Raw genomic sequence first — 70,310 nt, forward strand, 5'->3', positions numbered from 1 at the left:
AGACACAAAGATACAATCCATGAACATTAATCTGTTTGTAAAAGGCCACAAGGAAAAGTCCCCCACTTCTATTGTGTACTAAGTATTTATGACTGTGTGAAAACCTGGGGGATAGTCTTTCTCTCCAAACACTCAGATTATGGGCTGAGTGGACAGGTGGTCAGATAGCATGTGCATTTTTTCACTAGTCTATATTGTTGGTCAGTGTTTGGATATAGTTGGAGTAACTACAAAACACAACTGCATCAATCCGTCAGACTTTTACCCTACTCACCTGTTAACATTTTGATTAGTAAACTACTTTTCTTGACACGTCAGGTGTTTTTTGCAGAAGGTGCTGGAATCCCAGTGGGTAGTAACATTTGAGGTGTACACAGCTGTCTTCATCCATATACCACCCATGCAGAAGCCCCTCTGCCAGGGTGACCTCCTATCAGCAACAAAACACAAGGATGTGTCACTCACAAATGACACTTTAGGGAGAGTCGAGCAGCAATAACTTCACCAACACCATCATTAGCTCTTCAAAAAGATTTACATTTATATTGCAATCAGGGGTGACTCATGATTAGTTCTTCACCTTCTCAATGGACAGTGTATTCATGCATCTATTGTAGGCATCTCCTCGCAATCTGGTGCCAATTTCTTCAATAAGCCCTGGCTTTGTGGCTCTTATCAGATCAGCGGGTTGCAAACAAGAGACTGGTTTGCGGACTGATGCGAGACCCTGCGTGAAGAACCCGGTGCGTGGCCTCTACACGCACAACTTGAGGAGTCTTGAGGAATGTGGGTTTGTCCTGCAGTCCGTTACTACCCCCTCTCTCCTACTCGCAGCCTGTCTCTCCGCGTGTCCCCTCCCCTCTCCCTCAAACAGGACAATTCCCCAACTTTTCTCTTTTTCTCGCAAGGCTATAGTTCAATATTGCACTGTGGGGCACGTATCCTGTCTTCGGTTTCTTTTGAGGGCTCCTAGACGCAGAGGGACTCCAACTGCTGCGAGGTAATGTGCACGCTCACGTCCTCATCATTGCCTTTGAGAGTGACTTTAATTTCGCGTAACATTGCTTTTTTAAGTGCATATTGTGTGTGAGTTGATGCATACAGAAAACGAACCATCGCTCCACTTGGGTTTACTGTAACTCACTCATCTTTGACTCACTTGGAGCTAGTTTTACCGTTTACATCTCGATCCATGCTGAAGTATTTTTACAGTGTAAACTTTCCCGAAATAAAACATGAAGCTGAGCAGTGAGTGTTACGGGGGCAATAGCTGATGCAGCGCTTTTCTCCATTCATAAAGTTGTGGTGACATGCAGCAATGTGCTAATTGTGGAAAAATATGCACTTGTGCTAAGTTACAAATAACGGTTTCGGGTCACGTTTCATCGTTGATTTTTTGCAGACGTAGAGGCAATGTCTTCTGGCCCCATGCCTCATACAAGCAGAAAAGCTTTTTAGTTGAATCTGATATTTCTTTGATTGAGTTTAGGAGAAAAGTGTGCAAACGACGGAATAGTGATCCAACAGGCTTTTACGCACGGGACTTTTATTTTGAAATGGTCTATTTATTCCACTTCATAGCTTTTCTTTTGTTTCATTCACCCATTTGTGAAGTTCAACATCATAAGCAATAGTTACTAACAGTTTTTAGTACCCCTTTCTTATTTTATCAGCTTCTATACAAGTTTTTTCAATGCTAATAACTATATGTGCTATAAATCCCAGTGGGTTTATCTGTGATCCTCTTTTAAACTGAATTCCAGTAAGGCGGCTCAGGGGCCATTCCTTTTTGCCTGTCTCTGCTGAGGTTATATATCACTTGAGGCTCAGAGCTCTCCTAAACCTGGGCTTTATAATGAGACGGAGCAAAGAAAATAACCCTCACGCGTATCCAGCCCACTTGGGTGTTTTTCAATATAATAGACTCTAACAGGCTTGTAAGACTAAGCTGGGCCAGGTCAGTTGAATATGTGGATATCATAATATACCTTCATGGCTTACACCTTTCTTATTTGGTTAAGTAATCCATCTTTGTTGACTATTCATTACCCTCTTGCTCCGATGGTCTCAGGCTTCACAGGTTAACTTACCTCTTGACATCATTAAATTCTAACTTGTCCTCCAACTTTTCATCATATGTTTTAGTGTCAAGTTATAACAAAGTATATGATTTATTTTATTTTATCTTCTACATATACCTTATGGCAGTGATTTTCAAACTTTTCAGACCAGCTAACTTAATATTTGGCTTTCCAAGTAGCACCAGATTTAGGATGGTTTAGGGCTGAACAAGATTTAAAATGAGACTATACCAGCTCTAAAATTATAGGAAAAGACGAAATTATAAATCTGTCAACTGGACAATTTGTTGTAGGACGTCTTAACTCCTACAACGATTTGTCCAGTTGACAGATTTATATTTTTGTCTTTTGCTATAGATCAGACCTGGATGACTGAGGGGTTACACAAACAGGCTCTAAAATTAAACAAAACAATGGCTATGGTAGTTCTAACTAAACAATCATTAACTTAAAACAGGACAAAAACGTGAATAGATTAGTCTCCAAATAAAACGGAAATTCAAACTGCAGAGGGCCCACATACCACCAGAGGCAGGCATTGTACCACTGGTACTTGTACCACAGTTTGAGAAACACCGCTTTATGGTACTGGAGGACATTTTCCATACTCAGATCCAGTCTGCCCTGAATGGTTTTACTTGTATTGATGAAATATCTTATTTATTTATTTATTTAGATCAAAGTTGCCATCTTGAGAAAATTAGAGACAGTGAAATGCCCCACAATGGTCTTGATTTGGGCGGTATTCAAATAAAATCTGAAGTTTGCTGTAATTAGTATTTGATGTGTTTTTAATCTTTCTCTGTGTTCTGTCTAGCCCTGCTGTGGAGTGCACCCAGGGACTTGGTGTGGATCCAAGTCTAAATCCCGTGTGGCTTGGGTCCATTAGTTAAACCCGGAGTCTGAGAGGGTTGGACGGTTGACTGACCAATGGCATCCATGATGCTGGCCCAGGCGCTGCTGGGATGGGTGTGTCTCTATGCTGTCCAGGTGATGGGGTCACAAACGGGGACAGGAGCATACCCAGCGAGCCGCTTCACAGGGACAACCGAGCAGAGGGAAGCGCAGAGGGTCCGCCGCAGAGGCCAGGAGACTCTCAGAGGGTAAGATTTCCTCCCTCCATTGTTTTATGGAAAAGACTATTGAGAATAGTCCATTTGAATGAAAGAACCGTTTACATTGTGTTTGGGTTTATGAGCACCACAAAACAGTTGTATCTGGAGAAGGTTCCATGTTCTGCTTTCCTGGCACCTCTCTTCACATGCCTGTGCTTCCTGAGCCCAGGCCAGAGCTCGCCTTATACCAAATTAAACTGTGAAATACTACCGCATTGTTTTCTCTAAACAACACATGTTCTGCTTTCAGCAAATAGGCTCCTTACTGTAAATCAACTTTTTCATGGGAAAGGCAGAGGAGCAGAAATGTGCTCTCCATACATACACCTCAGGACGAAGACGATGAGTGAAAAACATGACCCAAATTCCCTAGTGCACATTAGTTTAGTTGGGAGAGTTTAGGAGGTTTACTGTAGGCTCCTCTCTGGTGCTGGGGCGACAGATGGAGTATATGAACATACATGTACTGTATGTAATGTGTATTTAGGTGCTGTTTGTTTGAGTCTGCATGTGGGGAGTAAAATGAACTAGAGGCATCATCCCTCTCCAGCTGTGGCCTATCCTCCCTTCACTTTCTGTTACCCTAAAGTTAGCAGCGTGGGTGTGGAGGCGCATGTCATATGTATTACAGAGTATATTTTTCCACTTCTTCCAAAAACAATGGATGTTCTATGGAACCAATAATTTTGCGTCTGGATCAGTTGTTACAATCAGGCACCCATCTGTCCCAGCTTATGGCTCTGTGAGTACCAAACCACAGGAAATGAGGTATTCGTTGGACTCGAGGGGTGTATAGAAGGGGCATTTGTTTCACTGCTTTAGGCGATGAAATAACTTGGGACAGGGTGTTAATGATGAAGGACATTATGTCGAGTTTTCAATCATATGAATCTATCATTGATAATATTTCATCATTTTAATTTAACACAAAGTAACCTCTGAAATAACCTTTAATTGTCCCAGAAACAAATAGATGTGGAAAGTACTAAGTTTGAGAAGTGAGAAGATTGTGGAAATGTGTACTTTCAGATTGCCATATTATTTCTATCATACTGTTCTCATGAGCAGCTAGCAAAAGCCTGCAGACTTTTTCCATTACATTGTTAACTCCTGGAAGCATTAGTGAGTCAGAAATGAACTGGATGATGAGATTATCCAAGTAAGCATCAGTAACAAAGCCTGACTTGTTTGACAAGCTGCAATCCTTTACAGATTTTATTTGATTGTTTTATTTGAGGTATACTTTTCTCTTGAATGTGTGTGTGGGCAAGCGTAAAATGAACTGAATTTACTTTTAGTCTTTCTTTTTAAAAATAGTTTTGACATAAGAAATATACTCTTGGTTTTAGTTAAAGGTCTACTGTGGAAACCAAATGGTGATTCTGACACAGTAGTTGCTGAAATCCAACTTATGGCCCCCCACCTCTAACACATTGCTTCACATGTAAATCCAATCTAAATGTTTAGCAGTGGCAGCATGCTATCGGTAACTTGGCGTGCCTGGATTATCCGTGTGAGAGTGAGTTTAATGATGGTCATTATGTTGGCCTTGGGCTGGGGTGTTCTGTTTATTTGCTGGCTCTAGCTCCAGATCCCCTGCTCTGTCTCTGCTGCACTGCCCCTGATGCCGACTGACTCTGATTTATTGGCTCCCACAAAACACTGGCGAGAGTCCACTTTAGGGCGTAGCTGATCAGACTGAGGCGGGCTGCCTGGCTCTGTGATTGACTGTCTAGTCTGCAATGGAACAATGTGTGGGACTAGCCTTTTTACACATTTTATTATAGTATTTGTACTTTAATAAGATGATGTGTTTATGATTCCAACTTTTCTTTTCTTTATTTTACTCCTCATCAGCCACTGCTTCATGGGTAACGGGGCCAACCTCGGCACATTTTTGCTCAGACATCTAGGCTACTGGCTATCAGACTGGTCCATTACATGTTGATGGCCAAACCAGCACTCAGACTTGGACTCAAGCAAAAACATTTACATTATACAACCTGGGTAACGTAGTTATTACCCTACACCAATCCAGAGATCATGTTTTTTTCAGCATCTACTCGATATCTAACTTGCCTATCATACGTACTTTAAATGAGTCGTTTATCAGTTTTGCCCAAATTCATTGACTACTAAACTGTGCAGAAGTGACTTTACCTCAAGCCCATTTAAAGTCAATGTCACTATTGACCAAATATGACTTGGACTTCAGCAGACTGAAACTCTAAAAATGCTTTTTGCTTGGTTATTTATTTACACTGACACAAAATATGCCATGACTACAAATTACAGGGAGTCAGTTACATTTGCTGTAGCTTAGTTTATCTTTATATTTACGTAGTGGAAGCCACTATGGGTGAATGTATGGGAAGTCAACATTAAGGCCAGGTTAATGTCAGTACTATGATCATGACTTTGGGGTTCATTTTAACATATGGGATCTATGACACAAAATTTTGGGTAAGTGGCTTGCCAGATTCAACACATTTTATGCACATTTTATTCTATTTCAGGGTTTTATTTGTCTGCCTTTTACAGAGCGCTCACGTGCAGCTTGGTCTCAGCTATAATGACAGGATTATCTGTGACAGCTGATTGGCATGTGCTCCGCAAATGCCCCCTTTTCATTAGTTCTTATTACCAAGTCACACTAGTCCACATTATTTGATTTATCAGTGAAACTTCTTATTTGCACCTTTGCATAAAAAGGATTTCTGTTATTTCTCTAAAATGACTACGGTACACGCCTATAAACAAACATTACACTTAAGAAAACAATAGAAGTGAGGTGAAATTCATAGACAGTATTTGGATTAATATTTTATAGTGAATGTATTTTCCTTATGTGTGGCTTTTCAGTCACACATTTTCCATTCACAGACACCGTAGCTTGTAGCCCCTCATAAGCCTCTCATACACGCATGCACTCAGGTAAGACGTTCATGTCTCTGTAACAGTGTGTAGATTGGAGGTCAAAGGTCAGGTGACTTTTCCTGTAAAGTTCTTTGATTTACAGTCTTGGGTTGTTGTCATGGAAACACAGTGTTTGTTGTGGTTTCTCATCTGACTTGAACTCTGACCCTGGATTCCTGCATACAGGGTTGGCCCTGAGGCTGTGCTTGTTGCAGATTAAATCATGGTGCTTCATGACTCCCACAAAAACATGATTTATTTCATGCATCGTTCTACTCAAATAATTATGCTAAAAAAAATTAAAAAATCTTTATCCAACTAATTAGCCTAAACAACCCCATACTATTTTGTACATGCTACTTCTTAACACATATAACACTGGCCTCCTAATTGTAATGGGGCTTTCCTTTTGTCCCTTTGGCCCAAATAAAGGCGGTATTCTGTACATTCTTCCCTCATGCTGTGGCAGCCATGTTACTTTTATTACATTAATAGCAGTTAATGAGCCATCCACAGACTGAGGACTTCAAAGCCTCCAGCTCAGCTCTGAAAGGGTTAACCTGCTTTGGACTTTGCCTGAAACAGTAGGGCACATAATATTGAGGAAAACCCCTGGGGCTTAAATGTCTTTTTTCTGCCTGTCTTCCATTGAGCTGTCTCTTTTGGTGATTTGAACCTGAAACTGGGAGAGGAAAAATAACAGGGCAAAGTAGCTCAGGGTCAGACCTCCATAATCCTTTATATATTGAGTCTGTAACCATGAAGACTCCATATAATAACACATTAAGCATGCTGCTCATCATAAACTCAATCAGCTTGGTTTGTCTTTATACTTTTATTTTCATTGGTCACTTACAGGAGTGACATAAACCTACACACACATTCCTCACATCCAACAATTGAAATTGCAGTAGGTTCTTATTTTGTAGTTGCTGCATAGCACTTTTACTTTGAATAAGTTCAGATTGAAACTAAAGTAAACTGAAGCAAAAATTACTGCTTTAGCCTTTTTTTTTAAATTAAGTCCATAAATGCCAATTCTTTCAATGGAACTCAAACTTCCAAATTGGCACTACATAATGGAACTTAACAATTAAAATGATCTGTTCCATACAGTTTATTTCTTATGTTTAGTCATAACAATCCCTTACAATTGAATTGCACTATAGGCCTGGCAACCCTCTCAAAGTGCTACACTCAGTCATTATTCATTCACTCCTTACTCGGTGGTGGTAAGCCACTGTCTGTGTTTTCCACTCTGCTCCTGTTTCCTCCATGATAAACCTGTTTTTCCTCCCCCTCTTGGTGCTGTCTTCCTCCCTCTCCCCTCACTCTGTCCCGCTATCCTCTTGTAGGTTTAATGTGTTTATGCTACCTGAGTAAACGTCTGCGCTTCACTATCCTGTTCTGTTGTACCTCCTGTGCCATCTGTGAATGTGGTTAGGGTTTACTTTGTACTCCCTTGCCCCTAAAACTCAAAGCCCAGCTGTGGTCTCTGAAGGGTTACTATGGAGATGACCCGCTGAGAAGGACAGAGGGGTCAGAGCATTCACGCAGCAGGAAGTTCATTCACAACTTTCTCTGTGCTATGATATCACTGCAGATAAACCCACTGTGTACTCCAGCAATGGTGCTCTTGAGAGGTATTTGGTTTCAACCAATGGAGCAAATGGAGCTCCACTACATGGGAATACTCAATTTCCAAACTTAAAACTTAACCATAAACAATTTAACCATGTTGCTATTGTAAATTTATACATGGTTTCCCAGTGTTTTAATAATGATTTTGTATTTGGCACTGACTGTGACATAGAACTGCCCATTGGGGATGCTTGGAGTGGAGCTTCACTCCATGCAGCAGCTGCAGCCAGACCTCCCTGGACCTCCTGGTCTTTGTGCTTGTCACTGGATAAAAAGGCTTATAACAGAGAGGCCATTGGGCAAGAACTATGCCAAATCAGTTTGTGATCATTAAAGAGCTCAAGAGCTTATAGTATTTATCTAATGAACAGTTACAGTGTATCTAAATTGTTCTGTTTAGCCTTCCACATTTACAATCATGGTTGTACATTTTTTAAACTCTGAATTTCTATAGATATCCAGTGCTAATAATGATTTTACATTATACAACAACAGCAACTGATATGAGCTCCTGAGGTTTTCTTTCTTATGACTGACCCCTCAAAGGGTCAGCAGAGAGATGTAGTTTGTAACAATGGCAGCTGAATGAGCCACCTTATAGTGATGATGTAGTGTTTTATTCAGGAATAACATACGTCAAGAGTGATGCATGCAGGGAATTTTATAGATGACAAAGTTAGAACTGTGAGTGTAATTATCCATGAAGTGCAGTGTGTAAGGGCTGGTGTGTGTGCTGTGCCAGTCCTCTCCTGATGTGGTTTAGCTATTTCCTCTGAGGAGAGCTCTGTGGTGAACCTGTCAGCCAATCAGGCTAAGTGTGCACACTGATGACTCTTACATCTGTCACACAAGGTTAAAGAATCCCCTTTAGTGTAACAAGTAACAACATTAAAACCTCTTTCATTACCAGTTTATGATATGTTACCAGTCATATTCTATGTGTCTAGCATTATCAAATCTTTAAAAACTTTATGAATGATAACATCAAGGAAACAGCCAGACAAAAAAAAATCACTTTACATTTACATTTTTGTCTAGATTAAAATTTATTGCTTCCAAAGTAGTCACAGTTAATGATTAACCACCCTTATTAATTGACTGAATCTATATCTTCAGTATATAATTGTGATTCCTGATTCTGCCTTATAGACCCAATGTGTGTGGCTCCCGTTTCCACTCCTACTGCTGTCCTGGCTGGAAGACTCTGCCCGGAGGAAACCAGTGCATCGTCCGTAAGTACAATCCCATCAAATAACTTCTATAAATGATAGTTAATTGGCATTTGGAAAAATGTTTGTTTGTGTTATATTTGGCTCTGGATTTGATGTATGTGTATTTGTGTCATCTCTTCAGCAATCTGTAGGAATTCATGTGGCGATGGCTTCTGCTCCAGACCCAATATGTGTACCTGTTCCAATGGTCAGCTCTCCCCCAGCTGTGGAGCCGGAGCTGGAAGTGAGTAACTCTTACACCCATAAACACAGAGTAATCCGCTCAATCACATGCAAAGCACAGTGTGGAGGAAGTCTGTTTAAGGGATTTAGGTTCAAGAATTCCCTTCTCAAAGTAATCAGAACACAAATCACATTGTAAGTATAGCTTCAACCTTATTTTTAGTGTCCAGTGGGCACTGCAGTACAGAGCACGGAGAACAATCTCCAGATTTTGAGCTGGGCTTGGTCAGAACTACCTTAGATGGAGTATTTTACTTATGATGCACGTTTTGGGTTAATGGAAAGCAGTGGCCACTCAACCCTGTTCTGCAGTTCTGACAGTAGTGAATTTCAATCAACACTAAAATCAAAGCTAGTTGACCTCATATAGCATCAGTGTTTATGAGAAATGAAAATATTTTACAGTTCCCAATTCCCATTGCATGATCTGTGTGCAGTTATCATTACATACATCACTGTAGTAGTAATAGTCATTTTAATTGTCGGTGCATTACCTCGTTCAACATCCCAAACCAAACAGTCTTACACACTGCAGCAGTTTGAGACCACTCATCCATTTCCAGGCTTGTGTCCAAATGTAACGATCCTGCATTTCCTCTCCCAGAGTGAGAGCAGTTGTGGAGCCAGTGTAACAAGTACAGGGTGCAGACTTCAGGTCATAGAGTTTGTCTGGATTAAAGCAGGCCAGACACAGAGTTTATGTGAAATTAGTAGAGTAGCAAAGGTTAGTGCAATGTATGCTATAAATTATAACGTTAGTATGTTCAGGAAATATTGGGAGCATGTCCTTGAGCTAAGAAGGCAGTTTATTGTATCTCAACTGTTAAGTAGGCTAGATTTTGTGTGAGGGTCATTTTGAGCCCTTGCCTTCACACACTCATGTTTTAACAAAGCTACCTTAAATGTTAATGATCTACAGGAGCATTAAATGTTAATGCTCTACAGGGCATTAACATTTAAGGGAAATGCAATAGACTGAATATGAACTGATAAAGTAATACAAGAATCCAGTGAATTTCAACTTTTATAGACGTCTATACTACAGTTACAAGATCATTCTATAAAAACACAAGATATTTGTTTTCTATGCAGAGGAAACCATTGCATTCTTTGCAATTTATTTGCAATATAAAATTCAGAAGTCCCTTATGATGACCGAAATTTCAAGACCACTTACATTGCCCGGATTGGCGTCACTGGCCCCACCCTGGAGCCACGGCTGAGGTGGGTACTCATCAGCAAGTGTCTGGTGGCCGAGCCTTTCTGCACAGGGCTTGGAACTGGCTCAGGGAACATGGAATGTCACCTCGCTGGGGAAAGGAGTCTGAGCTTGTGCTGTATAGTTGGCCTCACCTCAGTTGGAATCCAACCTTTTGAGAGGGGCTGGACTCCCCACTTCTCTGGCATTACCCATTGGGAGAGGTGGCAAACTGGTGTGGGCTTGCTTATTGCCCCACAGCTCAGCCGCACGTGTTATTCACCAGGGTGAACAGAGGGTCGTGTCCCTGCGCCTTCAGGTTGGGGACAGGTCTCTAACTGTTGTGTTGGCCTAGGGGCTGGACATAAGTGCAGGGTACCTGGCCTTCTTGGGGTCCCTGGGAAGGGTACCAGACAATGCAGACTGGAGACTCCATTGTTCTACTGATGGACTTCAATGCTAACGTGACCAACGACAGTGACAGTGAAAGGGGTGATCAGGAAAAACGGCCTCCCTGAACCCGAGTTGTGTTATTGGACTTCTGTGCTGATCACAGTTTGTCCATAATGAACACCATTTTCAAACACAAGGGTGATCACTCGGGTGAAGAGAGGGTAGAGCTGGCAACTGATCACAACCTGGTGGTGAGATGGATCTGCTGATGGCAGAGAAAGCTGGGCAGACCTAGCAAACCAAAGCATACTGTTAGGGTCGGTTAGGAACATCTGATGGAACCCTCCACCGGCGAGGTCTTCAACTCACACCTCCGGGAGAGCTTCTTTCAGATCCCGGGGCAGGCTGGGGACATGGATTCCGAGTGGGCCATGTTCTCTGCCTCTATTGTCGATGTGGCCACTTGTAGCTGTGGTCTGTGGTGCTTGTCGCGAGGGCAAGCACCAAACCTGGTAGTGGACAACGGAAGTCTCCACCGGAAGTGTCCACCGGAAGTTTCCACCGGAAGTCTCCACCGGAAGTCTTCATCGGAAGTCTCCATCAAAAGTCTCCTTTGGATGTCTCCATCGAAAGTCTCCATCAGAAGTGTCCATTGGAAGTCTCCATCAGGTTCATGGAAGTTTGCCCCACAGTGCACATGTGCTTTGTGGATCTGGAGAAGGCATTCAACCGTGTCCCTTGTAGTGTCCTGTGGGAGGTGCTATGGGATCTGGGCCCTTTGCTAAGGACTGTCCGGTCCCTGTATGGCCGGAGCAGGAGCTGTGTTCGCATAGCCGGCAGTAAGTCAGACCTGTTCACAATGCATGTTGGACTCTGCCAGGACTGCCCTTTGTCACGAGTTCTGTTCATTGTATTTATGGTCATGGGACGGAGGGGATCCAGTTCGGGGACCACAGGATCTCAACTCTGCTGTTTGCAGATGACCTGATGGCTTCATCGAGCCAGGACCTGCAGCATGCAGCATGGGGTGGTTTGCAGCCAAGTGTGAAGCGGCTGGGATGAAAATCAGCTCCTCCAAATCCGAGGCCATGGTTCTTGACCGGAAAAAGGTGACTTGCCCTCTCCAGATGGGTGGAGAGTCCTTGCCTCAAGTGGAGGAGATCAAGTATTTCAGGGTCATTCATGAGTGAGATTAACTGGCGGATCCGTGCAGCGTCTGCAGTGATGCGGTTGCTGTATCGGACTGTTGTGGTAAAGAAGGAGCTGAGTCGAAAGGCAAAGCTCCCGATTTACCGGTCAATCTATGTTGATCAAGTGGTCAAAATGAGTTTCCTCCACGGGGTGGCTGGGTGCTGCCTTAGAAATAGGATGAGAAGCTTGGTTACATGGGAGTTGCTCGGAATAGACCCACTGCAGGTCCAGAGAGAGCAGCCAGCTGAGGTGGCACGACATCTGTTCTGGATGCCTGTTCCAGGCATGTTCCACTGGGAGTAGGCTTTGGGGAAGACCCAGGAGGGACTAGTGTGGCCTGGGTCGGCCGGTCTAGAAAAACCTTGGCATCCCACCTGAGGAGCTGGAGGAAGTGTGTGGTTTGAGGGCAGTCTGGGAATCCCTGCATAGACTGCTGCCCCCGCGACCCAGCCCCAGATAAGTAGAAGAAAATGGATGGAGAAAAAAAAAAATGGAAAATGAATGTAACCCATAGAGAAAGCCCTTGAAGGTTGGCTAGAGATGAAGCAGGATGTTCAGTGTCCAGCTCTGAGGTCCTGCTCCTCCAGGCCATGCACTGAGATAACATTTACCGATAAAGTCTTTAGCAGCTTTGTTAAAGGTCATAGGTCAAACTGCTTTGACCTGTTTCGACCTTGTCTAAATACACATCTATCTACATCAGTGACCTAAATGTTGCCCTGTTTGGTTAAAAGGAACCAGTTTGTTTGAAAAGTGACCAGCTGTTATGATAACTCTGAAACATAAACAGTTTATTTACTTTCAAACTCTGAATATGACTTTCTACAGGCCCATAAAGACAATTTATTAGAAAGTTGAAAGCCACTTCAAATCAACCTGACCATTTATAATTTCTCCTGACTTGTGCCAACTCACAAATCTGCATTTTGGACTCCACCTTGAGCAGTTCGATGGAAATATCAGGTCTCTTGACATCTTTTGGATTTTTTGCTTGTTACACCACTGTGTCCTGAGACCCTAAACAATTGATATCGTAGTGATTGTTTTTTTGTTTAAAAAAAAAAAATCAAATTATAACATTATTTTGGCACTTTAAATGTGAACTAAAATATTAGCAGACTTCTGATGTGGCTCCTATTTGACCTGGAGATATACTGGAGTTCCCAAACACAATGACAGGGGTAGAAGTTATTAGTCACCCTTCTAATAAAGCTAGGCACAGCTCATTGCAGAGCAGCTGTGCACATGAGTATATAGGGTCAACTTTATGAACCTTGTCTTGCCATAACCATAATTACAAAATCATTACCATGGACATTCAAGCCCTAATACCAAGAAACAGCTGTCTTAAAACTGACAAGCTTCTATTGGGCAGTGACTGGGGACTGGTGAGCCCTGAGAACGTAGATTGTAGTAATTATAAAGTAGAGCACTTTGACATGGTCTCACCTATTGCAAAAGATATATTTTATAGCACATTGTATTTACAACATCTTAAGTATATCTGTTGCTTACTTACTGTATGTGCAATCCCAGACAAAAGAGAGCAACAAAGACCACTTTCCATCAGACGCACATACACAATCCCTGACTTCCTGTTTCTCAGTTTCTCGTAAAAAACACCCAGATGTTAGCAACTCACCGGCGACACCAGCAAAAACAGAGGTGCATTGTGGGGCAGCAGAAAGTTCACCCTCCATGTCTGTCTGTGCATGTGCTGCTTTCCAGGCACGGGTGAAAGAATGGGACAGCATTCTCTCACCTGGTGGGATTAAAATGGCACAACAAGAACAAAGTATTAGCCAGTGAGATCATCTCCTCCTCTGTCTCCAAAATACGCACAATTGCTTCCTCTATGATCCCCCCGCTGAGAAAATATGTGGCACCAACTCAAGAGTTTAAATATGCATCTTTTGTGCTGCTGTCATTGTCTTTTCAATTCAGTTTAATTTATCTACAAGTTGCCATAGAAACCAAATTACCATATAACTCTAATGATTATTGTCAACATGTAGAATAGCAGACATTGCTAGATAATGGATTTGAGGTTAAATTAAGTTTATTGCCCTTGCCTTGCCCTACCACCTGAACACACATCTTGAACTTGAGCAATCACCAGTAAACACTAGATATAGGTTTCAAGGCAGTAAAAGTGGCAACAGAATTTCAATCCAATATGGACGACTTCCTGTTCATCATAGGGCAGTGCTCCAATGCAACTGTAGGCTTGTCTCATGGAGCTCTATCACTGTCCTGAATTTCATGAGCTTGCTCTAAAACTTGCCTGTTCCCACTACCAACCGGGTCGAATTTCTGGTCACGCCGTTGAATTGATACGTGTTGGGCATTGTCGTGATGCCCATTTTATCACATTTTTTGCTGGGCCAGTCATTTGTTTACCCCCATGTGAGGCTTTTCAATGACGTTCAGTGGGTCAGAAATGGAATTATTTAACAGATTTTTTCAAGCGTCGATACTGAAAAAAATTACTTAGGGAAAAATTTGATGTGTCCTAAGAGTTTGGTCTCAATCTACATCAGAACCAGTATAAGACCAAGACCAGTAATATTTAAGAAACTATTATTTTGTTGCACTGACAAAAAAGCTAAACAATTGTCGTAGTGGTAATGAAATTGGTATAGAGGAGTGACTTTTTTTTAGCTCTTTCCCTAAATAACAAAATCAAGTAGGACATTTTATATCGTGACAACACTAAATTTTTGTTGCAGTTGTATTTATTCTGGATCCAGTTTTCAGAAGGTATTGACTCCAAAAGAAGAATTTTTTGTCTTGGCTCCTTTAGGCATACAGAAATGTTCATCATTTACTTTTCAAGGGCCTTTCCTAATAGACTAACAAAGAAGCCAAATAACCCCACAATGATGAAAACACAATCTACCAAAGTAAACATATCTTGAAGTGATCAAAAGAAAGCTCTTAACCACTTCACAAAACACTGCTGTCTAACAAATGTTTCTTGGCCTATTTATCTATTTGCAAGCAAGTTTACCCAAGTTGCCCTCTGCCTCAAATGTCTGTCTCACATTACACTTATTTCTGTATGGCTTGTTCCTCGACAGGAAAAATGTAATCATTCAGTGCAATCATTCTTCATGTTTCACATCACCGAGTAGTTGGCATGGGGGACAGGATGAAGTATAGCAAGAGTTTGTTCCAGCTCGGTAAGGGGCTGAGAGCTGAAAGCAAGACTAGAACTGTGTCTCTTGGGAGCAAATGAGGAGACAGAGAAGAGCCAGCGTACAGTAAAAGCCAACAAGGACTGCCAAAGAATATAATTTATCACTGCATGTTGCTATGAGACTGACTTCAGCTCCTGCCAAATAGCTCATGTGAGAGAGACCATTGCAGAATCGTAGTATTTTGTGTTACAAATGGAGCAAAGGGAAAAGCCATTAACCGTAACAGCTAACAATGCCACAATCAAACTATGTCTAGTCAAGCAGGTGTTGACAAACTATATAAAATAATGTATAGTACTTTGAAAATTGTACAGAGTTTTTGTTAGTCTTATGACAATTTGAGCCCAGGAGCCCAGGATTTAACCATTTGTTTAAATGTGGTCTCAGATTAATGTTAACATCTTATGTACTAGTCACGTCATTGGATACATTGTGTTCTTGCATTTACCTCAGACTTAAAGAGTAAAAGCTATTTCGAGTCAATGACACGTGTCGTGATTTTTTGTACGACTACTTTAATGACTTTTTTTTTTTTTTGCCTTGGTAAAAACCCTACTGTACTAAAGTCTGTCATGACTAACACTACTTTTGGCAACAGTACACGCACACACTCACACTCTAAATCTCATTAGACAAAGTCCTCTACAGAGGCTCAGTCATTTCCCCTCTGCAGCTGAACCCTGCATGCCACAAATGTTGTAGGGACAAAGACACACAAACACGCACAGACACACAGGAGAATGGAGAAGATCTCAAGAGGAAATTAATGTTGAACTTGAGATTACGACAGAGCATGAAAGGCAGAGGGGAAAAGAAAACTTGGGAAAGGATACTCCTGCAAATATGGGTAATGTCGCAAGGAGATATCTCTGAAAGACCAAAGAAAGACCATTAATGCCGCAATGCTTGACTCACCTGTAGTCTGGCTCACATTAGTGTATACCATATACTTTATATATGCCTTAAACATATTCATACAATGCATATGAGACAGGCCGCTGTATTCTGTGCAGAGAAAGTCTTTTGCTTTATAGGCGTTTCCTTCCACCAATGGCTTTAATCAATCCAAAGCATTTCCTTTACCTAAGTAGTCAAGAATCTTTTGGTTTACAATTCAATCTGTGTTCCCTTCACACGATTTGTATACATATCGTTGTGTTTTGATCCGGGGTGTGATGGTTTGTGCATGTTACAGCTTTTTTCATTTTGAAGTTCAGTTCAAGTTAAAAAGAACAATTTGTCTGGCTGACCAGGGGAAATATAGCATATCACTGAATATTTATTAGAGAAAGTATGTGATGCACTTTATCAAAGTTAGATTGGCAGTAGACAGCTTTGTTGGCAGCTTAGTTAGCAAAAAAGTTAATATCCACAAGCTGAAGTCAAATACAGCCAGTAAAAGCTCATATAAATGCAGAGTTTCTCCAGACTAAAGCATACGCCAAGTCAATATAAAAATACAGATGAGTTACTGTAAGCCCAAAAAAGAAAAGCGAAAAATCGAAAAGGAGTATTCCCTATATGTCTGCTGACTCATGTGTGCCTCATATCACATGTATCTCCTTTTGTGCTGAGTGAGGATGTCACAGTTGAACACTGTCAGAAAGTCCATTTTCCATAAAAATTTTGGCTCTCTGTGCCTTCAGTATGACCCCTATACTTTGGCCCCATAGTCTGTTATCCAGGTGCTTCTGTTTCACATTCACACCACCTTTGCCCTGCTGCTTTAAGGCTACTGTCTGCCAAGTCAGCTGTCAAACCTTGGAAAGGGTGTCACACAGCACCATGCCACTTTGGACCATCTTCTGCTCATTTTCTGATTAAAATACGGTGTAAGGAAAATGTGTTTAGTGAGGTATACAATAACAGTGTTGCTTGTTAGTGTAACAAACTGTACTGTAAAAAAAATTACTTTTAACCCAAATCTGCAAAACATTTAACGCAAGCAATCTTTTTACCACTATATATATATATATATATATATATATATATATATATATATATATATATATATATATATATATATATATATATATATATATATATATAAAATCTTTAACCCAGTTAGTCTTTAACTGTTTCCTTTAACCCTATTAATTGTTTTATTTTCTCTTGTCTTGTCCTTAGTTCAGTCCTGTAACATCCGCTGTATGAATGGAGGCAGCTGTGCAGAGGACTCGTGCTCGTGTGCAAAGGGTTACACTGGGAGCCACTGTGGACAACGTATGTACATATCTTGGAAAATATCTTTATTATTTGAGTCAGAAGACTTCAAAGTTCAATTGTCATCTCTTTTAGCTGTCTGTGAGAATGGCTGCCAGAACGGTGGGCGCTGCATCGGGCCCAACAGATGTGCCTGTGTCTATGGTTTCACTGGCCCGCAGTGCGAGAGAGGTGAGAGCTTTGATTTTCTAATTTAAATGCATTGACTTCGACACCTTTATCTGTATTGTGTCTATACTCTCTGACACCCACAATAGGTTTAGTAAACGTAATCAAAATTGTTTCCATATGGTAAGATGAAATGTAAGCGATACCAGAAGTGGGAAAATACTGTATTTCCTCACCTTTGCATGACCTAAACCTCTCACCTTCTTCTGTTTTGTCTCTTAACGACCTGCTTTTAAACAGACATTCCCAGTCTGTAATTCCACTTATTTCTTCTTGCACTCTTTTTAAGTACATATCATCATTTTTCCCCAAGCCTATTTCCCACAGTGTGAAAACCCCTTATAACACTCAATTTATTGTGAGTGTGTGTCCTCCCTCCCCTTCACCATCACTCATCTTCTACTAATATTTTGGTGTTGTTTTACTTGGTTTGAGTTGTTGGAGTGAACCATAGAGGCATTTAGTTATCAAAAATACTACATCCCACAGGACTACACTGATAGAATAGAAAATGTGAAGGACATTTCCTGAAGAGGAGCAGAGCAGGGTCTGAAGAGACTGAAAATAAAAATGGAGTTGCAGCTGTGTAAATAAAATGGAAAAACATTGTAAATGTTGAATTTGCAGGTAGTTGTGAGGCAGCTCTAAAGTAGTAGTAAAGTGGTAACAGTAAGGGTTAAGTAAAAGTACTATTACTGCAAATAAATAAATCACTCAAGTAAAAGTGAACAATCCTTTCTCATTATATTGGGTCCCTACAAAAAGTCCCTTTGGGACCAGGAGTCCTCTATAAAAGAGATTATGAATCTCAGTGGGTTAAATGAAAGTCAATAAAGAGGAGAATGAGATTTAGTTGAAGCACTGTTACTGTTGATTGTAATTGTAGTATTAAGGTCTAATCCCTCCCCAGGAGTGGTCCACTGCAGAGAGGGCTTCAGCGGTAGTCATCTGGACACTGTTTCCCAAAATGGCTTCTGGATGGGAGCTGAAATGTCTTGATTACAAAAACAGTGTCCAGATGACTGCAGCTAAAACCCTCTCTACATCACTATTATTACTCTTACTACAACTACTTAGCACTACTGAAAAGACTATTTTTTCTTCTAACTATCACATATTACTAACACTAATATTATAGCTCAAACTACTTTTCACTTTATCTGCAAGAACTCCATTTGGAACTAAGTTAAATACATATTCATACTTGTTAATTAAAGGGATATATTCAAAATGTTATAAATAAACCTAAGACATAGTTGGCAAGAAAGGTTATATTTTTGTCAGATTTGATTAACTAGATCAGTATCATTTGTGCAGACCTGAATTTATATGAAGACTTGTAATTGCTTGTGGTTTGAGCATTAGTGTATGGAAAGCCATAAATGAATAGATTTACAATGTGATCTGGTGAGAGAAGTGCTGATGAAGGAGGAGCACTGCATACTTCCATAACACTGTCACCAGCTATGGTTAAACTGGGTGTGTATGAGGCCCCAGAATATACACATATTGAAGCATATTGAAACCAGTTGATGTGAGACACGACTATTTATACTTCTTATGCCCCACTGCTGTTAGACTTTTGATATGCGTCAAAAAGTCTCTGCTGCAGTGACTTTATGCATTGCAGTATTTTTCAAACTTTTTCAGACGAAGGACCACTTTGTTGTTAAAAAACAAACTGCAGAAAAACCCCATCCAAAGATTGCATGTGTTTATGCTTGATTATTAAAACCAAAAGAAAATGTACCATACAACAAAGCTGTTGAAATATGATTGTAAAAATTACAAATATTCAAAGTGGTTTATCAAACCTGCCTTAAATCTATGAATTCAGCATTTTGATCACGCTTGTCCTTCACATGTGTGAGAGGAGCTCCATGGTAATGCTTGGGCTTGAGGGGAGGAGGAGGTAGAGGGGCTTGACATTGACAAAGTCAACTCTTTCTGGCCAATTTGGCCAACAACAAACAAGCCTCCTTCTTAGAGGAAGACACCGTGACACTCACGCTCTCTTCACCGGTCTGACTTTATGAATGACCGGCTGCTGAGCGCTTTGCCCGTTAGTGTTGGACAAATTAAATAGATCAAATAAGAGCTAAACTTACTTGTTTCCATGCTCTATCTAGGTTTAATTGAAAATCTTAATCAGGTGAAAATTTGAGGAATACTGAAATAAAATGTTATTTTATAATTTTCTCCCAGCGGACCACCAGTCATCCACGGACCACAGTTTGAGTTCCACTGCTCTATTGCTAGTGTAAACGTCTCTCTATTCACTCTATTACACTTTTACATGTAGTGTAGATGAACATATGTTTTCTTTGGTCAGCCCTGTTCAAAAGTGGCTTTGGTCGTATTGCGGTCATCTGCTATTCCACTGCGGTCAGTCCCAAAGGCATGGTGTGGTTTAGTCCAGACCAAATAAACCCAGCAGAGGAACAGACTTGCCCCATGGCCAGCTGACGTCAAGGGCATTTTGATATTGTAAAAGCAAAGGAAGTGGTGCTATTTGCGGTCCATTGATTGTACAGGCAAAGGCGAACGGACATGGTTGAACAAAACAAATGTATTGTAGAGCAGAGGTGACTATGTGAACATTCATCATCATGCTAGAAAATGTCAAGAGTTGACAGAAGAGCAAATACAATGGTGAGGAAGTCAAGAGTTCAGTTTTCCTAAGTCAAAGTCAAAGTTGTCGTGGTACCAAGCCCAGATAAATATGGTAGTTCCTTTCTGGAATGGTAAAGATGCGAAAAACCTTCCTGACTATACATTTTAACAGTGTATAGTATTATGAATCTCAGTGGGTTTTGTAACTTACAAAACCAACATGTTTTTTTAAGTTACACAAAACTTGCAGTGTGACAAATATGGCCCCTGTGACTTTGCTTCAATGTGTAATCCATCTAAACCTATATTTGACATATAGAAAACCCATCAATTATGTCTTAATGTAAGTTTGGACTTTCTCAGGCTGTATTGTGTTTTCCATATGTTCTAATGGTTTGTGAGACCTACACGGAAATGTGCAAAGCCACAAATTTTAATCCTCGTGTGGAAAGGCTCTGCAATGCACTCTTTTGCTACCAGCTCCAAATGAAAATGCCATATTAAGTGTAATTATAAATGTTACAATTCACATATCAGATTTGATGTCTGCATTATTTTGTATAACTCATAACCGAATGGGGCTGCTAAGATTAGAATTTTGAGTTTACAGAAAATGTGGAGCAAATTCTGGGCTTTGAACTGCTTAAAAATGCCATGATTTGTGGCACATTTTAAACAACACTACAAAGGATGTCCCTTGAGTACAGAAGTTGTTGATGGAGCCTGGAGCCCACTTACTTATAGTGTGTGTCTGGCTTTGTGCGCATTATTGTTCTGTTGCTTAGAAGTGGAAGTTTCCCAGGACCAAAAAGCTACAAAAGTCAAGATAACCTTTCCAAAACAATGACATCGGGAAAGTAGTGACAGACAGTTTGCAGACATTGTGCTCAAGTTATTTTAAAAACGGCATGTTTTGTATGCTCACGTTTTTACCCAACTGTTAATGAGAGATTTAGTGATATTGCACAGGCCTTATCTCGCCATAGTTCCCATAGTTTTGTGTGTGTTTTAGCCACTTTACTATGGTGTAAACAAAAGGACACAAGCCCATCGAGGAAAAAGGAAAAGGGGTATTTCAAGGCTCTTGATAATGGTTGATAAGACTAACAGGGTCTGCTATGCTTGGCAGTGGTGGCGATAAACTTCCCACACATGCATTCAAACTGAGAGGGCCACACGTTTGAATTATTTATTTAGATCAACGTAAAACCAACAAAGAACTTACAAACAAGCAGAGTCAAAAATTCCACCCACTCAGCCAGCCATGTGACCAGCTCGCAGGCCATAAATACAGTTAGATGTGGCTATTGCTTCACAGGTGAGGAACAGGCAGAGGGAGTTAGAGTAGCCAAAAAATGTACTCATATAAAAGCACCATTACTTCAAAAATAATATCACTCCAGTAAAAGTAGTAAGTAGTAGTAGTAGTAATAGTAGTAGTAGTAGTAGTGGTAGTAATTATACAAGTTACTGGACGTACCATTATCATTTAGTAATGCACAAATCTATTATTTTCAAAGGATAGACCATGACAATGAGAAGAGGAGCAATACAACACACTCAAATATTCAAATCATTTAATATTAACCTTAAAGCTTTTGTCAAGAGTAACCAAAACCTTCACTCAAATATATGAAAGTATATTGCTCAAGTAGAAGTAAAAGTATGGTGCTTACTCCAAAAAAGAAGAAGAAGAAGTAGAATTTTATTTAAAAATTACTCAAATAAATGTAACCGAATACTACCCACCTACTACTAACAACAGGGAGATGCAAAATACTAACTGTTGACAAGAAGATCTACATTAAAACTAATCTACAGACACTAAGCAGTCATTTATGTTAAATCGTGAAAAGCTATATAAATGATAATGGTTTCATCTTCATGCAGTCAACTCATATTTCATGCTCCTTATCTTGCAGGCCTCCCATTCACACGTCGTAAAATACTTGTGTGGTTATTTGTGGGCTCAGATTGAAGGTTCAGACTGGTTTTATAAACCACAGTTTGTATGAGTAAGTGTGATCAAAACAATAAAACATAAATGGAATGTTGACAATTCCCCAGAATCTCTTCATTCCAAGGAGATTTAGGAATTCTCACCTTGAACTCTACTACATTCCATCCTCTTCAAAGATGGTTCATGACAGGAGAAGGCTTAACCAGCTTTGATGATGTTTAAGCAGTTTATAGGATTGGCCTGGATACAAAAACATAATATGTGAAAAGGGCTGTTCACAATAAACTGGTCTGTGTGATTAATGTAATGTGAACTGGTCTGGGGTAAAGGTCATGGGACTATTATTGGAAGATTTCATTTATTAGCCACACTGTAAAAAACAAACAAAAAAGATAAAAAAGTGTTGGTGAATAAATTGGTGTTGTCATAATTTTAAAATTTCAAATTAGATTTTGATATCAAGGAACAGATTTGATGCCTGACACATATTTTTGTACCAAATTATAAAACACCATCATGTTACGATACAGTCTAGCTTCTTTACTGTGGTCTTAGTTTTGATGTACCAGATCATTCTAAAACTATTCAGGAAAGATCCAAAGGCATATTTTCTATTCTTTCAGAATCATTTCCTGCACATATCTAGTTTTAAAACTAGTTTTATTGATTAGTATCCAGGTATCCATTTTTTTGACAATCTTAGAATGAACAGGTTAATGCTAGTGTATAAAGGAGCGGAAAGAGGATTCTTTTGATCTGTTAGCCAATTTGGACCCTAATTGGGCCAAATTGTTTCCGAATGCGGTCAGCCGGTTGTTGAATAGCCCTGCTGTCCCAGCCGGTCTATGTCCACGCTCTCACATGGACCATAGACTTACATCCTTACACATATACTGATGCCTACAGTTTGTGTTGGCTTGCTCTAAAAACACAAAGCAGTGATTTAGACTTTAGTTTGGCCACGGTTCAGGCAGATGCTGGTGCTTTATGACTATATGATTGTTGTTTTACCATCTATGCATTTATGCCATATATAGTATGTATGTTTTAACATGTGCAGTGTGGTTCCTGTGTAATAAACCATAGGCCATGTTGACGCATTGATAAAGCACGAGCAGTTGTTGTTTTTTTTTCACAGACTGTGCTGTTAGACATTAGAAGGGTTGTTAAAAGTATAAAAAAAAAATCAGATAGTATTGAAACTATATACTCCTTTCAGCAAGTATTGATACTAAAAAGCCTTTCCTGAATAGCTTCAGAATGATCTTGAGCTATATCAGAACAAATAGAAGACCACACAGATTAGTGTACGCCCATGGATCACACTGGGACATACCTGGATGACTGAGGGATCACACAGTTATAACACCACATGATAATATAATACAAAGTACTAGGTTGAAAATCACATTCTATTGTCTTTCATTATCATTGTGTTATCGGAATTGCTATTGAATATCGAGTCTATTCCTTAGTATCAAAATTGAGTTTGAAATTTTAGTATTGTGACAACACTAGATATTAGTATTTGGTATTTGAGATGTCATTCAATACGGTAACTACAATATGGTTTTAGGAGCAAATGTAAATACATTGAGAATGTGGTTGCAGGATGGAGCCAAAATAATAAACCCAGCCACTAGGGATCAGCGAGTGCCTTGATCTGTGAGAGATCAAGGTTTTGTTTCTCAATAATGTGCTATTATCTTGAGAATTTGGTGTGTTAAAGTTATATGTTGGCAGACAGTATCCTGTCGCTTTATGTGCAGTTGTGTGGATGTGTAGTTTTACAACAAGCCTTTTCCTCATCTACTTCATCTAGCAATGCACTCCGCTCTGCCAACCAGACTACATACGGATATGAGATCTTCACCTGGGAGTCATGTAGTGAGCAGAAAGAAGTAAAGGCAGATGAGCTGGACCGAAACCAACTTTATTTTTATGCTCACACTGACCTTCTTTTTATTCAAACCAAAAGTTTTATGCTGCAAGGAGAGACCCCCATTTGAACCGAACTAGAAAAATACTACTCACCATCCAGGCAAGGAATTTGTTGACTATAAAGTTGTCTCTATAGAAACAATTTTATAATCGACTTTTTAATGAGGACTATATTAGGACTAGTGTGCAAAATAAGGCTTCCACCACTTCAGTCAGATGTGCTTAAAAGTAGGAACATTAAAATGGTTTTAGAGTGAAGTCATTGTGTGCGATTGCTCAAGTGTGTTTAACATAATTATTTACCATCAAACACAAGCACAGTACTGGCAGCCCCATCATGCAATTAAGTTCTTTTGTTTCTGCAATGGCTTTGGATGGGAGTTAAAGAGTTACTGCCGACTCAAAGTGCCTCTTGAACTACTGCTAAGATTTTAATTGCTTTGATTACCTAAGATGTATTCATAAAGGACTCCACTTCAAAACCAGACCAAAAACATAATGTGCCAATTTAGTTCTGCTACCAGCTCCACCTCTCCTCACAGATGCTTTCCCTGTAAAACGCATCTGCTTGTAAACGCTGTTCTTTATTTCCTGGTTTTGGACCTGCAGTTAATATAATTAAAGTGATGTGTTTAAAAGTATAGTGAGTCATTACTAAATCTGTGTGTTTCTCTGCCAGTTTTCTTCCACATCCGTACTCATTTGCATTTTATTGTTTTGTTCTTTATTTTATCACAGCAAAACTGAAATTGGCCATGTTTGTTGTTTTATGTTTGGCACATAGGTAATAAAATAGTACTTTTCATAAATCCTGTCATAATTTGTTTAATTCCCAAACCCATTTTCCAGGTTTCAAACCAAAAGGGTAGCTCTATGACAAAAGTTTTATCTTCTATTTTTGTTTCAGACTACAGGACAGGACCCTGCTTCACTCAGGTCAATAATCAGATGTGTCAGGGTCAGCTGAGTGGCATTGTGTGCACTAAAACGCTGTGCTGTGCCACCATCGGTCGTGCCTGGGGTCACCCCTGTGAGCAGTGTCCTGCCCAACCACACCCCTGCAGGAGAGGCTTCATCCCCAACATCCGCACTGGAGCATGCCAAGGTCTGTAATATAACACCATGTACTGAGAGCCACACACGACCAGTGCAGTCAACAACATAAATATTACTTTAGCTATCATCATGTCAGCTACTTCCCACAACATCCTCAAACATGTGCTAACACCACTGGGCATGCTGGTATGAAAACAGAGGATACAATCTCTTGTAATAGCGAGCGTAACAATTACAGAAGTCTGTGGTCTCTTCATCTGAATAAGTGGTTGTGTTGGTCGTTTTTATGAAAATGATAGCCGTTTCATCTGTTTGTTTGCCTTCTTTTTTCTTGTTTACCAGTGACAAGACAACAACAAATATTACTCTTGTAACATTCCTATCACTGGTGAATGAAAGTAATAAACTTTGATCAAGCATTAGGATTTTATCAGACTGAGACACAGGCGGAAGTGATGTTCCCATATAATAGTAAGAACACAATTTGAACTCCCCACAGGCTGTATGTGATGGCTGAGATGCCATACAGATGACATTATGTTTTGTATATTTAAAACAGAAACAAGAAGGGCTATGTAGGATGGTGATATGTTTTAGTATGAGATATGACAGAATTTTGGATTAGTTTGATGACTTAAAATCAAAACAAGTTTAATAATTGACATACTTTGTACATTCTGTGCCTCAAATGAAAGACTATTCACCCCTGAACTCAAAAATCCCTTGTTAATGTTTAAAAATATAATGCCTTTTGGTTTATGTTGTTAAAGTGGGCCTACGTTTGACCAACACTTGCATATTTTGAGGTGTGTCATTTCATTTTCAGAGACCCTCCTACATTTCATTTTACCATCTCATCTTGATGTGAGATAGTTTCTCAGAAGTTTTGCTGGCACATTTCACTGTCTAGAAAAATATAACTATACTTTTACTTTTCCTCTGTGCCATGTCTTAACTTTAAGATATAGTTTTTTCCTCTTCCCCTCTTTTTAACTCACACTAAAGCTATCTCAGAGCTGGAGAGCCTTAAGCAGTGTCTCTCTGGCAGCAGTACAAAGCACACATGTCCATGAATCCAAATGTAGGGGATTGCTGTCCAGGTCTCACATCAGGAAGACGGCTGCACCGCACTATCCTCCATCTCTCTCTCTCTCCCTCTCCATATCTATTCCTCTTTCTTATTTTCTGCACTAACCTTTGGCAAAGGCAATTTAATATGACTTTAACATTAGACTAAACTGTCATTCCTGAAGCAGACATTGGAGTATAATAAAATAAATAATATGAAACTTACAGTAACCAGGATTCCCAGATTTTTGCTGTCTTACTACTCTGTGCACTATGACTCAGAGGCAGTTTGGGGAATTCTGAGTGTAATTAAAAAGTCATTTCCAGTTCAATCATTCTCTGAATGTAGTTAGTAACACATCATAAACCATTTGCTGGCATTCTTCTACTGAGAGCAAATTGGTCATACAAAGAAAGTGGTCATCTGAGTTGCATTGACTAACCTGTTTTGTCTCTTCTTCTTTGACAGATGTGGATGAGTGCCAGGCTGTACCAGGGCTGTGTGCTGGAGGGAACTGCATCAACACTGTGGGCTCGTACGAGTGTAAATGTCCCGCTGGCCACAGACAGAGCGAAACCAGCCACAAGTGTGAAGGTGAGTCACGTCTGACCACAAAATATTACATGAGGCAGCAATTAGTTCAGTTTATGGATAATGACATGAATTTGTAGTAGTTCATGCAGAAAATGTAGATCACAGTATGAGACATGTTACAGCCAATAGAATTTTGAATTCAGCTATGAAGGTTGTTAGTATATTTGCAAGATGAAATGACTGGAGTAGATCCAGAACACTGTCCAGATTTTCAGAAATTGTTTAGTTTTTAGTTTCAGTGGTCTACTTTGACCTCCTCCTGGTGATTATTCTATCCCTAAGGGAGCATCCTGTCACCCTGCAGAGGAAACCCATTTTGACAGCTTGTCTTTTTGGTCATGATGAGAGCTCAGGGGTAGGATTGTATAATGACAATGTTAAATTGAGGGCATTAAATCAATGGTGATGAAAGTTATTTTATATAATGTTGGGGACCCACCCACAGACACATCTCTATGGCCATATAAAATATGACAATATTTTAAAACAGGGTAGGAAAGACTCTCCAGGGGCCACACGTGCAGCAGAGAAGACTCCCATTATTATGTGTTGATGTGCTGGAATTTTAACAATGCCCCGGCCAAACAGTGTGAACGTTACACAGGCAGAAGTTGTGTCTTTTGGCCCAAAGCCGATGTTTTCCTGGTCTGTAGGGAGCATTACAGAAAGCTCTTAAACTGTTTCAGCCTCATCATGGCTATTCTACTGTATAAGAAGAGACTGCATATAGAAATACAGTACAGCTCACTTTTTAACAAGAGATTTTTTTTTTTAAATAATTTTGAGCTATCAGTCAAACAAACTTTATTCAGTGAAATGATTATTACATAGTTTTTTCACATCCCAGATACTATTTGGAAGAAAGTTTGTGGCTCCATGAAAGTAGTATATTTTGTTGTGGTTCAAGTCGAGCCAATATGTGCCTGAAAGAACTTGCTAGGCTGAGAGGTTGTCTTTGTAGTAATTTTATATTTTTGTTCATACCTTAAAAGTGTTAAGTATTGCTCATAACTCAATACAAACTGAGGTACCTCAAATTCAACAGTGTTATATCAATAATTTATGTTGAAGTCACTGAAGCAGGAAATTCATAGAATGACTTCACCAAATTCACTGTATTCATTGGAGACACTTTCAGTTGTGGTTTGGGTCAATGCCATGGGACTTACGGTAAAGAGAGCTTCTCAAGAATGTGCCGTTTTGTAGTAAAAATAAAGCAGAATTTACTGAAAGCATGTGTAGCCACTTTGAGTCATCAAAGCATCACGAAGAGAAATTGTATTGAAGTTATGAACTATCAGCAGCGTGTGAATCATACTCTGGATGCTATTAGCCAGTGCTGTCTGCCCAGTGTGTTTAAGCTTTATAACACAATTATTGCCTTTATAAATTTCTCAATTGCATTCATCAACTTTTAATAACATTATGAATGACAGACAGTGGACAGTAGCAACATTCAACACAAGTGAGAAAGACAGATTAAATGTTAAATCGGTATAAAGGACCTATTCAATTCTCATCAGCCTGCGTTGACAAAAATGTTACTGTTCCTGCGTTTGTTTGCCTTATGAATTGTAGGAACTAAATGACTCGCTATCATTTGTTGGCATCTAGTCTCCATCTGTGAGTAACAGTGAGTGAGGGCAGAATAGTCCACTGTTTATAAAGTCAAAACATCTGCAGGAGGCCTAAATCTGACCAAAAAAAATCATCAATTTAGTTCCTTAGGGATCGTTTTACAAAAATAGCTTTTAGTTAATTCTCAGTGAAACCAGTGGAGATAAAGAGCTGTTAAGTCATGGGTTGTGACTAGTTTCATGACCTGCTCTTAGCTTCAGGATCAGGTTAACAGTCCTGCCCTGCCCCCATATTTCTTCTTTCTGCTTCTCCTTATTTGCCCTCTTTAAGTACAGTGTTTTGGCTGAAAAGCAGTTGTTAGTGTTCCACAGAAAAATGCTTATGGCACGTTGTAGACTTTCTCATTAGTGTGTAGACCTCATAGATTCTCACACACCAGGTCTGCACAAATATATCAAATACTTAAAAAATACTTATAAATATTCGCAGAAATGTTCTTAGTTTTATACCACTGTTTGGAAGATTCAGTCATATACATTTCAGTTAGAGCAAATCATCATGAGAAAGCAAGATTGACATGCCATATTTTCTTTTAAAAGCCCAATAACGTATGAACAAGTGTACGTCAGCAGCACTAAGCACTGTAATTACGCTCCACTGTAGAACAGTAATGCCAAATAAAGGGTGACACATCATAAACCCCATTACTTTTTGGAGCTAGTCTTTGGGTAAGCCTCGTCATGGAGAAATGGGGCCCCAATAATGCGTTTAAGTGCCGTCATAAAGTGTGCCACACATCCAAACGCCATGTCTAGGTAACAGCATGAGGCTCCCACCGGGCTGGATACCGCCCAGAAATCTGTCAAGGACTGCTTATGCTAGAGACATTTTTGATTTTATTGGGAATTTTGTCCATAATTAACAGAGAGAGAGGGGGCAGGGGTGTAGCATTAGATTGTTAGTTTATAAATGTGGGGAAAACTTCTTTTTACTTATAAATCCAGTCCAATTCGTCAGCTTCTGTCATCCTCTGAGGGATTGACATGTGGATTTGACCAACAACAGTGAAGTGTAAATTCTCAGAAGAAGATAGTTCTGAATACAAGATACAGCATGCATGAACTGTGATGAAATCATGATTGTGATCTGTGATAATGGGATTATTAATTTTTCGGTATATCACCCATCTCTACTATTTAGGTTGGTATTGAATAGATGGAAAGGATACTTGGCAGATGTGCATATCATTGTCTGCTTGAATACAGATAATTAGCTTTTTACTCTCACTGTCACTGTCTAAGCATTTAAGATGTTTGGATGGAATTAATCTATATGTTATTGCTGCAGATGTTTTTTACTCTCTATACTAAAGATTACATGTTTATGCAACATATGTAATGTTATGGTGCATCTTAAAACATGGTATTTATGACGCTGTGTTGCAGATATTGATGAATGCAGCAGCATCCCTGGAGTGTGTGACGGAGGGGAGTGCACTAACACAGCTGGGAGCTATGTGTGCACCTGTCCACGGGGCTACATCACCAGCACGGATGGCTCCAGATGTGTTGGTGAGTGCCACACAGACCATTCACCATCCCCCTCATTAGTGCTTTTCCTCTGCCGCGAGCCAACTAAACACATCTGGAGAGCTACAAACTCCTTCATCATAGCTTCCTCTGAGTCAAGCTGCCTGTGGTCACCACGTGCAGCAAGCACAAACTCACGCACTGTAGAAGGCCTTGACAAGATTAATCTGTGCCAATGCTGCTGCCCCAGTATATGACATGAAACACTTCCATGTGCATCTGAACAATCCACACTCAAATACTTCCAGGTGTATTTGAGAGTGGCTTGGTCAGATGCACACTCAGTGATATGATATCGCTGAGCGATATGATGAAAAAAAAAGTTTTTCCCTCACATTAAACGATCACAATATTCGATCCAACAACAGGAAAAAAACATGCCTTCCAATATTCATTTCTTGAACAGAAACAATACAGACTTTTAATCCTTGCCAAATAGCCACATTTTTTCCTCTGAACTACACATGCTTTTACTGACAGAGAATTGGCTGTAAGGTTGCACCGGTCCAGTTCTTTTCTCTTCCGATTCTGATGTCAATTCATTGGCTTTAAGTATCTGCCGATATCCGATATCAACCTACTGTATACTACAGCAGAGACAGCAAATCTAATGTATTGCCTTTAAACACAAATGGTGTAGGGTAAAAAAAAAAAAAAAATCCAAGTGTGTTTTGTAACTGTTATTTATCATTTAACTACAGAACAACTTTGTCTTATTACACCAATTTGTAGATAAAAAATGGGATATTACCTGAACTGATACAAACTCAAACAGTATCCCATCCATCAAAATGTGCAATATCAGCACCGATATACGATACCAGTATCATATCAGTACATTCCTAATTGGCTGTAGACCTCTTAATTACAAAGACCCAACCTGATCATTGACGATTAGGGCTGATTGAATCTAGATTAAAATACAATTAATTGCACAACCTTGGTATGTTATGTTAATATACCTCAGATGTGTTCATTTGATCATTTCAAACCTGTGCTGTAGTCTTGATTTAGTTCATGTTTAATCTTGTTATGAGAACAGTTTTAATCCACATTAGCCAAAGTTTTGTCTTTGCTCATTTGTCATTATGTTGAGAGTTGTACTTCAAAATAAGGATGTGATAAGCCTGTGACCATCTGCCTTCATTTGGTCAACCTCTGTGATGCTGAGTGATTGGCAGGCCAATTTAATCTTTGATGTAACGGTACTAACATAAATCCTACTGAAATCTAAATTTTGTTCTTGGTTCTTAAGAATTCTTTGCCAAATTGTCCACCTTTACTTTGAAAGCCAATAATGTTCTAAGCTGCACGTGAAAGTTTCACTGTCAGCTCTCTATATTTTTTTATAATGGAATTTCTGTGTTTTGGAAAATGAGCAAATGGAATAAAAATACAAAAAATGCACTCCTTAGATTTGCATTGTAGAACACATCACAACAAGTCAAAGTCAATTGTAACAGATACCCATATTGTACACAAACAGCCAGTTGTGTGTGACCTCAGGTAGTCTGTGTGCTAGCATGTCATGTGGTCGCTTGTTTAGCTTCGAGTCACACACATGGAGCTGCTTAAGAAGAAGCACAGAGCAAGGGCAGGCGAGACAAAAACAAAGATTGAAGCCAAGGTGATCCTAAATGTGGAACACCCCTTTAGCATGGAATAAGTGTGTTGTTCTGACCCAACAAATGCATTTTTTTGTATTATATTTAATACTGTACATGTACTAAACATATAAAAAAAAAATTATTTACTTCTAAAAAAAATATAAAACTGTATCTACATTTTAATTGAAATAGATACCGTATAGGTAGAAGAAGCTGAAGAAGCTGAAACTTAAATTGAAGAATGTGGTAAAATACCATAGCTCCAACTTGTTTTTAGTTAAAGGGCCCATATTACGCTATTTTCTGATCTATGTCATAATGTTGTTTCCAAATCAAAAACATACCTTGAGTTGTGTTTTGTTTCATTCACATATGTTTAACACAGAAATCCTGCACATTTAAGCAGATTACACTCCACCTGTTCCACCTTCTGATGCCATGTGGTAACACAGGAAGTGCTCCACTGTGCTCCATACATCTTCACTAGAATCATTTGGATACTTTCAGACCTGGAATTGTCAGTCTTTACTCTACAAAGGGTAAAGGTACATTAACTTCATGAAAACTACCACTACATGACATCACAAGGTGGAACAGAGCATTTTGAGCTTTGGAGATGTGGACAGACATAATAAAAGGTTACTCATACATGTGTGAATGAAACAAATCATAATTCTGGGCATGTTTTTGAGAAGGTAACAACATTACAACATGGTTCACAAGGATCAGTTTTGTGTAATATAGGACCTTTAAACATTTTGAAACTTTTTGAAAGCCCATTATAATTTTCTTGGAGGTATTAAAGAATACCAGTTGAAGATCGAGGAAAAATATCTGAATAGTACCTAAAAGCTCACTTGTAAATCTCATATAAAGCAAATTGTGTGGTGAAAGATTTGACCTATTTTGTCTTCATAGACCCATGTGGAGTTGTTGACATAAGTTATGGATTTATTCAGCCCAAAGTAAAACTGCAGTTGTTTTGGCATGTTTCTGCTCTATGAGACATTACATACTCCCACATGTTTGTTTTTATGTGTGTCCATATTTTTCCTTATTTGTCTCAGGTGATGTACTGCCTGCCTTCATGCAACAAACCTAAACTAAATTATCTTTAGAACAGTGCTGCTTAGTGATGTCCTACTAAAATGTACTAAAAGTCTTTGCTTAAATTGGAGTCTTGGACTCTTTCCATTGAGATTCTGTCACATCTGTTTCTGTTGTTTTTTCCAGTGGTGCATTTTTGCGCATCATTTCTGTCATTTCCTCTTAGCCATAGTTTGTTGCTTCAATTGACATCTGGATCTTCCTTTTTCATTTTGTCAAAAGTAGTTCCAAGTTGGTCAGAATATCTACATTTTTATCTGTCTCTCAGGTCATTTCACATTTTGCAAAGGGAAGACCATGCAAAACCAGATTTAGAAGAAAGCATAAATTCTTAGAAGCTTGGAACGCTGCTGGTGTGAATATCTGTGCTCAAGAGACAAGAGTTGTTGGGGGTTGTCACGGTAATAGGAGCATAGTGCCTCGTCACACTGTGAAACACAGACCTGTCCAGTGAGCTAGTCTGTAAAAACACCTACCCAAATGAAAGCATATGCTGCTGAACTGAAGCAACACTAGCACTCGAGTCCAAGTCTGGATCCAATTTAAGTCATCATCATTCTCATCAGCAACCACCCTCCTCCCCACCTCCTCCTCAGCTCTCTGTGCCTCCAGCCTGGCTTGTTCCTATGGGATGTATTTAGGCTGCACTCCCTGTATTATATGTGAATAGAAAGGCTATGTGCATTTTGTACTGTATTTGTTCCCAGACGTAGTGAAATGCCTCGTGTTGTTTTTAATTGGCAGGAATTGCTCCAGATGGAACTGATTAATTCCAGACTGCAGTCTCATTAGTGAGATAATCGACTTGTACCCTCCCACCCAGAAGCCCAATTCATTTCTTTTCTTTTTCTAGTAAATGCTGTACACACTTGTACATTGCGGATTCAACCAGCTCATAACGGATCTCCTCCACCTTTTCCCAAAGACCCATGGCTTCTTACATACTCCCTTTGAATGCTACCCCCAGCTCCTGGCCCATTGACCTCTGCCCAGCAATGGGTCAATAGAACAAACAAGGGCCCTTTTTAGAAGCCTTAAGATATTTACAGTGAGCCGAGACCCCAGGCAACCTTTCTCACTGACAACTCATAAAGCAGCTTCCTCTGTGTTAGCGACCATCTTTTAAGCCACACAGGGGACCAGCACCTTTACACTCACCACCATTTCCTATGAGAACAGTTGTTTCCTTAAAGAATGAAGTTACAGTCCTTTTTACCACAGTAAACCACAAGACAGTAGTTAGACAGTAGGAATATGTAAAATAAGGTCTCCTCTTTGGCCGTCTAACTGATGTTTTTTGAGTATATCTGTGTGTCAGCAGCTCTGGTAAAAAAAAATAAAAATAAATAAATAAATAAATAATAATAATGATAGGTGTGTTTCTTGACATTCATGGTTGCCTTGCAACAATAAACATGTACAGAACATATAAAACATACAGTTAAAGGCATACAGTTAAAAAGACAGCTATGTTCTGGTCATATGATGGAGGGAATGGGCCAGTCTAAAAATGACTAGCCATTACCCAAGTAGCCAGAATAGTCTTCAAACAATTGTAAAGCAGTGACTTAATGTTACTAACTCTTAACATTTGCTTCACAGATCAACGTGTTGGCACTTGTTTTTCTGCCTTGGCAAATGGCCGCTGTGCTGCAGAGTTGACGGGACAGTACACCAAAATGCAGTGCTGCTGTGACTCGGGGCGCTGCTGGGCTTTGGGCGCCATCCCGGAGATGTGTCCTGTCCGCGGCTCTGGTGAGTAAAACAAATACAGAAGAATGTGAGACAGAGCCAAAACCTCTGTCAGTAACGACCAACAGCATCTGTGAAAAATCATCCCAGACGACATGAACTCCATTTTTAACCATAATCCTCTTTGTTGTAATAAACACGCTGGTTAACATTTGACATGCGATTTAGCAGTAAATAAAGCCTGTGTAAATGGATGTGCCATGTAACAGAAATGAAAAGCTTCATGAGTGATTTCATTAGATTATGTCATGATTAAGCATGTGACAGAAGTGCACAAATGATATCATGGACATTCAATCAAATGCAGCCATTGTTTACTCTCTACACTAAAACTGTTGCTATTAATATTATGGGTTTTCTGTATGAAACTAAAGGACATGTAATAATGATTAAGGGTAATTTTAACAAATTAAATAAAATTAAACTTTTATGTTTCGCATAACCTACTATTTGGGTTGATACAGGTTGATTTGAGTTTGTTCTAAGCTAATCAAGATTACAGTTTTTAAAACTTGTCCAGTTAGTATTTGTACACGTAACAAGTCAAACGATAATAAATAATCATAAAATATATTTCACTAATTGATGTATTTGCTGAAATATCCCTTACCAAGATCTCATGGTTACATGTGATTATAACACTGTACATAGTCATAATTAGTGTCAAATGTGATTCTGTATGTTATCGTGTGTAGATGAGTTTAGGCGCCTGTGCATTGTGGGCGTTCCTCAAGGCCACGGTCTCCCTCACGTCTACCCCAATGGACATTTCCCCAACACCAACGGCAACGGCTTTCACTATGGTTACAAGTTCCCCAGCCTGCCCAATGGTAATGGCGGCAATGGCGGGGGAGGAGGCTTCGGAGGGAACGGAGGTGGATTCAATGGGAATGGAGGCAATGGAGGAGGTCTAAACCACCAGCAAATTGGTTAGTCTCTGCTACCTAAGTAAATAAGTTGGCCACAATTTAGAGTTTATGTTGTGGTTAAATTGAAACTTTTATTTGCAGGAACTGTCTCTGTGAATGACACTGTTGATGTTTGCAAGCACTTTACAAATCTGTGTTTGAATGGACGCTGTATCCCCACTCTGAACAGCTATCGCTGTGAATGCAACATGGGTTACAAGCAGGACATACGTGGGGAGTGTATTGGTAAGACACATTTTCTACTGTACAATAATTACTACTATAAAATTTGAATAATTATATAATAATAATTTAAGTGAGTTTGTATTAAATTTTCGTGTTGTCAAGGTACTAAAAAAATCTATATTCAAATTCAGTTCTGAGGAAAAAGTTTGATGCTCCATACCTATTTCAGTAACACAATAATGATAAAAAAAAAACCCCACTCTTTTTCAGACATTAGAATATGATGTTCAACTGAAAATAATAGTTGTTTCTTTTAATGTTATCATATGGTCTTGTTACTTCTGATACAGATCAAGACCATTTTAAATTAATTCAGCAAATGTCCAACTTTTCATCTTTGATTACCTGCACTGCACTGCCATCTTCTGTCCTTTCAGTGGAATTGTTAATAGTTATAATGCAGGGCAAAACTGATATTATTATTTTTTCATTTTTACTTGTCCAGATGTGGATGAATGTGTGAGTAACCCTTGTATCAATGGAGACTGTGCCAACACACCTGGGTCTTATCACTGCAAGTGTCACGAAGGTTACCAGGGGACCCCCACTAAACAAGCCTGCATCGGTATGTCTGATTATGCTTTTATAGGCCATTATTGCTGTAATGCAACCTCATGTGGTTTTTATATAAATAAACAGCATTCATCTTAATGACAGGGTTTAATGACATTCAATGTGGGATGTTCCTATTGTTTATTTGGCCTAAGGATTATAAACCAGTTATCTTAATTGTGTCTCCTCTTGCTCCCCTGGCTGTAGACATTGATGAATGTATTGTGAACGGAGTGATGTGCCGCAATGGTCGCTGTGTCAACACTGAGGGAAGTTTTCAGTGCATCTGCAATGCTGGCTTTGAGCTGACCCCTGATGGAAAGAACTGCATTGGTAAAAAATAAAATAAAAAATGACACTAAAAATAACTAACCCTAACTTTTATTGAAGCTGCTTGACTCATGATGTGATGTGACTTCTTCCAGATCACGATGAATGTGCAACCACCAACATGTGTCTCAATGGAATGTGCATTAATGAAGATGGGAGCTTTAAGTGTATTTGCAAACCTGGTTTTGCCCTGGCACCTAATGGACGCTATTGTACTGGTATGTCAGGCATAAAAAATCAAATTATATTGTACACTAAAATATGCAAATGTATTCATGGGTTTCAGCTTCCTGTTTCTAGGCACCATTTTGAGCACTTTTCACCATGCTAAATATGTAATGTTTAATTTTGAATTATTAATTACTATGAAAAGTGTGCTAATTTTTAATCACTCTAATAACCCATGAATAGGTAGTGTACACATTTGGAAAACATAGTATTTATTTTTCACAGATATTGATGAATGCCAGACTCCAGGCATCTGTATGAATGGACGGTGTATAAACTCGGAGGGATCGTTCCGCTGTGAGTGCCCACCCGGTTTGGCCATTGACGTTGATGGTAGGGTTTGCGTGGACACTCACATGAGGACCACCTGTTATGGCGCTATCAAAATGGGCACCTGCTCACGCCCTTTTCCTGGAGCTGTAACCAAATCTGAGTGCTGCTGTGCCAATCCTGAACATGGCTTTGGTGAACCATGCCATCCCTGTCCTTCTAGAAACTCAGGTACAAAGTGAATAAATTAATGGACTTGTCTATTTATAATAATAATGATTAATGATTATTATTGTTTTATAGCTGAATTCCAGGCTGTATGTAGCAGTGGCATCGGTATAACAGCTGATGGCAGAGGTGAGCAGTATTTTGAATTATATGGAGTAAAAAGTAACAATTCATGAATCAATTCTGAATTTTAACCTGTATCTTTTTAATAGATATCAATGAGTGTGCCCTGGATCCAGATATTTGTCAAAATGGGATCTGTGAGAATCTGAGAGGAAGTTATCGCTGCATCTGCAACATTGGTTATGAATCTGACACTAGCGGCAAAAACTGCGTTGGTAAGTTAAGTTTAAATGAATAGGGTGGGGCTGTGTTATGTTTTTGTACTGTTGGTCCAAACTAGGGCCGCAAGATATATCACTATCAAACTGAAATCACAATTTGTATAGTGACAATTAGTAAATCACAAGGACTGCAAAATATTGTCCCTTGCAAAGAAATTACCTCGTCTTATTTGTACACTGTAGTTTAGACCTCTACAAACATGTTCTGAAATGCATGGGATTGTTGTATTACTTTAGCAGGTCAGATTTCGTTTCTCTGTAATGTTTAATGCCCTTTTTATATGCATTTTTATTATCTGCGTTGACGAGAGAATGTTTTTGTTTACTTCAGATATAAATGAGTGTCTGGTGAACCGGCTTCTATGTGACAATGGCTTGTGCAGAAACACTCCTGGCTCCTACACCTGCTCCTGTCCTAAAGGCTTTGTCTTCAAACCAGACTCCGAGACCTGTGAAGGTGAGTGAATCATGGACAGATAAATTGACATGCAGCTCTGCGTTATATCATTTTTACCTACAATCAAGAACATTAAAGGGTTATTTGTACCAGATGTGTTGTCTTGAATTCCAAGTAAACCGAATTCCCCTCATAGAGAAACAGAATAAATGTACTCATCACCCCCAGAGGGAATGGTAATTCTCAGCCCTGACCTTACATGTGCTCTGTTTCAGATATCAATGAGTGTGAGTCCAGCCCATGCATCAATGGAGTGTGTCGTAACGTGGCCGGGTCCTTCAACTGTGAGTGCTCTCACGGCAGCAAGCTGGACTCCACCAACACCATCTGCGTGGGTAAGAACTGTCTTTACTTTGGATCAAATCTCTAAATAACTTAAGTACATAAATCTTTGGGATGATTAAGTTTATAGAGGGCGTTGCATTTTAGGTATTTGGCTCTCATTATCATTGGATAAGCATTTTATTAGATATAAATGTATATATTTAAAATAGATTTAGTTTAGAGTAGGAAGATTGAGATCTTATGTTTCTAGTTTCATACTGATGTAGTGAGAGTTACAGTTTCACTTTTTGGCTTGGTTTCTTTTCATTATAAAACCTGACACATGAAATTTGCAGTGAAGAGATGACTAATTCTATTCAGGTAATGACCCTTAATATGATATTGAGCATATAAAAGTTTTCTTTTCTCTTCTCCAAGGTTTATAAAAGGCGTTTGTTTCATAATTGAAATTTGCATTATTTATGTCACTTACAGACAGTATGAAGAGCACTTGCTGGCTAACCATTCAGGACAACCGCTGCGAAGTCAACATCAACGGAGCCACACTCAAGTCTGAGTGCTGTTCTACTCTGGGAGCGGCCTGGGGCAGCCCTTGTGAACCATGTGAAATAGGTCAGTTTGCTTTACACAATCATCACTTGTATTTTATATTCACAGTAACTTGATGTGTTACTCTAAATGCATGTGTGTGTTAAATAATGATTTTGTTTTATTAATCTTATAGATACAGCCTGTTCTCGTGGATTTGCTCGCATGAAAGGTGTTATTTGTGAAGGTAAGCCATTTACTTTCTGCCCTTCATACTGTAAATGTAATAGAACAATATAAAATAATTCTGGCATATATCCAATTAAAACCACATAGAAAATGTACATGTTTAACCTCGTGATCTAAATGCATTGCTCCCTTTAGACATTAATGAGTGTGAGGTATTCCCTGGAGTGTGCACAAATGGCCGCTGTGTGAACACTCAGGGCTCGTTCCGCTGTGAGTGTCCCGAGGGCCGCACTCTGGATGGGACCGGACGCACCTGTGTGGGTAAGGCCCCTATAAAATGACAAATAGACCCTCCTGATACATCTATATAAGTTTATGGGACTCAGCGAATTATGTTTTGTGATTCTTTCAGACATGCGATCCGAGCAATGCTACATGAAGTGGCATGAGGATGAATGTGGGGCCCCGCTACCTGGACGATACCGCATTGACATGTGTTGCTGTTTGGTGGGCGCTGCCTGGGGTATCGACTGTGAGGAGTGCCCCAAAGAGGACACCCCCGAATTCAACGCTATCTGTCCCAGAGGCCGCGGCTTTGCCAACCGAGGAGACATTCTCACAGGCAGATCCTTCTACAAAGGTATATTACCTTGAAATTAGACAATTATACCACAAAAATATAGTATTTCATAGTTGTCTAATATAATATGGGTATTATCCTCAGATGTGAATGAGTGTAAGGTGTTCAATGGTATATGCACTCACGGGACTTGCCGTAACACCATTGGCAGTTTTAAATGTCGCTGCAACAGTGGGTTTGCCCTGACTGCTGAGGAAAGGAACTGCACAGGTACAGTTTGGAAGCTCATACAACATTACAACAGCATTGTTGTACTTTGTCAAATGCCCCAAAAATAATCACAATTTTTGTCAGACATTGATGAGTGCCGCATCTCTCCTGACCTGTGTGGACATGGAACATGTGTCAACACACCTGGCAGTTTTGAGTGTGAATGTTTTGAGGGCTACGAGAGTGGATTCATGATGATGAAAAACTGCATGGGTGAGTCACAAGTCTGAATAGATATTCCTTATATGATCATTTCTCTAGTGATTTTCTGACTTCTTTTGTTTTCCTGCAGACATTGATGAATGTGAGAGGAATCCTCTGTTGTGCCGTGGAGGAACCTGCCTCAACACAGATGGAAGTTATGAGTGTGAATGTCCCTCTGGATACACACTCAGCAGCGATGGCTCTGCCTGTGAAGGTCAGACACATACTGTATAACTGTATAACTTTACTATTCTCTTTTATAGTAATTCAATAACATTTGAATCTTGTTTTTCAGATTTAAATGAATGTGAACTTAGTGAGAACCTGTGCAGAAATGGCCAGTGTGTGAACATGCCAGGAACATACCAGTGTTCATGTGAGACAGGTTACCAGGCTACACCAGACAGACAGAGCTGTGTTGGTGAGTTTGGTTTTCTGTTTCAACATAATCAGCCCAAACAACTCCAACACTTTAACTATTGTTGTTGTCTTTGTCTTACTCTTTGTATTTTTTTCACAGATATTGATGAGTGCACTATTATGAATGGAGGCTGTGAAACTCACTGTACAAACTCAGAGGGCAGCTATGAGTGCAGCTGCAGTGAGGGCTACGCTCTAATGCCTGACCTCAGGACCTGTGCAGGTAATACATGAGCTCTTTGTAAATATAACTCTTTGAGTTATATTTGCGTATTGTGTTGTTGTTGTTGTTGTTGACTGGACTGTTTTCTCTTGTTTTAGATATTGATGAATGCGAAGAGTCACCTGACATTTGTGATGGAGGCCAATGTACCAATATTCCTGGTGAATATCGGTGTTTGTGTTATGACGGCTTCATGGCTTCAATGGACATGAGGACCTGTATCGGTAAGAAATCATCCAGTGTTACTTTTTTCATCCATCAGTTTTTTCTAAACAATGATTGTACTTTTTTATAGACGTAAATGAGTGTGACCTGAACCCAAACATCTGTCTCCACGGTGATTGTGAGAACACTAAAGGCTCTTTCATCTGCCACTGTCAGCTGGGATACTTTGTTAAGAAGGGATCCACCGGCTGCACAGGTACATATAGACTTCAATGTTGTAATGTATTGTAGGGGCTGGTGTATGTATCTATATTTCAGAGTTGAGCAAGTGAATTCATGCATACAGTATTTTAGAGACAGTTATCATTTATTTATAAGTATGAAGACCAGGCTGGCTTGTCTTAGTGCAAAGAGAGTTACCATTTCTGTGATGAAATAAGGGACGTACAGAAGCCATGTGTGCATGAAACAATATTAATACAAGTACAATATTTAATGTCTGTATGGTTTAAATATATATTATTTTGCAAAAGTCATTAAGTCATTCCTTATCAACAGACGTGGATGAGTGTGAGATTGGAGCCCATAACTGTGACATGCATGCTGCCTGTATCAATGTACCTGGGAGCTTCAAATGTCGCTGCAGAGATGGCTGGATCGGAGATGGCATCAAGTGTATTGGTTAGTGAGAAAAGAAGTCTGTATTCTCTTTTTAGTAATTGTTTAGTGTTTTTATTCATGTATATCCCCTTACTGTATGCAGACCAGGATGAGTGCTCTGCAGAGGACCACAACTGTAACATCAACGCAGACTGTGTCAACACACCAGGCTCTTACAGGTGCACATGCAAAGAAGGCTTCAACGGGGATGGATTTTCATGCTCCGGTAAAGTCACTTTCAAAAACATTGTGAAAGAATTTTATTTGTTTATGAACCTCACGAGATTGTTTCTTCTGTTTCAGACATGGACGAGTGTGCGGATAATGTGAACTTGTGTGAGAATGGCCAGTGCCTGAATGCTCCGGGAGGATACCGCTGTGAGTGTGAGATGGGCTTCACACCAACAGAGGATAACAAGGCCTGCCAAGGTACTGCACACTCACTTTTTTAACATGTGTACAATGTGCAAAAACAATATGTAATACATGTGCTGTTATGTGTCCTCTTGTTCACAGATATCGACGAGTGTAATTTCCAGAACATCTGTGTGTTTGGGACATGCCAGAATCTCCCAGGCATGTTTCGGTGCGTCTGTGATGATGGTTATGAGCTGGACCGTAGTGGAGGAAACTGCACTGGTGAGTGTCAGACTGCTGCATTCACAGCTCACATATTGAACAGACTGTCTAGTCCAGTGTCTCTAGGACATCTAGGACTTATAATTGTTGGCCACTGATTCAATACAAATAATATCTAAACATTGTTTTATTACATTACTCTGTCTGCAGACATCAATGAGTGTGCTGACCCTGTGAACTGCATCAATGGACTGTGCGTGAACACTCCAGGCAGCTACTTGTGTAACTGTCCTGCCGATTTTGAACTTAACCCTACTGGAGTTGGCTGTGTGGGTGAGTCACTGTAACAACTTTAACTAGTTCAGAATTTTTCTCATAAATCTTTAATTACTATTTTTTTTGCAATCTGTGCTGAATCACTAATCATGTAAATATTCCCAGATACTCGTGTTGGTAACTGCTTCCTTGACGTCCTGGCTCGAGGAGATGGGGGTATCTCGTGCAGTGCAGAGATTGGTGTGGGGGTGACCAGAGCTTCCTGCTGCTGCTCTTTGGGAGGAGCCTGGGGAAATCCATGTGAACTTTGCCCACCCTCCAACTCCAGTAAGGCCGCTGAACAGCTGCAAATACTATATATGAGAACATCAAGATTTTTATTTTAAAAATGTTTTTGTCTTTCTACAGCTGAATATAAGACTCTCTGCCCTGGTGGAGAGGGTTTCCGACCGAACCCCATCACTGTTATTCTTGAAGGTATTGAATTTATTATTGCTTTGCCAACAGAATTTACTTAAAATTTAGTTCTTGACTAACTTGTTTTTTCTGTAGATATTGATGAGTGCCAGGAGCTACCTGGTCTATGCCAGGGTGGGAACTGTGTGAACACATTTGGCAGCTTCCAGTGCGAGTGTCCTGCAGGTTACTACCTCAACGAAGAAACTCGTATCTGTGAGGGTAAGAGGCTTTCATGTAAAATAAATGTATTTAAAATGTATATAGTTACAAATATTTTGTCATTAATCAATATTCTTTTCAGATATTGATGAATGTACAACTCACATTGGCATCTGTGGGCCTGGTACTTGTTACAACACTCTGGGCAACTACACCTGTGTGTGCCCTCCAGAATACATGCAGGTTAATGGAGGAAACAACTGCATGGGTAAGTTGTGTTGTTGTGTTGCTATTGTGGACATATATTCCCTCTTTTCACTATGTTTTGCTTCTTTGTTTTAGACATGAGGAAGAGTGTCTGTTACCGTAACTTCAATGACACATGTGAAAATGAGCTGTCTTTTAACATGACAAAAAAGATGTGCTGCTGTGCCTACAATGTTGGAAAGGCCTGGAATAAACCCTGTGAAGCCTGCCCAACTCCCGCTACCAGTATGTGTTGTATCACCAAGACAACATCCAAAACTGTGATTGAAACTATTGAGTTTCACAGTTTCATTTACACTGCTTCTGTTCCTCTCAGATGAATACCAACTGCTGTGTGGAAACCAGGCACCCGGCTTCATCATTGACATCCACACGGGAAAACCTATTGGTAGGCATTTAACAAATTACCAGTGTTGTGTTCTATCAAGTTTCCTTTTTACAACTGTATTGTTTTATGCAGATATTGATGAGTGCAGGGAGATCCCTGGGATCTGTGCCAATGGTGTCTGTATCAACCAGATCGGCAGCTTCCGCTGTGAATGTCCAATGGGCTTCAGCTACAACAACATCCTGCTCATTTGTGAAGGTAAAAAAATCTTTATCCAACATAGAAACTCAGTTATAATATTGCATGCTTGACTCTGAAAATCATTATGTATGTTGTGAAACTCAGTGTCCAGCTAGGCAGTTTTACAAAGTGTCCACTCAGTGGAGCTAATTCTGCCTTTCCCTACGTGAGTTATGTCCTTGTAAAGATCAGTGTTGTGGCTCCAATTTGGAGCTGCTGCCAGGACCTTCAATCATTGTGAAAGTGCTAGTTACTGTCCTAAGTGTAGCACAGCCAAAATGGCCACGTTATGTTTTGCCTCCCACTGGCCACAAGCTGACGGCCCATTCACAGACGACAGTTTTAGAGCCTGTGATTGATTGGCTCTGTTTCTTTCCTCTTCCTGTTGTGCAGATATTGATGAGTGTAACAGTGGAGACAACCTGTGCCAGCGAAACGCCAACTGTATCAACATCCCAGGCAGCTACCGCTGTGAATGCTCACCAGGATTCAAGCTGTCTCCGAGCGGGGCCTGCATCGGTGAGTCCACTTTGCCTGACGAGCACTAATGGGGATTCCCTCTGAAACAATCATTAACACTGTTATACATGATGTATAGTATTCATACTCTCTTCTCACATGACATATGAAATTTTATATTGTTTAAAATAAAGAACACAATTAACATTGCTTTTTCTTTTTTAAAACTCAGATCGCAATGAATGCCAGGAAATCCCTAATGTCTGCAGCCATGGACAGTGCATTGACACTCAGGGAAGCTACCGCTGTCTGTGCCTCAATGGTTTCAAGGCAACTCTGGATCAAACCATGTGCATGGGTAAGAAACATTCTCCATTATGTACGTTATATTGTACACATTTGTGAAAGCGATTCAATGTACTGTTGTTGTTTCAGACATTGATGAGTGCGACAGACAGCCATGTGGAAATGGTACCTGTAAAAACACTGTGGGATCCTATAACTGTCTGTGTTTCCCCGGCTTTGAGCTCACACACAACAACGACTGCATGGGTATGCATCGATCACTTCTGACAAAGGTCAACTGTAGTTAGTGCGCCTTGAAAAGGTTGACGTATGCTGAAGAGTTATAATATTGTTAAAATATTATGGAAATACATTTTGCCCTTTCCTCATGAAATCTATTGGGCAAATATCAAACAGATGATTGACAAGGTACATTGATACATTTGTTACATCCATCTAACCTTTATATATCTATGACTGGGCCATAAAGAAATGGAAGAGAATCCTGTCTAAATACTAAAAATGCCTTTAGCAAAATGTTTTATAGTTGTGACTGTGTGTGATATCAACAACAGACTCAGGAATGACTATTTCCATATGATTTTGCAGACATTGATGAGTGTAGCGCTCTGCAGGGTCAAGTGTGCAGGAATGGGCATTGTATCAATGGCTTGGGCTCTTTCCAGTGTCTCTGTCTGGAAGGATATGAAAACACACCAGATGGAAAAAACTGTGTTGGTAAGAGAATATTTTATATTTAAAGCATTATGAACTTTTTCAGAGTTTTGGACAGACTTTAAGTGGCCATTTCTTTGCAGATATCAATGAATGTGTAAGTCTGCCAGGAACCTGCTCTCCAGGAACCTGTCAAAACCTGGATGGATCTTTCAGATGTATTTGTCCCCCTGGATATGAAGTTCAGAATGACCAGTGCATAGGTTGGAGTCCAAGTTTAAAAAAGTTTTAAATTTTGGGCCTTAAAACTAAGCACAAAATGTGCTATTTAAACCATTTCCGTCTGCAGATATTAATGAATGTGATGTCGAGCCCAACATCTGCCAGTTTGGCACATGTACCAACACTCCGGGCAGCTTCCAGTGCACATGCCAGCCAGGCTTTGTTCTGTCTGACAACAAACGCAGCTGCTACGGTAAGAGGACCTGTTGGTTTACATTAGGCTAATCAAGATAATGTAATGGGATCTTGAGAATAAGACCTGATTTATTGTTTCCAAAATTTCAGACACCAGAGAGAGTTTCTGCTTCACCAAGTTTGAGGCTGGAAAATGTTCAGTGCCCAAAGCTTTCAATACAACAAAGGCTAAATGCTGCTGCAGTAAGATGCCTGGTGAGGGCTGGGGGCTTCCCTGTGAGCTATGTCCTCAAGAGAACGAAGGTAAACACTATACACACCATAAGTTAATTAAACCCAACAAATTTATATAAATAATGATACTGACCTTTCTTGTTGCATCCCCAGCTGCTTTCAACACACTTTGTCCTTTTGGCCATGGTGCTTTGCCTGGACCAGGAAACACACGTAAAGGTCAGCACATCAACATATATATATATATATATATATATATATATATATATATATATATATATATATATATATATATATATATATATATATATATATATATATATATATATATATATATATATATATATAAACAAACCATTTCATTGTTGTGCTTCTGTATTTTATATCCACAGATATGAATGAGTGTCTGGAGAATCCAGGCATCTGTCAGAATGGTATCTGCATCAACACAGATGGTTCTTTCCGCTGTGAATGTCAATTTGGATACAATCTGGATTACACTGGAGTCAAATGTGTTGGTGAGTAGATCATCTACTGCGCAAGGTGTCAGATAACTACTTATGGTACAGCATATACTGTGATGTAAAGCATAATAGCGGTAGACACATTTTCCTCATACAAAAAATCAATAGTTCTAGATTTAATATTCTGCGTTGCATCTTGGTGTAATTTAGGTCAAACAGAAACTGCTAATAGCTACTTAAAGGCATGCATGTTTTATTGTAGCTGCTCTAACTGCCCCTGCTTGCCCCCTGCAGACACTGATGAGTGCTCTATTGGAAATCCTTGTGGAAACGGGACCTGCACCAATGTTATTGGTGGATTTGAGTGTGCTTGCAATGAGGGCTTTGAACCGGGCACTATGATGACCTGTGAAGGCAAGTATCAAAATCAAACTTGATGTATATGTTGAGATCAGTCTCACCTTATTCCTTCCTTATGTCAGATGTAAATGAATGCTCCGATAACCCACTGCTGTGCGCTTTCCGCTGTGTCAACACATTTGGTTCTTATGAATGTATGTGTCCATCTGGCTACGTCTTGAGAGATGACCATCGCATGTGCAGAGGTCAGCTAATCACATATGTATATGTATATATGTATATAATATTGTGTCTGGATCAAGTGACTTACCTGTTGGTTGTTTGCATCTTGAGCAGACCAGGATGAGTGTGCGGAGGGCTTGGATGACTGTAGCTCTAAGGGCATGATGTGTAAGAACCTAATCGGTACATTCATGTGCATCTGCCCTCCTGGCATGCAGCGGCGTCCAGATGGAGAGGGCTGCATGGGTGAGTGGAATTGACCCATTACATACTGCTATATACTACTATTCATTCATGCACATTGTTTATGTTTCAATGCCAGATTTGAACGAGTGCCGTGCCAAACCTGGCATCTGTAAGAATGGGAGATGTGTCAACACCGTGGGAAGTTACCGCTGTGAGTGCAATGATGGTTTTGAGCCCAGCTCCACAGGAACTGAGTGCATTGGTAAGATATTACCCCAATTTTAACAGGGAATATTTTTTATGCATTGTGTTTGTTTAGTTTCAGCTACTAAAAACAAACAAGCTAACTCCGAAAAGTAAAAGAAAAAAAAATGATGCCATTGTGTGTTTTAGACAACAGAAAAGGCTACTGTTACATGGAGGCCCTGCAGACCATGTGTCAGCAGTCATCCACAAACAGAAACAGTGTGACTAAGTCTGAGTGCTGCTGTAACGCCGGCAGAGGATGGGGCACTCAGTGTGAGCTCTGCCCACTCCCTGGCACTGTCCAGTACAAAAAGATGTGCCCTCTTGGACCAGGCTACACCACTGATGGGCGAGGTAATTTTACTTTCAGTAGTTTATAACAGTAATATCTGAACAATTCTCTAACTTACTTTCATACTCTCAGATATTAACGAGTGCCTAGTGATCCCAGACCTGTGTAAGAATGGTCAATGCATCAACACAATTGGATCCTTCAGATGTCACTGTAATATTGGTTACAAAGCAGACTTTACCACAACCTCCTGTGTTGGTGAGGATCCTTCTTTCCTGAAGATTCTTTAACACATTGAGTACTAGTATTGCTTGAGTTAAATTCCTGTTTCTATTTTCAGATATGGATGAGTGTGCTCTGTCTCCAAAGCCTTGTAACTTCCTGTGTAAGAACACTGAGGGCAGTTATTTGTGCTCCTGCCCCAGAGGGTACAGCCTGCAGCCAGATGGAAAGACATGTAAAGGTAAGTACTTGAAATAATAGCAGCAATAAATATATACTTATTTAGTGGTGTTTGCTTGTATTAAACATTTTAAATGAATCATTTTAACTACATTCACTCATATACTTCCATTGACCATGTCTCAGATCTGGATGAGTGCTCTACCAAGCAGCACAACTGTCAGTTCCTCTGTGTCAACACTATTGGAGGATTCACCTGCAAATGTCCTCCTGGCTTCAGTCAGCACCAGACTGCCTGCATTGGTGAGTGCTCAGTGGGAATTGAGCTAATTATCCCTGAACTGAGCTAATTGTTGTGGGAGTGCCAGGCAGATAACCTAGAAAGATATGAGATTTAAAGCATATTTGTCTTTTTAAGGGTTATACAACATATAACGTACAAAAATACAGAGAGAGAGAGAAGGAAGAGAGCAGCCTATTCTGCCTCTGTTACCAATAACTCATCCACAAGCAACAAAAAAGATGATCTCATATCATACATTTACAGAGCCCTTGACATTCTCTTCTTTGTGCAGATAATAATGAATGTGCAGCTCAAAGCAGTGTGTGTGGTTCCCGTGCCTCTTGTGTTAACACTCCTGGCAGTTTCAACTGTGAATGTGGCAAAGGATTCTCACTGGATAGCTCAGGAATCGAGTGTGAAGGTAAACAAAGAAAAAAGTCTTGAAACCTGTTTGTTGATGCCATTCCATTGGTAACTTTGTTGAAATTGTGCTCAGATGTGGATGAATGTGGCAGCAACCACCGCTGTCAACACGGCTGCCAAAACATGATGGGAGGATACCGCTGTGGCTGTCCTCAGGGATATGTACAGCACTACCAATGGAACCAATGTGTTGGTCAGTAAACATGTTCAGGTGGTTGAGGCAATTGACTTAACTGTTACCAATGAAACTAATAGCTTTTCCCCACTGTAGATGAAAACGAGTGCCAGGGAGGAACTGTGTGTGGTTCAGCCTCCTGTTATAACACATTAGGCAGCTACAAGTGTGTGTGTCCTTCTGGTTTTGACTTTGAGCAGCAAAGTGGTGGCTGCCAAGATGTGAATGAATGTAGCATGGGCAACAACCCTTGTAGTTATGGCTGCTCCAATACTGATGGAGGGTACTTGTGTGGATGCCCTGGTGGTTTCTACAGAGCTGGGCAAGGGTAAGGAAAACAGCAATGATTACCGTTTTAAGTTTTACTACTTCAGCTTTATTTGTATGTTATATTATCTGCTACTATTGTTCTTTCCAGTCATTGCATCTCAGGCACAGGATTCCCTGGGCAGCTTGCTGAGGGTGAAGAAGAAGACAGTCTGTCACCAGAGGCATGCTACGAGTGTAAGATTAATGGTGGAGCTAAGAATGGCCGACACAAGCGCAACACTGACAGCAATGAGCTCAATCAGGTTTGTGTTGAACTTGGCACATTTTATTCTTTGTATATTTCCTAGTTTTACAGAAAAAGTATTTTTTGTTCTTCAGGAGGATGCTGTGAGCATGGCCAGTGTGGACACTCAAGATATCATCCCCATGAATGTATCTTTGGCATCCCTGCTAAATAAAGAGCCTCTGTTGGAACTGCTTCCAGCACTGCAGCCCCTGGAGCATCATGTCCGCTACGTCATCACCCACGGCAACACCAACGAACACTTCCGTTTGCTGGAACGCCACGATGGGAAGAGTGTGCTCCGACTTGGCAAGAAGCTTCCTCCGGCTGGGTCCTACAGGCTGGACATCACCAGTCTGCGACTGTTCGGCCCACGCAGGCTACACCAGCTGGAGGAGCAGCATGACACTGACTACCTACAAGGGGAGATAGGAGATGCTCTGCGCATCAAGCTCCATATCCACCTGCACTGAGGTGCCCAGGACTGACTCCCTTCAGGACCAATACCACCATCAGGAGGGCTATATAAGACTGATTCAATCAGCCATCTACCACCACTCATGCAATTACAATTACTTATGTTTTTTGTTTTAATATACCCCCTCCAAATCTTCACTGAAAAAACTGAAGAGGTGACCAAGAGTGGTCAAGTGCTTGGACCATAACTCAACACAGTTTGTCTGTCCACCAGTACATACCCCCTTGTGTTACATCTGTCCTACAAATATAACACAAGAATTCACCAAAGGCCAGACCTTTCATTGTACATGATGTCTGCTGGGATATACATCACTTTACATTATGTATTGTAGTTAAACCTGGTGTACCTCCCTCCTGGTGGAGGGCCACGCTCACTATCAGTGGTCCAAGAACTTGTCTGCCTCAATGTCATCAGAAACACTGGGCAGGACATCAGCACAGGCTTCTCCTCTCAGTATTGTAGCATGTCATTTTATGTGTTGTTGAAATGTTAACACAAAGGACTGCAACATTTACATGACAATTCAGGTGTTTTCTACTTTAATATTCGTCTGTTTGTACATGGACATTACCCAATCCTTCATAACTCGTAGCTGTATTCTTCTGTGACGTGAGCAGGGATTAGTGTGAATCGTGTTGTGTGCTCTGCGACGCTGTGTTTAAACTCATAACTGAAGAAGGTGCTAGTGTGTCCCAGCAGAGCCATCAGCGGGTTATAGCTTTTAGGTTTTAAAAATATCTGACACCAGGTTGCATTTTGTATTTATCCTTTAAGGGATCAAGACTTAGGGTGCACTGATTCCAGGCCAAAGTGTTTGAGCTGCTCTGACTGGCACAGGCCTTGTTTACAACATACACATACAGTGACGTCCAGTCTTTAAGGTACATGTACGTGTAACATTACCTCAGCTAACCACAGGTAATGCATCACATTATACTCTCTGAGGGCATGCACAGGTGGACACCTAACCTCATCTGTCAGGTCATTTCTTGAGATTCTTCTCTCAAAGAGAAAAAAAGGTGCTAAATAAAACCTTTGACGCTGTACAAAGAAAAGTGCAGTCTTGAATCTGGATTGCAAAAGTGTTTTGTTACTTTTTGTTATTATGTGTCTGTTTTGTCTCAGTGCTGAAAACAATTATCAGAATTGCTTTTTGAAAATTAAATTGTATATTTTTTAAGGAAAATGTAGATTTTTTAAATGTTGAGGATGCCAAAATTCACTCAGAGATTTCTTGTTGACTGTTCTTTCCAGACCAAAAAGTGATGTTTTCACAATTTCATGTAAAACCACTGCTTCTTAAACCATCTGTATTATTAACATTCCTGTTATTGATTTGATATTTTTACTTTCTCATTTACAAAAGGAAACTTGACTGACTACAGCGAGAACCTCTGTTTCTAAGAACACTTTTGCTGCACTGTTTCACAGCCTTTCACAGACTTTATTCATTATATCCACTTTCTAACCTGGGAACCTTTGTATACTTGTATCTTTTACAATTTATTTTATTTGCCACTATTTTTTAAAAAGGCAGTTCTGCCTCAGTGCCACTCGAAACACTGTTGTCATTCAAATATCCAGATCATGTACTAATAACAAGACAAGAATGATCTCACAAAAATCTTCAGTGACAATCATTAAAGCACAACTTCCCAGGCAATAAAACAATCAGCCTTCATCTGTGCTTAGACCTAACCAAAAATGACTGCAGTCTGTAAAATAGGATTCAATGTTACTTTTGTCCAATGACGTAAATGAAAATAAAGTACTGTTGGTTCAATTTTTTTAAATGTTACTTTGGGTCTATTATGTCAAAATCATCAATTTATATTAAGTATTGCCACATGGGTACCAAGTGGGGTAAAAAATCCTTAATATTTTGGATAGTGGTAACAATAATACAAACATATTAATGATAAATATCTTTTTAATTCACACTGACTCCAGTCAGTTTATCAAAAGCAATAATCTTAAAAAAGTTACAAATCACATATAAGAGCAAATTCTGGCCTCCCTTGTGGCTGCATTACAAGCTCCAAAACCTACACACTATTAAAGGACAAAGACATAGCAAAACAGAGGCTCCGAAACTGGAGTTCAGGGTAGAAAAATAAAGCTTTGTTTTACAGAAAGGTTGCAATTTGCTTTGTTAGCAGCACACTTGATAGGCTGAATAAAGCAAGTTTACAACCATGTGACATAGACTCTACAAGAGATAACAGTAAGTTCAATATGGCTTATCAGTTTAGACACAGAGATACACAGACAAAATTAGATGAAAACAAACTACAAGCTCAAACAGTTGGAAGCATCTGAACACTTCAGTTAAATATAATATTCAAACGTGAGCGTCTGAGGTTTCTAATAAGCATTTAGCACATTTGTGTGTCCTATTATTTTAAAGGGGCAAAAAAGTCAGTAAGATGACCGCAGAAGAAGTGCAGGGCCAGAATGACACACTGTAGTTTATAAACTCATTTTGAATGTTGCCCTGATGTGGCATTTGGGTGTACTACATCTTTGTAAAGTTACAAGTTAAGGCAGCTTCATCAAAAAGCTCTGTCCATTGCAGAACTCTGTGGCTCTCTTAATTCCTATGTCTTTATAAATAAGTAATTTCCCCTGCAGTAAGACCTAAACTATTACCTAGTCAACCCTCAGAGTCAAAGAGTATTCATAAATGTGTCTATGTTACACAAGTGCATAATCAAACTGTCCCCTCTCCAGCCCCTCCTTGTGGTCAGTCCAGGATGATGCAGGCATGCGGCTGTAAGGGTCCAGCAGGATCCTGAAGCACCTGACCAGCAGGAAGATGAGGAACAGCATGAGAAGGCCTACGAAGGCCAAGGCCGTGCGCTGCTCATTGTCCACCCCGACCAGGGCTACTGGTGGGCTGCTGCTGCCCCCTCCAGAGCTGCCCCCCAAGGACGAGCTGGCTGGGGACAGCAGCAACTCATAGTCCAACGTGGGGGCATGGTTCATCCTCCACGGGGCCCTCAGGCACGGTCTGCACACTGACTGGAGTGTGGGAGTGTTCGGTGGGAGCGTGGGGAACAAGGAAAATGTGTTCATGAGATACTATTATTTTATCAAACCAAATTTGAGAAGTTAATCTTAAAATGGAAACAAAAACTATGGGATATTATGATATATTACAGGATTTATTTAATTAATTTAATTATGATGGTCAGTTTTACATATATAGGTCTGTGATGACAAGAGTGGACAGGCCTGCCCTTAATCTACCCTGACAATTTGACAGTCTCACCTCAATCTGTTGTTAAACATAGACAGTCTCTAGACTGATGAAGCTGGGTAACCCTGGGGTGCTTGTTATTTGGGGTATACAGGTCACACTGCCACACCAGGGATCATCTTCACTATGGACAGACAGGAGCAGAAAAAGCTCCTGCTGGGACAAACAAGTGTGTGATTGTGGCCAAGGCTGCTGCCCTCTACAGGGAGCTAATGGATCACAGATGGGTTTCAATCAGCAGAGCTGGTTCAGGGACATTGCATTTCCTGATTTGTATGTTACAAATAAATGTGTGAAAGAACCGGCAGCAGCAGCAAGTGTGTCCCTTCTGCCTGTACAAGCATAGGTCTGTGTGTGGATCACAAGGTCACCGAATCAATGACGGTGAATACAAAGCAGGGCATTACCTTGCTCTGGTCTCCTGTAAAACACATAAACTTTTACCTTTTTTATCTGGCAAGTTGAGGGTCAGAGCAGTCAAGTGCTTAAATGAGCCCTCTTTTCCACTGTCCTTTTGGGATGTTAAAACAATATCAGTTGACAAGTAACAAGATGAATAAAATGAGCGGGATATTCAAAAGAGGGCATTTCAGTGTTCATCATTTGGGCTGAGTTGTTAGTCAGAAGTAGTTTTTGTTGTAGAGATGGGAGAGCATCAGTCTGGCTGCAGCTTCCAATCCAGAAGATGTAGTACGTCGCAGCTCCAGTTAAATCAGCCCCTGAAAACACAAGCAAAACCTGATTAGTAATGGACTGCCCACTGTGATTTTGACACGAGCTTTACAACATACATTGACTGATATGTAACTTTTCTGGAGTCTGTTACATAGTGCACTTGTAAATTTCCACCATAAAAATATTTCACCTTCAGTATTAATTATCTGTAAAATGAACAATGATGACTTTAATAGTTCCTTCTTATGCCTTAACAAAAAATACAATCTCATGTTCAACAAGTATTTCCACATATTAATATCCACATAGAGTAACACATCTCCTGTAATGACTCTCAATTAGTAATCTGATTTTAACGTCATTACCAGCACATTAGAAGTAATGAATGTATCATTATAAACAGCTCTCTGCCATTACAGCTGTCAATCCATCAGAGCACTGTTACTGTTAGTGCTGTCTGTCCATCGTCTGACCCCTCACATGCCGAAAGGAAAGACAAGGAAATGATTGGGAAGCTCGTGAATAATCTACATTCACAGCTCATGTAGCGCCGGGTTACATTTCAAATCATCAAGGACACTGTACACAAAGCATTCTGGCGCAGTCATCCATCTGAGTGGAGCAGTCACTTACTGAGGGGTTACTTACAAACAAGGGTTCAGGCGAAGTTCAAAATGCAAATGTACAGATGAGGGTGGAAAAACAGCTTAATCAAAACAAAATGTAATTGCAAAATAGTGCACAATGTACTTCACAAAATACAAATAAAACAAGACAAGAGAGCATGAATTAAATACCACTAGTAGTAGAATAGAAACTAGGTGTCAAAGGCCAGCCTGAATAAGTGCATTTTTTAAGTAAATATAACCATATATAGCCTATCCTTGAGGCATTCTCCAGAAAGTAGCCTACCACAGTATAGAAACTAAGAGCATTGTTCTGGCTCCAACTACTGTTTTCTGCTTTACCACTGTCATATGTTTATCCTGTACAGTGTTTTGGAGTCACTTGGAGTTCAAAGTTTTCTGTCCACTGCTTCATCAGTATTGTCTCTTGGCACTGCAGTCAGACATAGCCTGGCAGAGCGATCACACACCTGGGAGCTGACACACACTCTCAGTGTGTGTTTGTGTATGTGTAGTGGGAATTCAAAAAATAGGTCAGTACCTTGAAACTTCTCAAGGACAGGGATTCAGCCGATACTGACACACATCACAAGAGACGAGAAGGATCTGTTAGATAACCTACCAGTAAGACACCTACAATTCCATCAAAAAATTGAATCTAAATTGTTGTTTTGATCATATGAAAAAGAGCTCTGACTGCTGCTTCTATTACTTCCATCAAGAATATATAATATCATTTAGCATTTAAAAATATATGAACATGCATTTTAATCACTATTGCCTGGCCCTATCTGTTTTATGACCACTGTGTATGTTACTTAGCTGTTGTGATGAAATCCTTTAGAGGTTTGTCTGTCAGCCCAGCAAATGTTTCCTTAACTACATTTGAACAATTAAATGATTTCAGACTGATTAGAAAGCTTGCTGAGTATACGCAATTCACTGCTTCAAGTCAAACTGGGAAAAGTCTCAGCAATCAATATCGCTTTTGTTGTTGTGGGGATATGCAACATTAATATCAAGTATATAGTCTATAATTAAAAAAAACCCAAATACATTTAAAGTCATTTACAAGTACATTTTAGCACATTCCTGTTAAAATATTGTCTGGATATTGTTATTGTGATACTGCAACAAACTACTGACACACCCACTGCTATTTGGCATCAACTTCCAAGGAGGATACCTGGTCTCTAAATCTTTTACAGAAACACAGAATTTGTTTCTCCAGATTATGGAATCGAATTATTAATCAACCTGATGATAGAGTTTTAAAAAAGGTCTTTGTATGGAGTAAGCCCAAGTCACCCTGGGCAGCAGAGCTACGGGCTGTTTTTGCTGAAGCACAACTTCAGTATGTATTTCATAATAATTTGTCATGTAGCATAAGCACAATAAGAACAAAACTGATGTCTAATTATGAAGAGCAGTGGCTGAATGGGATCTTGGCTAAACCCAAGTTGCGAACATACATTCAATTAAAAGATACGTTTAAGGCTGAGTTCTATGTCAGAGCAAATTTGAGTAGGAAGCAAAGATCATTGATGGCACAGTTACATACAGGGATCCTTTCCCTGGCTTTAGAAACTGGGAGATTCTCTCAAACCCCTGAAGAAGAAAGACTTTGTGGTTTATGTGAGTTGGGCGAAGTAGAAAGTGAAGCTCATTTTCTGTTGCATTGTCCATTTTATAATGAATTTAGAAATCCTTTATTTGTTGAAATGTTCACTCAATGTCCTGAAATGTTCTGGTGTGATGATGACAGCAAAATGAAGTGGTTGTTTAATTCTAATGTTTATAAGTTGGTTTTATTTTTATGTAAAGCCTGGAAGAAGCGGCAAATGAGTTTGTTTAAATGAGTTTATTGTTGTTTTGTTTTCTTTTTGTTTTTGTTTGTTGTATCACACACGTCTGGACTATTGTATTTTTGTTAATGGTGTCTTATAAGCCCATTTAAGGGCTCGGCATTCTTTGTATGCAAGACACAATAATAAACAAACTAAACTAAACTGTATCTCTCTGATCGTATCACTCCATTCAACCTGGCATTTCCTTAAAGCGCGGAGTGGCCCTGAGATGAAGGTTGCTCCCATCAATCTTCATCAAAAGCTCTTTAAATGGACAGAAACAGCAGGCATTCACACAAGATGGACCTCATTTACATCCACATACACAAAAGGACACGCATGAACACTGACCGATGTTTAAACCATGGTCATCACTCACACAGCCACTGGTCAGGATAATGTTGACAGAACTCATCAGGGTAAATGAAAGCAAGAGTTTCTTTTTCTCTGCACAGACTGTACTCCATCCACCCATCACTCAATAAACTATAGATACAATAAAATATAATTGAATTTGATTTTATAAGGGGAATCGACAGACAGCGAAATAGAAAATTGCATCCACATATTATCTGTGCTATTTGATTTGTTGGATGATGTTACCGAATGCATTACATTTTCTGGGAAGGTCAGTAATGGGTTAAAGGGGAAAATATAAGTTTCTGATGGGGGCATGTTATCATTGTGAGGTCTAAGGATACTATGGTTCTAACAGACTGCCACATCAGACCAGTTCTGATCATAATCTAATTTCTGGAGTGGTAAGATTACTTAAAGGTCACGTAGGTAATCAGGTATCTTTCCCCACACGTTTATGGGATTTAACAAGAAAAAGTATGCAAAAATGTGGCAACAAGATAAATGAAAGAAAACATTTTAAAGATCAAAATAGTTATTTTGAAATTCATTGCACTTCTAAAAGCAACAATTACTCAAAAAATGCATTGATTAACTGACATGGGCCATGCTTGATACATGTACATGAAAAGTCAGATCTAATTATTGGGATATGGGATTATTCTAGTTATTGGATTTTTACTGATCATGTAGTGAGTCTATATTTTACTTTTACTTTAGTATGCAGTCAATATGTTTCTATGCCTAAGTCCCTTCTATATCTTGTTAGCCAAATCGAAAATAAGGCTGAATCTAGTATTATGCCAATATGCCTATTCCCGAGTATGACACATGCTGTGTTTATTAACAGAATAAGGTATTATAAATGTTTTCTAATCTATTATTTTTCCCCCTTTGCCCACCAAAACCAGGTCACACAGCGTTTGTGCAGAGACAGCTTAGATTTGTCATTATTTATTGCCTGACTAAGGCCACTCTCTAAAAAGTAATTAGACTGCTGAAACCAAAAGAAAGGAAGAAAATCGAGGGGGAATGGAGGTAAAGGTCCTCCGTCTGAGACACAGCCTGCGCAGAATTGAATTAACCCCTTACAATTCACTACTTATAAAGATAAACTGAAGCTTGGGAAAAGGTAACATAGAACCTCACAGGTTCGAGTGCTTCAATACTAATGTGGTTTAAACAGAGTTTATGCTGCCAGTGCAGTGCATATATCTATTGGCTGTAAAGGAGTGGATAGCCTCAGTGAGGATATAGTGATGCCCATCATTAAGCCTTATTGATATTCAAGTGTTGACAGTTTCTCCATTCACAGCTGTGAACAGACAAATAAAGTTTATGATGTACAACATCAGCCTCGTTTCCATAGGGCCGGTACGGTGCAGACCCTAAGTGTTTCCACAACATAAAACCATCCCGCCCGCCTTCAGGGATCCATAGCGGCCTGCTGAAGCCACGGACACTACCATCCAAGTGGGTCTGGTGAGAAAAAGGTCAGGACCCGGAACCGGCTCGCGGGGGGTGAGGCTAGACACGCCTCCATCTCCATGCAGTCATTGGAGGACAAGCAGCATGCAAGTAATGGTGCACGCGTGGCAAAACATAAATCGTGAGAACCTTGTAAGGATAGACATTTCTTGGATAAACAATCATCAATAACGTGGTGAGGGATGTCTCATGACAGGGCAGTCACATATCACCATCTCGTACTGTGGTGTAGACCAAACTCTTGGGCTCAACGTGGCTCCAGTAACAGCAGTGTCCTTCTACGGACCTGCTTCTGACGCTTGAGGCTGGAAAACAGTGGCCTCTGTTCTGTTCATAAACAGCACCTTTGTGGCTGCTCATTGATGCTCCTTTAGCACCTATGTTACGTCATTGGGTGTGTCTTGATGGGTGTGTCTTGGTTGTTGTGTCTTGGTGCTTGTGTCTTGCTGGGTATGTCTCCTGTGTCACGCCCAAAGCGACCTGAGCCGATTGTAAAGGAAATGCTCCCTGCACCCATCCCCCTTAACTGGCCCACGCCAAAGTGGCTCCGAGCGAACCATGCCAGTGGAAAAGAGGCTAATGAGAGGAGGCCAAATATAGGCTCAGTATGCCAAGAGAAAATGTTGTGGCAACACTTTTACCTCTAATGAAGATTGATATAGGACATTCAGACGAGGAAACTATATATTACTTCATTTTATAATATAGTATATATTTTTGTAATTGCAAATAATTCTTATTTTATTACAGTAGTACTGAAATGTGGTATAAAATGACGTCCACTGTCTGCCAGACTCAGGGTGACGCTTGTATTTGTGAAACTCAAAAAGAGGTAATTGCAAACCAGCCTTTTGAAATATAAGCTAACAGAAAGGTGTGAAATAGGCATTAGAAGCCAGTGCATTTGGTATTTGACCATTCCCAACCAATTTTTCATCATCAACAAACATTCCTCACTGCTCCTCCTTCATCAGTTTGATGTATGGATCTTACAGTCCACCTCTGCAAGAACCGTTTGCTCAGAGCAGGAAAGATGAGAAAGTGATGGAGTTAGAGACGGAGAGAAAAATAGAGTTTAGCACCACCTGTGAAACTGCAGCATTGCATCTGAGCAGTTCCATCTGTGCAGCGGCCCTCCATCTAACTATCGTTCTGTCAGACGCTCACTTCAACACGCAGGGTTTTCTCAGTCAACATATTTCAGGCTTCAGTGCCACATCTGCTTCCTTTTTCAAGGATGTCAGGATTCATGGTTTCTCCATTATTGTTTTCCATTGCAAGACAGCCACATGAGGTCAGTATTGGGTTGAAGCACGTTTGCCTCAATAGTGCACATTTTGATAATCAGAGTTGGAGATATTTGCATTTTATCTACCATAAACATTTTACATTTCCTTGCTTTCTTCTATGTGTACCACACCTCTGTCCCTAAGAACTATTAAACACACACTCAAAACAGCATAGCTATATTTTTATGTTGTAGCCATGACCATATAAACTGAAGAGACAGACTGACTACTCACGACCTCCCTTATTGCTTCAAAGTGATGTAACAGGCAATTGAAAACCTCACATTATGAGGTAATATCTTTGTAATATAACATCTGCACATAATGAATCAATGGGCTGTATTTTAGCACTATAAAAAGGCTCAAGCACAGGCTGAGTTTTATTACTTTCAGTCGTGACTTTGCGGTCTCTAAATTTCACTTCTTCTGTTTTTTACGGCACCTTGGGGCTGACTCAGAGCCACACAGGCCGGAGACACATTCGTCGCTTCCAGACAGACCCATGATGCAGTTCTGCGGACAAGCTGCACAAGTAACCACCTTTTTCCTCTCGCTTCTTTTTATCCAGGCTTTAATTACCTCTGTCATATGTGGCCATCGCTCCCATCAGCCCCTCTGTGCCACTGCAGTTTTGGAAGTCCCTCTAAAGCCTGACCCATCCACCTGAATGAAACTGTCACTGCAATCATGTCCAGCTCCTCCTGCATCATTTATTCATGAGGCCTTAAGATCAGGGGTAAATGCCCACCACAAGAGCACCTTCAGAGCATAATGGTGACATATATGAGCACCTCTTTCACATTTTATTTAGCAAATAATGGTGTTCAGAAGTAAACGCATCAGAGCCAAAATGACAGAGAACCTTAAATACTTAGATGATGAGACACATCTATAAATGTAATCAATCAAAAACTGGATGAGTTTCTCTGAGGACGCTGAGCTAGGGCAGTCAATAAATTCATTTCATTGTTCCTTCTAGAAAGTTCAAGATAGTTTTGAAAAGAAGTTACAAATACTACATTCCCTTCCTCGGGTAAAAATGCCTAAATTCTCTTAAAATCGACTGAAACTCTCAATAGTAATCTACATTCACCAAAATAACAATGTCTTTTACTGGACTGTTATGGCCAGAGTTCGCTTCTAGATAAGATAATAGAATCTTTATTTATCCCACAATGGAGAAACAAATAGTTCAAGAACAGCAGGAGAAAAGAGATATCGCAATTAAACATCAAGATAAAATAATAATAACAATAAAAAACACTTCAATCTAACACTGCAAGTAGAGTAAAAATATAATGCTTATATACAGTAGAGCATATGGACAGAATACAAAGCAGGTAAAGTGACATAAGTGTACCAGAGTTTACATTATATTTCTCAATAGTAGTTAGGAAAATGAATTCTAAAATGTTTAAATTGCTTGTTTTTTTGCCCATTTGTGATTTTGCATGGCTACTGGATTATTTTTAAGTTCCAGTCCTTTTAAAACAATCCAGAGAAACCCTGACTCTTCCAGCCATCAAGGTGAATAAATGTCATTCCAATCATGTCCTCCCCCTCCTCCATCTTTTATTCACAAATCACACACATGAAATATTCACACTGCAATGAGGCCGCTCCACAAGTGGCAGTTGTGAGTTGATGAATATGTGGCTGTAGGAGGCTTATGTTGGAGACCATTTATTTCTGAGGCAGTGAGGGAGGTAAAGGGGGATATAGGCACCACTGAGTCCTATAGCTCACCTTGGAGGACCCCCTGCCGCTGTCACAATGGCTAACAGTGCAGCCCACAGCAGCACTGGGCTCGAGAACCGGTCACATGAAAGATGAGGCAAGAAAAGACTGCAGAAAGAGAGGGATGGATGCAGGGAGGAAAGAGGAGGAAAGGTCACGAGCAGAATGGTAATGCCTGTGATTCACGTCTGATTTGGACGCGGCAGAGGAACGGAGGATACCCGGGGACTGTAAGGGGTCATCAGGCATCAATCACATCGGGCAGCAGGATAAAGAGGATGGAGTCAAAGAGATGAGTGAAGGGAAAATACTCAGCGGTGGGGTTGATATGGAGATGTCAGCAGTACTAAAGTCACAAGACAGCACTTTCTTTCTATCAAGCAGCAGTTTAGTCAAGTCCACTGGGACAGAACCTGTGCCAACTGGCTGACAACTGTCAGATAGATTACATGCCAAGTCCAAATGTATTAGCTTTCAACAGTTTGTAAACATACTTACATATAGACCACCAACCTCTTTTAATTTAGATGAGGTAGCCTATCTGATTTGATTACTTAGTATCTTTAGGCCAGGTTATAGGTCAGATCTGTGGAGAGGTGGTAAACCCTACACCAGAAATGTTAGTTCACCTTTAAGTGAGTACATTTAATTTACTTTGTACTTACACATTCTAGGTCTATATCAGATAATAATGAGACCACACAGAGGAACTACAGTTAATGTCATTCATTTTGACATTTAGCGACTTTTATAACACCAGCGAAAAAGTTACCATTGTCAAAGATGTCCCTTCACCTTTTGTTATACAGCGATGCTTTCAGTTCTCAACAATGAAGACAGGGGCCTAAAATGCTGATTCTGAACTGAAATAGGTTTGCTCAGCAGGGAGATGCTGAATACTTAGATCCCCACTAACAATAAGCCTTTGGTGGGGCCCTGTATGAACAGATTAAAGTCATGGCAAAGTAAAAGACATATCACCTTTCTAAAGTGGAGCAGAGCAAATGTGTTGGTGTTAATTTAAAGATCATAAAGGGGTAAAGACAAGAATAGACAGGAACAATTTGATATCGTCAATGGGAATCTGGGTTATCACAAACCAAGAAGGGAATTCCCTAGCCACTGTAAGCTATTAAAGAGCTATAGATTATATGGAGGATGAATATTTGATGAGACTTTTCTAAGCTTTCATTGATGGTTTCACAAGTCAAGGTTGAGGACTTGCTTTTGGTGGTTCATGTCATACTGGGAGGTAAGGGAAGTCTTACTGCAGTGTGGAGGTAAGCAGAAGGGAGCAGTTTATGAGACAGCAGGTTCTTTATAATAGAGCATGGCGCTAAAATGAAGTGAATTATTGGCAAAACACTGTCTTGTAAAGTAAATTAGTTTTGTAAATATATATATATTCACTGTAGAATATACATCAATCAAATATCTCCATGGAGAAAAATGGAGATTGTGACCTGATCTCTATGACAACATGCAATTTGGTTCTTTTCAGTCTAATGCAGCTCTTTGCTCACACAATATTTCTGATTCATTTTTTGTTTCCCTTTGCTCACCCCTAAACCCTAAATTATTTTCTTTTCTTTTACAGCTTTAACTTTGTCAGAAATAGGAAATTACAAACCAAATATTTAGGTTATAATTACTTCGGCTGCCGGTGGTCATAACATTATAAAATGTATATTACGTATTCCAAAAGAAGTCATATCACTTTTTTTGAGCTTTTTGAGCATGATCACAATTTTATCATACTTCATCCAGTTAGTATTTCTATAGGTGCCATTACATTATCTTCTACTTCTCTCAGAGTTCAAACTTCACTGTGATTGGTTAAATCTATCTGTCACTCAATCAGAGAATGGCAGAGACTGACCAATAGGAGTATGTGTTTGAGCACAGAGCTGCTTTAAACAGAGAAGCACTGAATCATATATGTGACAATATAATCAAAAACGCATATAGTCACAAGATCATATCACGATTAAATTTTTGTATCATCATATTGCCCAGTACTCATCTATGTCTCCACTATAAATGATTAATATACTTGTACATAATGGTTAGTTCCAGTAAACAATGAGACAGCAGCTGATTGCACTCTCTGCAGCAGTAGAATATCCAGCATATAACTGAACATGTTGATGAGGGGATAGCTATATATGTTTTCTCTTTCCTCTCTATCTCCTCTTATTACATAGCATTACAACATGACGGACAACAACAAACTTCTTGTCAATCAGTGCAACAATAGCACAAAGCTGTTTATTCTGGGTGTTGTCATTACAGTAACACGGCCACAACTGGAATAAAACAGCTGCTTTACGCAATTTCAAAATGGTTTCCTGGGACTTCTTGGTGACATAGAACAATGCCTTGTTTCGTTTATGGGCAACAGAATTCAGCATCATGAGGTCACATGGGAGTATATATCTACCATATGTGAGTGCCATGTCACTAGAGGTACTTTTTTTTTACTGTGGTGTGAAAAAACGTTTACAGCACTGTATATAAACTGCATGTTTCAATTGCAAAAAACACTTACTGAATTTGTCCTGATTTCTGAACAGTGACTTTGCTGCAGGCTATAATAGAAACATTAATAACAACATTGAACTACATTTAATTAAGATGTCCAAATGTAACATTATAAATTATGCAAATTGGACAAGTTTGTCCAGTTTGACCCTCTTGTAAATAAACCTTAAGCTATGTATACTGTAACACAACTCTCTCTGTGTTAAGCTGTTGACCCATTCTCCTCTGAGTATCTCTTTCAACTGAACGTGTGATCTCAAACTGGTTTGAGGCCAGCTCCAGACCTCTGCAGTTGAGCGCTTGCATGTGATGATCCCAGATCCTAATCCCACATTACTCATTACCATTAACAAGGCCACTCTATTATTCAACAGTTGTCAGTGTTATCTGAGACAATACGGATGAAGAAGGTTGTGCTACATCCAGCCCTTGGCACAGATTTCAGAAAAGCAGTGGCATTGGCTGGACCACACCTTTCAGGCCAGCAACCAGATCACATTACCCTTAAGTGGAATAGCAATCATAAGCTCAACTCATGGCAATGATTTGCAAAGCAGACATCCAAAAATATTAAAAGGAAAATGTAATTCCCAGCCTGAATGACAGCTCTAATTTGAACTGACTGGCTGTTGGGTGTACAGTATTTATATATGTTGTCCTGATGACCTATGGGGTTTGAGAAGAAGAACATTGATAAGTTCCTCCATATTTCTGAAGGTGTCTCACTTGGGGATAAAAGGAGAGGGAAATGCATTGTCAAAGTAATTTCATGGCACATTGGTCCATGATGTGATAACCTGGTGAGGTGCTTTCAAATAAATCACAGTAAGCAGTTTTTGAAAGGGTCTCAAATTGCGTCATGTATGTTTCTAGAAATAAATTGAATGCAGGAAATGTCTGTCAAAAACATCACCTTGCGCAAAAATAGCCACACTATCATAAAGATCCTGATAACTCAGCTCTTTCCTGATCCTATACCTAGTAAGCGTCACAGCGTTTACATTCAGACATTTCCTGATTCTCATTAGACAGCTGTCCTGAAAACAACTTGCAATACTCTCAATAATCTTTTGACATTTACCGGTAGGTGCAGATTACAAAATCAAACAATCACAAACTTTCAATGTAAAAGTCGTTGCATATGTTACTAACCTACCTCCTCAATAGTTGTTCTTGGCTCCAGTATATGTCGGCTGCCTTAAACTTTGCTCTGTGGGTCTCTCTCTCTCGTCCCTCCTCCACTGATGCGGCTGCTGCTGCTGAGTATAGCTCTGCTTTGAGAAACACAAGGAGGCAGGCGCGGACTCTAAAAACTCCCCACCCACTTTGGCATCCCCCAAGGCTCTCAGCCAATCACAACGCTCATCTCTATACACTAAAACATGCTGTGTAATATTCAAACCAAAAACGCCACTTGGCACCACACATATTTGGAACTGCCAGTACATATTTTTATTATCTGTTTACTTTTAGGGGTAACACAATGAATCTTAATTATGAACTTACTATTCTGACTACTATTATTATATTCATTAGTATATATAAGTTACAAAACTGGTAAAAATGAAGTATTAATAGAGGCATTACTATTTTATTTTTCTTAATCCATTCCACCCACAAGTTAGAGTGGTTAGTCACAAGCTCAAATACATAGAAAGAATATGTATCCTTTATTTATTTATTTGATATGGACACAGAATATTACACAGGATGAACCAGATGTATTGTTTCAAGTGTCATAGCAAAACACCTGTTCATATGAGACTTTTAGGTATGGTAAGAATGATCTGATAAAAAAAATAATCAAACACTCTTAAGTTTTAGTCTCAGTTCTAGATGGAGGAGAAAGGTAAGTTAAAAATGCAAAGTGAAGGCATTAGTGAGTGCTGTGACTGTGCTTCCTCCGCTGATGGTGTGTGGGCGCCGTGGAGACGTGTGCTAGCCCTCTGACAGCCCAGCAGGACATACATCTATTATCACGGCGCTACGTTTAATTAAAGCCATTTTCTCTCTGAACAAAATGGCAGCTTCACATTAGGGGTATAAAAATGTCTCTGTGTTTTGAAGTGGCCATGTGGGTGTACCAAAGTGCTTTCCAGATATGGATTATGTCGTTCTCCCAAGTGACTGTTAAAATGTAAATGGAGAATTAGTGAATTTCCTAGAATGTGCTTGAGTGTAAATCTATCTTTTATAATTATATGCCTAATTGTAAGAAAAAATCCCAGCATAGAGTTTTCTAGCTGCTTGTTTGGACTACTTTGGCTACTCTACTTTTTCCATAGGCTATGCAAATATTAGTGGCCTTTAAGTAAAGATTAGTCTTCACTAAAATATATATTATCCAAAGTATGTGTGCCTTTCCTTTTGTAGATTTTAGTTAGGTTATAGTACATTTTATGGAGTCAGTGAGGAAATTTGTGATCTGCGTTCGACCAATCCTTCAGTGCCACTGGTGCAACCTGTCAAGAGTTGGAGCACCCAGGGACCCTTTCCAACATCTTGAGTTGTAGAACTGAAATGTGTCAATGTCAATAAATTTGGTACATAAAAATTACAGTCTAGTTTTATGGTGCATTACTTTCTCATTAAACTTCATTACACATACAGCAGATGCTCAATACTACACTTGTAATCAAAATGATATAAACATATAACTATATCCCTGAACATGCATAAAGTGACAATTTTGGGTGTAGTCCTGCTTGTTTGTGTCTGTGTGGGTGGAGGGGCAGGTGGCCATGACCAATCAATAAGGCTGATAATGAGATCTGAGGGGTGTCATTACAATGGGCCCTTGGGCCTGAAACGCCCCCTCTTCCGTAAAGAGCATGCTTGTCTCCTCTCCTCTGAGCAAGCAACTACCTCATTAACCTTTGGAACAAGCACAACACTGACCAGCCACCATTCACAATTTCCCTAACTTGTTCTGTTGTTATTTCACTGCCAAGCAAATAAACATTTTTAAAACTTCCATTCACAAAAGTGTACATTGACTGGCCATTTTATTAGGTACATGTTCGGATACTTTAATGCACAAATATATGATGAGTAATCGGCAAATCAAACATATGTTATTAAAGCACTGAAACTACTGATCACAATCCACTCTATTCAGTGACTGACAATTGAAGGAAAACAGTTACTCATAAAGGAGAAAGGCCTGGTGGTTTTCAGATAATAACTCAAAAAACTCAAACAACCACTCCCATCAGGACCTGCAGAAGAACAGATTTGAACTGCTAACGAAAATGCAAGGCACAAATAAGAAGGCCAGTGTATAGTACAGTAGTCCAAGGAAAAAAAAGTTCTTAGCCAATGCATGAATAATTTCTCCTTGTCCCTGACTGCATGCCCCTTGTGGCAGTAATTTCAGCTCTGGCGGAGACCACACATAGATGGATTATCGCAGTGCAAACCGATGGCTAGTGTTTTCAAAGTGAAAGTGAAAAGTGAGCAGGGTGAGTGAAAGTCATTAGGACCCCAGAGAATCATACGGGTCTGTTTGGAGCCACTGACCTTCAGAGCCATGTCACTTCCCCTGTGGAGCGTTTGTGTGTACGTGTCGTTACTATAGGGGTCTGGCTGATTGAGTGCCGAGCTGAGAAATGGCACACAAGTGTAGAACAACATCGTCTAAGCAGAAGGACATAAGTTCAGTTTGTACCAGTGGACAGGAGTCACAGAAACACAGAAACTACCAACAACAAAAATCAACATCAGTGAAATTCTCCTTAAGTAACATAGTTCAGAATTAGTTCAGTATTGGTTGAAATTAGATTATTAATAAAGTAAATCAAAACAGACCGATGAAATACTCTCACTGTTATTCTTGTTACAGTAACTTGCCCTTTATAGGTCATTGTCTGTTTAAAAGCCATTACTATAAAACAATCTCTTGCCTATCCTGTACTGCCCATGTTTTTCTACTTTGCATATGTGAATAACAAAATGCTCTTTGGTAAATAAATAAATACAAAATAAAATTAAAATTAATTGCTGCTGTTTAAACATGCGGCATCAGCAATGTCCCAGCATGCATGAGTACACTGTACAAATAAGCACAGGATTAGTTCTAATTACATGTATCTTTTCTATACGCATGGGGTTTTCAGCATTTGCACTGCAGACACTGGCACGAGAGGAACCATGTTTGAGGAGAGACAATGAGCTAGGCCATAGGGGAGGTGATCAGGGCCAAAATATTTAACCATTTGCCCATTAGACCTGCTTATGAAATGATATTCATCACATATTTCTTAAATTCACTATGGATCAACACAGTCCCAGGACCAGCCCTCTGTGGGAGCTCACTCACCTCCACAGTCTCCCACCGGCTCCCCCTACTGACCCTTACTTCACGCTCCATTTCATATTCTATTTTGGTTTAATTACTCCAAAATGTCTAGCCAAGGTCTTGAGTAGCAAGCAACCTTGTCGGTCAGATAAGTGTCAGTACAAATTCATGTATGTATTAACTGTCTTATACTTTTTATCATAACATTATACTTGGTGTTGCATTCAATCATAAGTTATAACAAGCTTCTGTCCATCACATCTTATGGCAAAAAGTGACATTTACTTAACCCCTGACAGTCAATACAGCACAGTCCAGTGTATTCTAGTTACTTGACCTAGCCCAGTCATTTATGAATGTACATGGACCAAAAACTAAAATGTTAGCAATTCTTAGGGGGTGTAGGACAATACCCTGGAGGACGGTGAGCAGTAGTATTTGATATTGCTCTAATATATAATACAAATGTGAAAAATATAAATGTGTGCAAAAAATGACAAATTAGTTTCATGATTGATTTGAATGTTATGACAAAGAATATATGACAAGTTGGCATCACTACAGAGCACTTCAATACATGATAAATGCTAAAGATAATGTGTGTGCGAGTATGTGTGTGTGTGTGTGTGTGTGTGCGTGCGTGCGGGGGTGGGGGTGTGTGTGGGTGTGTGGGGGTGTGTGTGTGTGTGTGTGTGGGTGGGTGCATGGGATGGGTTGGGGAGAGGGCCTTTCTGCAGACTGGACTGTAGTGGAGCCCGATGACTGATGATGCACTGCTTCAAATTTTCTCCTCACGATTAGCGTCAGCACAGGATTAATTCAGACTACATCTCCTGTAATTGATCATTTCTATGAACTAATGAAACAAATAATAAATATATTACAAACACGTGAGTGATAAGCCATGCCAGAAAGGCAATCAGCCATGTCTGTACAATGCATCACTTTCATGTTTGGTATTTGCTTTTTTTCACCTTCCAAGCTAAGGACCCACACATACGTATAAGACTTAATTAAACATTCACTGTGTGCTCCTGAAAATTCAACATTCACTGTGTGCTCCTGAAGTCGCCCACAGCCCTACACTTAGTCAGAGACATTGTGGCTGTTTAACCATTAAGTACTTCTTTACAAAGTCGATACATCGATGAGGTCTCTCTACTGGTGATTAACAGGGGCTCCTTTGATCCATACCGAAGCTTAAGATATTGAATGTAAACAAGGGCTTCAATAGAGACTCCTATATGAGCATTTGATAAAGTGGCAGCAATGATTAGGAACCACTGTAAAACCACCGCCTATTATTATTGGTGGTCACATCTTAATATGAAGTACCAGACTAAACTTTGCTGATGTTGGATAGCACAGGCAATTACTCTACGTGAATTACCTCATGTCACCAGTTTACTACTAATTCTTCTTTGGACCAGTGCTTTTAGATACTGATTCACCTACAGCAACTGTTTTAGAGATGCTCTGATCCAATTGTCTATAAAATAAAAAATGTGTTCCTTGTCAAATTTGCAAAACAAATGTTACATACTATATGTTTTTATAACCAATCTGCACAATTTGTGCTTTATCACATCAGTTTCAGAGAGCAATTACAATGTTCTGACAGCAAACTAATGGCAAATACATTCCCATATCAATATGAGAAAATTTCATCCAGATGATAATTATAAAATTGACAAAATAATTTACTGACTTGAAAACATCTATGTTCATAAATGTTTATTTCAAAGTCTGGCATCCATTTCAAATTCAGATTTACAACATCAGCAGCAGAAGGTGCAACTACATGCAACAGATAAAAGCTAGCACAGAAGGTTCTTTTTACTAAAGACCAAAACAAAAAAACAAAAACTTGTGTTTCTTTACACTTCACTCTCTTTCGTTCATAGATGCTGCATGATGATATATTGTACACTGGTGCACCTGTTTCATCTGGTTTGTGTTTAATTCATCACAAGTTTCCAGGTGTGTGGCACCTGAGTGGCAGTCACTGAGGCAGGAGGAAGCCCTGACCTACTTGGACAATGTTCTGCCCCAAGTGACCACTGTGTACCTCCTATCTGGGTCACAGCATATTCTGCCTCAACATTAGAAGCACTGGTTATATTTACGTTCACACCAAAAACCTATTATTGATATGGCATGTAACCTGTTGTGATGTGAGTAGTGTCATGATACTAA

General features: G+C 39.8%; 2 protein-coding genes across 2 annotated transcripts; one reads left to right on the forward strand and one right to left on the reverse strand.

Annotated features, from left to right (window-relative positions):
• The first annotated feature begins 634 nt into the window (after positions 1-634).
• On the forward strand, positions 635-51,791 carry fbn2b (fibrillin 2b). Its single transcript, XM_033965778.2, has 65 exons — positions 635-1,000; positions 2,899-3,184; positions 8,903-8,985; positions 9,107-9,208; positions 17,317-17,412; positions 17,488-17,583; positions 25,002-25,199; positions 26,688-26,813; positions 29,837-29,962; positions 34,297-34,449; positions 35,142-35,375; positions 35,457-35,600; positions 36,046-36,165; positions 36,360-36,485; positions 36,578-36,700; positions 36,936-37,211; positions 37,284-37,337; positions 37,421-37,546; positions 37,884-38,009; positions 38,225-38,344; positions 38,769-38,906; positions 39,019-39,069; positions 39,207-39,332; positions 39,424-39,651; positions 39,736-39,861; positions 39,946-40,074; positions 40,154-40,279; positions 40,361-40,486; positions 40,586-40,708; positions 40,807-40,932; positions 41,004-41,129; positions 41,432-41,554; positions 41,637-41,759; positions 41,837-41,962; positions 42,050-42,172; positions 42,323-42,445; positions 42,554-42,715; positions 42,797-42,865; positions 42,941-43,066; positions 43,149-43,274; positions 43,349-43,498; positions 43,590-43,661; positions 43,734-43,859; positions 44,235-44,360; positions 44,533-44,658; positions 44,736-44,852; positions 45,195-45,323; positions 45,404-45,523; positions 45,610-45,735; positions 45,828-45,980; positions 46,065-46,130; positions 46,304-46,429; positions 46,670-46,789; positions 46,858-46,980; positions 47,072-47,203; positions 47,280-47,405; positions 47,537-47,743; positions 47,814-47,939; positions 48,022-48,144; positions 48,270-48,386; positions 48,659-48,787; positions 48,863-48,982; positions 49,061-49,292; positions 49,383-49,536; positions 49,613-51,791. The coding sequence occupies exons 2-65, from the start codon at positions 3,012-3,014 to the stop codon at positions 49,988-49,990; spliced, it is 8,652 nt and encodes a 2,883-aa protein (XP_033821669.1). The 5' UTR covers positions 635-1,000; positions 2,899-3,011; the 3' UTR covers positions 49,991-51,791.
• A 225-nt stretch (positions 51,792-52,016) lies between these two features.
• Positions 52,017-53,113, reverse strand: LOC117370415 (cortexin-1-like). The gene has a single exon (XM_033965867.2). The coding sequence runs from the start codon at positions 53,071-53,073 to the stop codon at positions 52,693-52,695; it is 381 nt and encodes a 126-aa protein (XP_033821758.1). The 5' UTR covers positions 53,074-53,113; the 3' UTR covers positions 52,017-52,692.
• Positions 53,114-70,310: the final 17,197 nt, after the last annotated feature.

Source organism: Periophthalmus magnuspinnatus, chromosome 4, assembly GCF_009829125.3.
Source record: "Periophthalmus magnuspinnatus isolate fPerMag1 chromosome 4, fPerMag1.2.pri, whole genome shotgun sequence".
NCBI lineage: Eukaryota > Metazoa > Chordata > Actinopteri > Gobiiformes > Gobiidae > Periophthalmus > Periophthalmus magnuspinnatus.

Excerpts from the sequence above, each read along its gene's own strand:
- LOC117370415 (XM_033965867.2), bottom strand. The coding sequence starts at position 53,073 with ATGAACACATTTTCCTTGTTCCCCACGCTCCCACCGAACACTCCCACA.
- fbn2b (XM_033965778.2), top strand. The coding sequence starts at position 3,012 with ATGGCATCCATGATGCTGGCCCAGGCGCTGCTGGGATGGGTGTGTCTC. Across the intron at positions 3,185-8,902 it reads GGCCAGGAGACTCTCAGAGG|ACCCAATGTGTGTGGCTCCC; the intron begins GTAAGATTTCCT and ends TCTGCCTTATAG. Across the intron at positions 48,145-48,269 it reads AGATGGAAAGACATGTAAAG|ATCTGGATGAGTGCTCTACC; the intron begins GTAAGTACTTGA and ends ACCATGTCTCAG.